Below are 72089 nucleotides of genomic sequence, written 5' to 3'. Positions count from 1 at the left end.
CCTGGGGAGACCAGCGACCATTCATCCAGTTCACCCTGGTCAAGGCCAACGATTTTGTACCCCAAGCAGGATGCAAGAAAGGGGTCAACTTGAAGGGGGCTAAGGGGGCTAAGAGATGGGAACAAGGCCCGGCCCAGTACTCCCAGTCACTGCCAGTGGAGAGGCAGAAACGGATGGTGAAGAAGGCCTTCAGGAAGCTGGAGAAGATCCATAAGGAGAAGAGGGTAGTGGGATCTTCTCCGGGCAGCGAGGAGATAGACAGGATGGTTCAGCTGCTTATCCAACAGGACCACACCATCCGGCATCAGATCCAGAGGATGAGGGAGCTGGACTATGAGATGGAACGCTTTGAGATGGAGCTGCAGGGAGGACAACAGGATACAGAGCTTCTCCATGAGGGATTCTCCTCACTCTCCCCTATCTCCTTCCCCCACAGCCACAACCAGAACCTGGACAGCCAGCCAGGGGTTTCAGAGCAGGAGCTGTTGCAGGAGTGCGTGTATACTAGTGACGGTGTGGTCCAGTTGGAGATGCAGCTGCTCAGGCACGAGGAGCTTATAGCCCAGCTGTCCCAGGACATCGACGTAGAGCTGACGAGGGCCATGTTAGCGTTGCCGGAGGTCCCCGACAAGGATGCTCAGTTACAGGGGGCAACGGCAGGGGTAACTTCTGACCCAGACCTGTCCTGGGAGGCGGCAGAACTGGAGAGACTGCAGGCCGAACTGAGGCTTAGTCTGCGCACCGGCGTGTCCCTTCACATCCAAACGGCCCAGCTGGAGAAGGAGCTGAAGGGCTATGAATCCACACTGTTCTCCAAGGACCAGGATTGCTGGCAGCTGGCTTCCCAGCTGAGCACACTGCAGGTGGGGGACAGCGTGCAGGAAACGCCCGGGCTCGGGACTATGAAATGCCCAGCCCCATGCATTGTTCCACAGGCAGTGAGACTGAAACACAGCCTGTCCCCTACAGATGTTACAGACACAGACTCAGACACAGGGATCAGCTCCACACACAGTCAGGACTCACTGTCTCCCTGTCTGGACATGATCCTGCCACCGCTGGACACTGATGTCTGAGATGTCTGCCTCTCTGGATTCACCTCAGAAGGCAATAGACAATCCCACTATATGCACTATTTGCCTGGTGGACTAATTTGATACTGTATTAATCATTGAGTTACACTGACACATTTGCTACTTCAAATGATAATAGTATTTTCTTACTATTCCTACTTTTGACGTGCCCATTGCATGACACTTCATTAAGTATTAATAGATTGACCAAAACACAAAACATAAATGATTGTTTTATATTAAAACATTCAGCAGACCTTTGTAGATGTAGAATTTTACGAGTCTGCCTTTGTTATAAACTGTAAAGCATTATCTCTTCATATTTTCTTCATAAGCTATAAGATAAAATGTCACACAGAGATTCATCAAAATGACAAAAGAACAATGAGATGTAAGTGAAAACTATATTTATTTGTGTTCTTGTTTTTAAGCATTAGACTATTTGTTACTGTATGTTTATATACATTCCAAAAGCATATGAAGCCAAACTCTATATTTCTCAATATGTGTGCAGGTAGTCACTATCATTCATATAAACTGAAAGCCATTTAAGCTAAAAAATATATATATATAAATGTACATTCTTTACTGCAACAATAAAGTCATGTTTCTTAACACTTCTTAACATTTCTCTAAAAGTCCATTAGGGATTCCATCGATTTCACTGGAGATGCTCGCTAGGTAAGCACAAACTAAAGCTTGTCAAGGTGTTGCTGACAGAGGTAACATAGTGTATTCTGGGCAAACCAGGGCTGGTGGTGGAAAAGCCGGGGATATCTATTTCACACACTAATTGCCTGCTTCTCCCCCCTCTCTAAGCCTCTAAGTAGCTCTGGCAATCATGAAAGAGACTGAACATTACAATGTGGAAGGCCCTGTCACTGGTGCCTTGCCCGTCTCGTTGAATGAACAAGGGGTGTAGTGCTTTAAGCAGGCACTTTAGCCCAAATTGGATGAAAATCCGATACCTCAATGTATTTTCTGATGTCTATAGAGATCCCACATCTTAAAGATGTTGGTTATGATATTGCACAACAGAATATAAGAGGTCACATTATTAGCTACTGTATTTATTGTTCTTATGAACGACTAGTTAATGTAATGTAGGTGCACTCCGTTTCTGTGATTTGGTAACAAGCTTTGTGCTGATTACTGTCCCTGACCCTCTGTATTAACCATTAAAGGGATAGTTCACAACAAACACAACATTTACATGATTTTCCATTTATAGTACCCTGGCTGATGTTGGCAGATAGTACATTAGTACATATTTTGCTTATTTCGGAAATTTCAGATGCCTTTGGCAAGCACAAGGACCAATGGTGAAAAGAGGCCAACAGGGCACATCATAGCTTGTTCTTAAAAGAATGAAAAAGTTCTCAAAGTGTATTTTTCGCTGCACATTACTGGCCAATATCCCAGAGAGGAGAAGCAAAGAGTCAGGAGTTAGACTGGGTCCAATGAGTTTACCTGTCTACATCAGATCAGCAGGAGATAAAAGCCTCGCAAAATGACAATTACAGTACTGCTGTATTTTTTTCTTCCTGTTGTGGCAACCTCGGCGTTAGCAATTACTACAGGCCAGTTTGGACAAACAGTTATTTGTGGATTAGGATGGTCTTGGGTTGGGAACGATGCTAAAGACAGCAATGGCTGAGTTACAAACTAAACATACTGAGATGTACACTATGTTCAATATTAGAGTGCAGGTCCTTGAAATAGCTGTGGTTTAGAATGCCATGCATGTACTGTATGTGCAGTCTTTAAAGCTTCTGGCGCCCTGTTTGTGAGAGAGGTGTCTGTAATGACTCGATTGCTCTTTATTCATTTCCAAATACTATTTTATTGATTGAAAAGTTATAAGAACGACTATATCTGCGCTGTAGAACACTTAGGCTTTTGATAAAGCCTAGCACATATTCTCTATTCACAGAGAGTGAAACACCACACAACCTAATTTACAATTATCACCTTCTACTGCACCACAGTCCATTTAACACCACTGAGAATGGTTTCATTGAATTATCAATGTATTATGACTAGTAATGACTAGTAAGAACCTCTTGCACTCTTTTTATACCAAGCATTAGTAGCAAACAATGGACGTATCTAACTAGAATCTATCAAATGTCTATGTAATATTTGTATCTCAAAAGAAGGAATATAATATTGAGATAATTGCTCAAATTATATTGAATACATAATGCAACATGACACATGACACATTAATTGATTAAAATGTGTTAATTTTCTCATGCTGTCAGTGCTAAGTTGTTTTAAAAGAACTTAACTGTTTTCAGTGGTCCTTGAACGTTCTGATCACAGGGATCAAACAATGAACTCAACTCTGTCATTCACAAAAACAGAAATAACAAGATCATAGAAAGTTTCATATTAATTATTTGATTCCAGCATTAGTCAGAGGCATAAAAGCTGAGGCTTTTGAAAAAACCCAAACCAAAACCCCAAACGATTTGTCAGTCGTCCAATTTTCTTCTCATTTTGAAGTTGAAAATTGCTTGTTAATTGAACTGCTTTATGGCTCTCAGAGTTCTGTGATTTTAAAATATTTAATTTCGTGGTAAAAAGGATTATGTTGATCCATTGCTCTCTGCAATGGGGTTGATGTCTGGATTAACAGTAGTATTAGGGTTTTGTTTTGTGAGATACTGAACGTGAGATAATGTGAGAAACTGAATGTGAGATCATGTGAGATACTGAATGTGAGATCATGTGAGATACTGAATGTGAGATAATGTGAGAAACTGAATGTGAGATCATGTGAGATACTGGATGTGAGATAATGTGAGAAACGGTATGTGAGATCAAATCAAATCAAATGTATTTATATAGCCCTTCTTACATCAGCTGATATCGCAAAGTGCTGTACAGAAACCCAGCCTAAAACCCCAAACAGCAAGCAATGCAGGTGTAGAAGCACGGTGGCTAGGAAAAACTCCCTAGAAAGGCCAAAACCTAGGAAGAAACCTAGAGAGGAACCAAGCTATGAGGGGTGGCCAGTCCTCCTCTGGCTGTGCCGGGTGGAGATCATGTGAAATACTGAATGTGAGATCATGTGAGATACTGAATGTGAGATAATGTGAGAAACTGAATGTGAGATCATGTGAGATACTGAATGTGAGATAATGTGAGATACTGAATGTGAGATAATGTGAGATACTGAATGTGAGATCATGTGAGATACTGAATGCGAGATCATGTGAGATACTGAATGTGAGATAATGTGAGAAACTGAATGTGAGATCATGTGAGATACTGAATGTGAGATAATGTGAGAAACTGAATGTGAGATCATGTGAGATACTGAATGTGAGATAATGTGAGATACTGAATGTGAGATAATGTGAGATACTGAATGTGAGATCATGTGAGATACTGAATGTGAGATCATGTGAGATACTGAATGTGAGATCATGTGAGATACTGAATGTGAGATCATGTGAGATACTGAATGTGAGATCATGTGAGATACTGAATGTGAGATCATGTGAGATACTGAATGTGTGTAACGGCTGTCGAAGTCGTTCTCCTCCTCAGACGAGGAAGAGCATGGATCGGACCAACACGCAGCGAGGTATGTAGACATAATGAATTTAATTATAATAAGGAATACGAAAATACAAGACAAACTACAAAACAACAAACGACGTCAACAGACCTGAACATGCGAACTAACATAAAACGAAGAACGCACGAACAGACTAAACAAAACGAAACAGTACCGTGTGGTGCACAAACACAGACACAGCAACAATTACCCACAAACAAACAGTGAGAACAGCCTACCTTAATATGGTTCTCAATCAGAGGAAACGTCAAACACCTGCCTCTAATTGAGAACCATATCAGGCAACACACTTAACCCAACATAGAAACACATAACATAGAATGCCCACCCCAACTCACGCCCTGACCAACTAAACACATACAAAAACAACAGAAAACAGGTCAGGAACGTGACAATGTGAGATCATGTGAGAAACTGAATGTGAGATCATGTGAGATACTGAATGTGAGATCATGTGAGAAACTGAATGTGAGATCATGTGAGAAACTGAATGTGAGATCATGTGAGATACTGAAGCCGTTAGCGTAGTAACACAACTGGCCTTTGTATGACATATGACATTTGTAAGACGGTATGCAAGGGATTGTAAAATCGCCCTTAGGGTACAAACACACTAATCAGACGCCAAAAATATGTACACATTTTAAGTGTGTGAAAGTGACAAAATGGCACTTTACCAATGACTTGAAAGCCTGTCTGACTAGAACTGTGTACACTACACCCTTAATCAACTAAGTTTGATGTGATCATGAACACATACGTCCTGTCACGGAATTACCTTCCTCTTAAATCAAATCAAATTGTATGTGTGACATGTGCCGAATGCAACAGGTGTTGACCTTACCGTGAAATGCTTACTTTCAAGCCCTTAACCAACAATGCAGTTCAAGAAATAGAGTTAAGAAAATATTTACTAAATAAACTAAAGTAAAAAAGTAAATAAAAGTAACACAATTAAATAACAATAACGAGGCTTCGTACAGGGGGTACCAGTACCGAGTCAATGTGCGGGGGTACAAGTTAGTCAAGGTAATTTGTACACGTAGGTAGAGGGTAAAGTGACTATGTATAGATAATAAACAGCGAGTAGCAGCAGTGTACACGTAGGTAGGGGGTAAAGTGACTATGTATAGATAATAAACAGCGAGTAGCAGCAGTGTACACGTAGGTAGGGGGTAAAGTGACTATGTATAGATAATAAACAGCGAGTAGCAGCAGTGTACACGTAGGTAGGGGGTAAAGTGACTATGTATAGATAATAAACAGCGAGTAGCAGCAGTGTACACGTAGGTAGGGGGTAAAGTGACTATGCATAGATAATAAACAGCGAGTAGCAGCAGTGTACACGTAGGTAGGGGGTAAAGTGACTATGTATAGATAATAAACAGCGAGTAGCAGCAGTGTACACGTAGGTAGGGTGTAAAGTGACTATGCATAGATAATAAACAGCGAGTAGCAGCAGTGTACATGTAGGTAGGGGTGAAGTGACTATGCATAGATAATAAACAGCGAGTAGCAGCAGTGTAAAAACAAAGCGGGGTGGGAGGGTGTGTCAATGTAAATATTCCGGGTGGCCATTTGATTAATTGTTCAGCAGTCTTATGGCTTGGGGGTAGAAGCTGTTAAGGAGCCTTTTGGACCTAGACTTGGCGCTCCGGTACCACTTGCCGTGTGGTAGCAGAGAGAACAGTCTATGACTTGGGTGACTGGAGTCTTTGACAATTTTTTGGGCCTTCCTTTGACACCTCCTAGTATATAGGTCCTGGATGGCAGGAAGCTTGGCCCCAGTGATGTACGGGGCCGTACACACTACCCTCTGTAGATCCTTATGGTTGGATGGCGAGCAGTTGCCATACCAGGCGGTGATGCAACGGGTCAGGATGCTCTCGATGGTGCAGCTGTAGAACTTTTTGAGGATCTGAGGACCCATGCCAAATCTTTTCAGTCTCCTGAAGGGGAAAAGGCGTGGTGGTGCCCTCTTCATTACTTTCTTGGTGTGTTTGGACCATGATTGTTTGTTGAGGATGTGGACACTCTCAACCTGCTCCACTACAGCCCTGTTGATGTAAATGGGGGTCTGTTCGGCCCTCCTTTTCCTGTAGTCCACAATCATCTCCTTTGTCTTGATCACATTGAGGGAGAGGTTGTTGTCCTGGCACAACACTGCCAGGTCTCTGACCTCCTTATAGAGGAGGTGATCAGGCCTACCACTGTTGTGTTGTCAGCAAACTTAATGATGGTGTTGGAGTCGTGTTTGGCCACGAAGACGTGGGTGAACAGGGAGTACAGGAGGGGACTAAGCACGCACCCCTGTGGGGCCCCAGTGTTGAAGATCAGCATGGCAGATGTGCTGTTGCCTACCCTTACCACCTGGGGGCGGCCCGTCAGGAAGTCCAAGATCCAGTTGCAGAGGGAGGTATTTAGTCCCAGGGTCTCTAGCTTAGAGATAAGCTTTGTGGGTACTATGGTGTTGAACACTGAGCTGTAGTCAATGAACAGCATTCTCAAATAGGTGTTCCTTTTATCCAGGTGGAAAAGGGCAGTGTGGAGTGCGATTGAGATTGCGTCATCTGTGGATCTGTTGGGACGGTATGAAAATTGGTGTGGGTCTAGGGATTCTGGGATGATGGTGTTGATGTGAGCCATGACCAGCCTGAGGTTATTTACTACTTTACACACATAATCCCACCCAAATGAACATGTAAGACTGACATCAATGCATCAAGAAGAGCAAGAAAACTGCCTTTCTTGCGTTTAAATCAATCAAAATGTAAATTGATGACAGAGGCACGAGAACAGAAATTACCATCGCATTATCTTAATGGCTGTGATATCACAAACCCCTCTACTAGCCCCTTATTGAGGCACTGCAGAGCTAGGTCACTCCAGTCATAGACTCTTTAGCAGTGGGCATGTCTGAACACAGCAGATTCTATGTCCTGGATGTACACTGTACTAGCTAAATATAATTGCCTAAATAATCAAAGCAGAACCAAGGTGCCATCCACAACAATTATAAATCATATGATTTTCAGATCAAAGAGCCAACTAACAGCCATTGTAAATCAGGTAGGAGCAAGACATCCAGAGAAACTGATGAAGAGAAATGCAACTGATTTATCCGAGTAAATTGTGAATCTCTCGTAATAGAGGTACTGTACAGTATGTGCCTGTGTGTTGGTCTGGCTGCTTGGGGGGGGGGATCAAGTCCTTGGCATGTTGCCATGCTAACAGAGCCCGCACGCACGCACACACACACACACACACACACACACACACACACACACACACACACACACACACACACACACACACACACACACACACAGACACACACACACACACACACACACACACACACACACACACACACACACACACACACACACACACACACACACACACACACACACACTTCAAATAGACTGTTTTATCTTTGCTGCCTCCTGCCTTTAATCACTCTGTAAATAAGCAGGGCCACATTCTAGCTCAGACATTAATTATTTTCCTCCTTATTAGTGTTGCTGTTCAATCAGAGGCTGTTTGCTGAGCCACAGGTGTTTCTCTGATACTGCTCTCTCCTCCATCCATTACCCTTTCATTAAGGAAAAGAGGAAGATAGACTGTGACTCCCTTCAGTAAGAAAGAGGAAAATATTGAAAAAATAAAGAAAAAAGAGGGAGAAGAAAATAGAAGGTAAAATAGCATACTGCAGAGAGAGGAATGGAGGAAATGGGAGAGGCAGAGAGACATGAACAAAGAGGTGTAAAGAGAGAGAAACAGCAAGAGAAAGGGGGGAAGAGTACGGCAGTCATTTTTTAACTTCAAGCATGACCCAAGCATTAACAACTGGAGTATTTTTCTCTGGTAGGCCTATGTCTGAGCATCTAGTGAATTCTACAAACATCATATAGAAATCATGTGATACCTTTCCCAACCCCCCCCCCCCCCCCCCCCCACACACACACACACACACACACACACACACACTGCCTTACAACCCGCCTGACTATCACTATTAAAACCTACTAGTGCAGAAGGATGACGGGTTTTTGTAGCTAGGTTTCACATTTATTCAAATGTTTCCTTTCATTTGAAAGTTTTTTCTTAAGTCCTTTGTTGTTGTTGCAATGAATTATTTTTTAATCATATTTTAAATAACTTGCAAAAAATACACTTTATGACACTGTCATGAAGCATAATGACCATCCTGTTTGACTTTACTTTTATTACTCTCATCTTATCTGCGAACATAGACAGGGCTCTAACTCCCCTAGCTTCACAATGAGATAGGGTGCAGGCCAGGCAGCAGGCTGTTAGCCAGCCTGCCAGCTTAATGGAGTCTGCCACTAGCACAGTCAATGTAGTCAGCTCAGCTATCCCCATTGAGACTGTGGCTATGCCTCGATCTAGGTTGGGCAAAACTAAACATGGCGGTGTTTGCATTAGCAATCTCACTGGAATAAAGACATCCTCCATTCCTGCCATTATTGAAAGAGATTGTGATACCTCGCATCTCAAAATAGGGCTACTTAATGTTAGATTCCTCACTTCCAAGGCAGTTATAGTCAATTAACTAATCACTGATCATAATCTTGATGTGATTGGCCTGACTGAAACATGGCTTAAGCCTGATGAATTTACTGTGTTAAATGAGGCCTCACCTCCTGGTTACACTAGTGACCATATCCCCCGTGCATCCCGCAAAGGCGGAGGTGTTGCTACCGTTTATGATAGCAAATTTCAACTTACAAAAAAACAACGAAGTTTTGGTCTTTTGAGCCTCTAGTCATGAAGTCTATGCAGCCTACTCAATCACGTTTTATAGCTACTGTTTACAGGCCTCCTGGGCCGTATACAGCGTTCCTCACTGAGTTCCCTGAATTCCTATCGGACCTTGTAGTCATAGCAGATAATATTCACATTTTTGGTGACTTTAATATTCACATGGAAAAGTCCACAGACCCACTCCAAAAGGCTTTCGGAGCCATCATCAACTCAGTGGGTTTTGTCCAACATGTCTCCGGACCTACTCACTGCCACAGTCATACTCTGGACCTAGTTTTGTCCCGTGGAATAAATGTTGTGGATCTTAATGTTTTTCCACATAATCGGACCACCATTTTATTACGTTTGCAATCGCAACAAATAATCTGCTTAGACTCCAACCAAAGATCATCAAAAGTCGTGCTATAAATTTTTGGACAACCCAAAGATTCCTAGATGCCCTTCCAGACTCCCTCCGCCTACCCAAGGACTTCAGAGTACAAAAATCAGTTAACCTGTCACGCCCTGACCGTAAAGAGCTTTTTATGTCTCTATTTTGGTTTGGTCAGGGTGTGATTTGGGTGAGCATTCTATGTTCATTTTCTATGTTTTGTATTTCCTTGTGTTTGGTCGGGTGTGGTTCTCAATCAGAGGCAGCTGTCTATCGTTGTCTCTGATTGAGAAACATACTTAGGTAGCTTTTTCCCACATGGTTTTTGTGGGTAGTTGTTTTCGGTTTTTGTGTCTTCAGCTGACAGAACTGTTTCGTGTTGTTACATTTTGTTATTTTGTCTGTGTTCAGTTTATTTTTAATTTTTTATCATGAACACTTCCCACGCTGCGCTTTGGTCCACACCTTTTTCATACGACGACCGTTACATAACCATCTAACTGAGGAACTCAATTTATCCTTACCCAATACCCTAGATGCAATCGCCCCCCTAAAAACAAAAAACATTTGTCATAAGAAACTAGCTCCCTGGCATACGGAAAATACCCGAGCTCTGAAGCAAGCTTCTAGAAAATTGAAACAGAAATGGCGCCACGCCAAACTGGAAGTCTTCTAGCTAGCTTGGAAAGACAGTACTGTGCAGTATCGAAGAGCCCTCACTGCTGCTCGATCATCCTATTTTCCCAACTTAATTGAGGAAAATAAGAACAATCCAAAATGTATTTTTGATTCTGTCGCAAAGCTAACTAAAAAGCAGCCTTCCCCAAGAGAGGATGGCTTTCACTTCAGCAGTGATAAATTCATGAACTTCTTTGAGGAAAAGACCCTGATCATTAGAAAGCAAATTACGGACTTCTCTTTAAATCTGCGTATTCCTCCAAAGCTCAGTTGTCCTGAGTCTGCACAACTCTGCTAGGACCTAGGATCAAGAGAGACACTCAAGTGTTTAAGTACTAAATCTCTTGACACAATGATGAAAATAATCATTGCCTCTAAACCTTCAAGCTGCATACTGGACCCTATTCCAACTAAACTACTGAAAGAGCTGCTTTCTGTGCATGGCCCTCCTATGTTGAACATAATAAACGGCTCTCTATCCACCGGATGTGTACCAAACTCACTAAAAGTGGCAGTAATAAAGCCTCTCTTGAAAAAGCCAAACCTTGACCCAGAAAATATAAAAAACTATCGGCCTATATCGAATCTCCCATTCCTCTCAAAAAATGTTAAAAAAGCTGTTGCGCAGCAACTCACTGCCTTCCTGAAGACAAACAATGTATACAAAATGCTTCAGTCTGGTTTTAGACCCCATCATAGCACTGAGACTGCACTTGTGAAGGTGGTAAATGACCTTTTAATGGTGTCAGACCGAGGCTCTGCATCTGTCCTCATGCTCCTAGACCTTAGTGCTGCTTTGATGCTATCGATTACCACATTCTTTTGGAGAGATTGGAAACCCAAATTGGTCTACACAGACAAGTTATGGCCTGGCTTAGATCTTATCTGTCGGAAAGATATCAGTTTTGTGGATGGTTTGTCCTCTGACAAATCAACTGTACATTTCGGTGTTCCTCAAGGTTCTGTTTTGGGACCACTATTGTTTTCACTATATATTTTACCTCTTGGTGATATCATTCGGATACATAATGTTAACTTTCTCTGCTATGCGGATGGCACACAGCTGTACATTTCGATGAAGCATGGTGAAGCCCCAAAATTGCCCTCACTTGAAGCCTGTGTTTCAGACATAAGGAAGTGGATGGCTGCAAATGTTCTACTTTTAAACTCGGACAAAACAGAGATGCTTGGTCTAGGTCCCAAGAAACAAAGAGATCTTCTGTTAATTCTGACAATTAATCTTGATGGTTATACAGTCGTCTCAAATAAAACTGTGAAGGACCTCGGCGTTACTCTGGACCCTGATCTCTCGTTTGATGAACATATCGAGACTGTTTCAAGGACAGCTTTTTTCCATCTACGTAACATTGCAAAAATCAGAAACTTTCTGTCCAAAAATTATACAGAAAAATTAATCCATGCTTTTGTCACTTCTAGGTTAGACTACTGCAATGCTCTACTTTCCGGCTACCCGGATAAAGCACTAAATAAACTTCAGTTAGTGCAAAACACGGCTGCTAGAATCTTGATCATATTTGATCACATTTGATCATATTACTCCAGTGCTAGCCTTTCAACACTGGCTTCCTGTTAAGGCAAGGGCTGATTTCAAGGTTTTACTGCTGACCTACAAAGCAAACATGGGCTTGCTTCTACCTATCTTTCCGTACATACCTACACGTACCCTACGATCACAAGACGCAGGCCTCCTAATTCTCCCTAAAATTTCTAAGCAAACAGCTGGAGGCAGGGCTTTCTCCTATAGAGCTCCATTTTTATGGAATGGTCTGCCTACCCATGTGAGAGACGCAGACTCGGTCTCAACCTTTAAGTATTTACTGAAGACTCATCTCTTCAGTAGGTCATATGATTGAGTGTAGTCTGGCCCAGGAGCGTGAAGGTGAATGGAAAGGCTCTGGAGCAACGAACCACCCTTGCTGTCTCTGCCTGGCCGGTTCCCCTCTCTCCACTGGGATTATTTGCCTCTAACCCTATTACAGGGGCTGAGTCACTGGCTTACTGGTGCTCTTTCATGCCGTCCCTAGGAGGGGTGCGTCACTTGAGTGGGTTGAGTCACTGACGTGATCTTCCTGTCTGGGTTGGCGCCCCCCCTTGGGTTGTGCCGTGGCGTAGATTTTTGTGGGCTATACTCGGCCTTGTCTCAGGATGGTAAGTTGGTGGTTGAAGATATCCCTCTAGTGGTGTGGGGGCTGTGCTTTGGCAAAGTGGGTGGGGTTATATCCTTCCTGTTTGGCCCTGTCCAAGTGTATCATCCGATGGGGCCACAGTGTCTCCTGACCCCTCCTGTCTCTGTCTCAGCCTCCAGTATTTATGCTGCAGTAGTTTATGTGTCGGGGGGCTAGGGTCAGTTTGTTATATCTGGAGTACTTCTCCTGTCTTATCCGGTGTCCTGTGTGAATTTAAGTATGCTCTCTCTAATTCTCTCTTTCTCTCTTTCTTTCTCTCTCTCGGAGGACCTGTGATTATTATTATTTAACCATGCTGGTCATTTATGAACATTTGAACATCTTGGCCATGTTCTGTTATAATCTCCACCCGGCACAGCCAGAAGAGGACTGGCCACCCCTCATAGCCTGGTTCCTCTCTAGGTTTCTTCTTAGGTACTGGCCTTTCTAGGGGGTTTTTCCGAGCCACCGTGCTTCTACACCTGCATTGCTTGTTTTTGGGGGTTTTAGGCTGGGTTTCTGTACAGCACTTTGAGATATCAGCTGATGTAAGAAGGGCTATATAAATACATTTGATTTGATTAAGAAAATACACTTTATAAACACTGTAAAGAAGCATTATGACCATCATAATCAGATATGCCAGATTGGCCTATCACGTACATGCTCTTATGTCAGTCATCAGCCCCAAAAATTGTGTTTTGTCCTGCTCATGAAATCTGCTCCTGCATTCATCCCAGTCATCATCAACAGAACATTGGGGTAGGTGGGGGGCTCCCGAGTGGCGCGGCGGTCTAAGGCACTACATCTCAGTGCTAAAGGCATCCCTACAGACCCTGGTTCGATTCCAGGCTGTATCACATCCGGCCGTGATTGGGAGTCCCATATGGTGGCACACATTTGGCCCAGCGTCGTCCGGGTTAGGGTTTGGCCAGGGTAGGCATTCATTGTAAATAAGATAGGGTGGCTGGAGTCTTTGACAATTTGTAGGGCCTTCCTCTGACAGTGCCTTTCTCTGACAGCACCTGAAACATGTCACAACAGGTATAAATATATGTGCATTGACAGTGATATGACCATATTATGACAGGTTATGACAAGTTATGTCAGCTGTTATGACATATTAAGACATAGTTATGATTGTGTCATATGACTGTGTGATAATGTGTTATGACGCATACAAAAATATGCACATTTTCTCACCAAAGGTGTTTCCATTAAACTGACTTGTTGTGCAAACTGTGCTTGATGATGTAGTCCACATAAAAATCACTTATGTGGTGAGTTCCCATGTACTGAATAAAAAACTAAAATGAAATGGGTTTCCATCGTTTTCAACTCATTTTCAACTCTATCTATGGTTTTGTCACAAAAACTGATGTGATAAATAGAAAACTGCCCAATCTGGTTTGGCGTATGCTCTCTAGACAATCATTTGCTGATAAAGTGGCTGCCAATGATGAGATGGATAAGATAATTTTATTTCATCATTGGCAGCCAAGCACCGATCATCATGTCCCCAGCCTACCCTCGATATTTAGCCTATTGGAAACATGCATGACCCCCATGTGAAATGAATCTTAACTTGTTTCATCTGCCTATGAACTGTTAAAGCTTTTACACATGGTGGTGGTAGGCCTACAACAAAATATATCATCGCGTGACTTCAGGTTTACGTCCATATGATGGTTATTACATGTATATTAATATAAGGTATTTCCACTGCCATTTCTCACATAATTCATTTTACAGACACAAAAAGATCCCACCATGTCAAATTAACAAATTCTCTGTAGACATTTATGAAATTGTATCGACATTTCCTGTTTCCATCAGCCCTGTCCTGACCTTTTTTTACGCATCAGATAATTTATCTGCATGAAATGGTTGGATGGAAACCTGGTTGGTCTGTCTCTAAGGAGGTAGAAGGCACCAGTTACGAGCTACTCCTCGCATATCCTCTGATCCTCTGCTTCGGCGTGTCGTCCTGATGAGCTACTTACGTAAACATGGAACTAGTAGCTTTGCCACCTTTCCACACATCATAGGGGCAAACAGCCTCCACCCTTCTCCTCTCTTCAGGCAGATCTTCTGGGGATCCCTCCATCCCCGCTCTAATTTTATGGTAGACAGGTTCTGATTAGGCATGTTTTTACAGAAGCAGCTGTGTGTTTTTCTATTACAGCTAATCAGTGCCTGAGCCTGAGCCTATTATGTGAAAGGGTGGTTTGGGTGGCTTGTCATAAAGGGAAGGAAGTTACCACAAGAGTAGAGACTCTTCAGAATGGAAGATATATTACTAAAGTATGATGACACGTGTGTGTTAGTGTCCTTCAATAGCGCGTTTTCTTGAATTTCAGTGACGGCCCCGTTTTTTAAAACTTAATTTTTCAATGACGTTAGCGTGTATAAGTGTGAGTTTGCCTCCATTTCAGTGACGCGCACAGCTGTGTCTTTCAGTGACATGTACTGTACCTTGAGACATTCTCAATCTTTCCTTATAAACAGTGATATATACAGTTGAAGTCGGAAGTTTACATACACTTAGGTTGGAATCATTAAAACTCGTTTTTCAACCACTCCACAAATTTCTTGTTAACAAACTATAGTTTTGTCAAGTCGGTTAGGACATCTACTTTGTGCATGACACAAGTCATTTTTCCAACAATTGTTTACAGACAGATTATTTCACATATAATTCACTGTATCACAATTCCAGTGGGTCAGAAGGTTACATACACTAAGTTGACTGCTTTTAAACAGCTTGGAAAATTCCAGAAAATGATGTCATGGCTTTAGAAGCTTCTGATAGGCTAATTGACATCACTTGAGTCAATTGGAGGTGTACCTGTGGATGTATTTCAAGGCCTACCTTCAAACTCAGTGCCTCTTTGCTTGACATCATGGGAAAATCAAAAGAAATCAGCCAAGACCTCCACATGTCTGGTTCAAGAATTGTAGACCTCCACATGTCTGGTTCATCCTTGGGAGCAATTTCCAAACGCATGAAGGTACCACGTTCATCTGTACAAACAATAGTACGCAAGTATAAACACCATGGGACCACGCAGACGTCATACCGCTCATGAAGGAGACACGTTCTGTCTCCTAGAGATGAACGTACTTTGGTGCGAAAAGTGCAAAACAATCCCAGTACAACATCAAAGGACCTTGTGAAGATGCTGAAGTAAACATGTCCAAAAGTATCTATATCCACAGTAAAACGAGTCCTATATCGACATTACCTGAAAGGCAGCCCAGCAAGGAAGAAGCCATTGCTCCAAAACCGCAAAAAAAAGCCAGACTACGGTTTGCAACTGCACATGGGGACAAAGATCGTACTTTTTGGAGAAATGTCCTCTGGTCTGATGACACAAAAATAGAACTGTTTGGCCATAATAACCATCATTGTGTTTGGAGGAAAAAGGGGGAGGCTTCCAAGCCGAAGAACACCATCCCAACCGTGAAGCACAGGGGTGGAAGCATCATGTTGTGGGGGTGCTTTGCTGCAGGAGGGACTGGTGCACTTCACAAAATAGATGGCATCATGAGGGAGGAAAATTATGTGGATATATTGAAGCAACATCTCAAGACATCAGTCAGGAAGTTAAAGCTTGGTCGCAAATGGGTCATACAAATGGACAATGGGCCCAAGCATACGTTCAAAGATGTTGCAAAATGGCTTAATGACAGCAAAGTCAAGGTATTGGAGTGGCCGTCACAAAGCCCTGACCTCAATCCTATAGAAAATTTGTGAGCAGAACTGAAAAAGCGTGTGCGTGCAAGGAGGCCTACATGTAGTCTAGTAGTTAGAGCATTGGACTAGTAACCGAAAGGTTGCAAGGTCGAATCCCTGAGCTGAAAAGGAAAAAACCTGTTGCTCTGCCCCTGAACAAGGCAGTTAACCCACTGTTCCTAGGCCATCATTGAAAATAAGAATTTGTTCTTATCTGCCTTGCCTAGGTAAAGGTAAAAAAAAATGACTCAGATACACCAGCTCTGTCAGGAGGAATGGGCCAAAATTCACCCAACTTATTGTGGGAAGCTTGTGGAAGACTACCTGAAACGTTTGACCCAAGTTAAACAATTTATAGACGGTGCTACCAAATACTAATTGAGTGTATGTAAACTTCTGACCCACTGTGAATGTGATGAAAGAAACAAAAGCTGAAATAAATAATTCTCTCTACTATTATTCTGACATTTCACATTCTTAAAATAAACTGGTGATCATAACTGACCTAAGACAGGCATTTTTGCTAGGATTAAATGTCAGGAATTGTGAGAAACTGAGTTTAATTGTATTTTTTTAAGGTGTATGTAAACTTCCGACTTCAACTTTACATTTGAAAAGTGGAGAGAAGTTACAGAACTGACAGTAGCCTACAGACTGATTGAATGTCCCTGATTTAATTGAAGAAGTATATAAATATGTTAATTTGACAACAATCATCTAAAGGCAAACCCACTTGATGAAAAAAGAATCAGATGCAAAGTGCTCCACTATTGCCAGTTTTATTGTTTCCCAAGTCCCTTTGTGACAGTGTTCTCTGTCACTGTGCGGGGTGTGAAGTAAGAACTACTGAAGACCGGAGTTGTGACGGCCTTAGATCCTCTGCTGGCCTCCTTTGATCGGGAGCTAAAGCCAGTGGTGATGGATACCTGTGCTGTGTGCTGTGATGAAGCTAGCTGAGCAACAGCAGAGCTAACCTTCATGCACTTCCTCAGATTGTAGAGCTGCACTTTGAAGACCCAAGTCTGATTGTGAGATTAATATGATTTGGTGCTAATTTCCTGAGAGTCCCTCGCCATGCCGTCTTATCCCACCACCTCTGCCTGAGCCTCCAACCCACCCACAACCCCCTTGTCTTTGAGATTCATGTTGTCGTGGCAACTAGATTCGTGTTCATCTGGTGTTGGCAGTTGTTCTACAGCGCCAGGGTTTGAAAAAAACCTGAGAAATCCCTTCAGGGGAAGGCGGCAATCAGATCTTATCAACTCAACAGTCAGTAGTTGTCATCTGAAATGTCAAATCAAATCAAATCAAATTGTATTGGTCACATATACATGGTTAGCAGATGTTATTGCGAATGTAGCAAAATGCTTGTGCTTCTAGTTCCGACAGTGCAGCAATATATAACAAGTAATATCGAACAATTCCAGAACAAAAACCTAATACACACACATCTAAGTAAATTAATGGAATAAGAATGTATAAATATATGGATGAGCAATGTCAGAGCGGCATAGGGTAAGGTGCAATAGATAGTATAGAATACAGTATATACATATGAGATGAGTAATGCAAGATATGTTAACATTGTTAAAGTGGCATTATTTAAGTGACGAGTGTTCCATTATTAAAGTGGCCAATGATTTCAAGTCTGTATATAGGCAGCAGCCTCTCTGTGCTAGTGACGGCTGTTTAACAGTCTGAGGCCTTGAGATAGAAGCTGTTTTTCAGTCTCTCGGTCCCAGCTTTGATGCACCTGTACTGACCTCGCTTTCTGGATGATAACAGGGTGAAGAGGCAGTAGCTCGGGTGGTTGTTGTCCTTGATGATCTTTTTGGCCTTCCTGTGACATTGGGTGCTGTAGGTGTCCTGAAGGGCAGGTAGTTTTCCCATGAGGATGCATTGTGCAGACCGCACCACCCTCTGGAGAGCCCTGCGGTTGTGGGCGGTGCAGTTGCCGTACCAGGCGGTGATACAGCCCGACAGGATGCTCTCAATTGTGCATCTGTAAAAGTTGTGAGGGTTTTTGGTGACAAGCCCAATTTTTTCAGCCTGCTGAGGTTGAAGATGCGCTGTTGCGCCTTCTTCACCACACTGTCTGTGTGGGTGGACCATTTCAGTTTGTCAGTGATATGTACGCAGAGGAACTTTAAACTTTTCACCTTCTCCACGGCTGTTTCCTGAAGTCCACGATCATCTACTTTGTTTTGTTGACATTGAGTGAGAGGCTATTTTTCTGACACCACACTCCGAGACCCTTCACCTCGTCCCTGTAGGCTATCTCTTCGTTGTTGGTAATCAAGCCTACTACTGTTGTGTCGTCTGCAAACTTGATGATTGAGTTGGAGGCGTGCATGGCCATGCAGTCATAGGTGAACAGGTAGTACAGGTGTGGGCTAAGTACACACCCTTGTGGGGCCCCAATGTTGAGGATTAGCGAAGTGTAGATGTTGTTTCCTACCTTCACCATCTGGGGGTGTCCCGTCGGGAAGTCCAGGACCCAGTTGCACAATGCGGGGTTGAGACCCAGGGCCTCAAGATTAATGATGAGCTTGGAGGGTACTACGGTGTTGAATGCTGAACTATAGTCAATGAACAGCATTCTTACATAGGTATTCCTCTTGTCCAAATGGGATAGGGGAGTGTGCAGTGCGATGGCGATTGCATCGTCTGTGGACCTTTTGGGGAAGTAAGCAAATTGAAGTGGGTCTAGGGTGACAGGTAGGGTGGAGGTGATTTAATCCTTGACTAGTCTCTCAAAGCACTTCACGATGGCAGAAGTGAGTGCTACGGGGCGATGGTCATTTAGTTCAGTTACCTTTGCATTCTTGGGTACAGGAACAATGGTAGCCATCTTGAAGCATGTGGGGACAGCAGACTCGGATAGGGAGAGATTGAATATGTCCGTAAACACACCAGATGTCATACATAAACTTAAAAAGCTACAGTACACTCTTAAAAAAACAGGTGCTATGTAGAACGTAGGAGAACCCTTTGAAGAACCCTTTTGGGTTCCATGTAGAACCCTTTGTACGGAGGGTTCTACATGGAACCCAAACGTTCTACCTGGAACCAAAAAGGGGTCTCCTATGGGGACAGCCAAAGAACTTGTGTGGCTCAGTTGGTAGAGCATGTTACCATGCTCTACCAACTGGGTTTGGGTTTAAATCCCACGGTTGACCAGTATGAACAAATATAAAAATGTATGTAGTCACTCTGGATTAAAGCATCTGCTAAATGGCAACAAAATAAACCTGTACATGGTAGTAGTCTGACAAGTGTTAGTGTAGACGTCAAATTGTCTTCAAACTTGAAGTGGCATTCAAATGCTGACTTGCTAGTGAAGACTTTATAATGGGGACAGCATTGACATTTTGATAGGATTTTTTATTTATTTTTTAACAACCCAAAAATGTTGGAAAAGACAACACTGGATTGGACTCTCTCTACTCTGCATGAACCGTGGTCATTGGCAGGGCAGTAGATAGTGACGTTGCCATGTAGAGGTCAGTGCATTCCTTTTGTAGAGGTCGTGATAGTCCGTTGCTTCGCATGGTAGTTTAGGGTCTTTTTCCACTGTGCTCCACTTTGTGCTCCGAAGGGGAGTGGTTTCCTGTGCCGTCTACAGTTGATGTTTCCTGTCAGAACTTAGCAGTGAACTTCTGGGCAGCAGTACGGTGGCCCTGAGGGACAAAGTAGGTTTAAGTTATGGGAGAGATATGAACTTTACACTATGAATAAGTTCACAATGTAAATGTTAAATGTACTTAGAAAATACACCATTTAACTTCAGTGACCTTACATGGAGAATTACAAGAAACACAGGACATGAATATGAAGTGTTGAAAGCTGTGCACTTTGTTATTGCTGGGAACGAGAAAAACGAGTAGTACTTCTAGTCATTAAACATGATTCATTTAAATTCAAAAGACATTTACAACGCATTGCTTGGCGAGTTATGACCTGGGAACATTGCCACTGAAACTCAATTAGCTTGACAATACATTTCAAGTTTATTACGTTTCTACTTGTGCCAACTGAGATCTTTGCTGAGTTACATGTTCGAAACATACAATAAATCAATCATGCTGTAAATGTCCCCGTTCCATGCCACCTTCCATGTTCCATGAATGCATATGTCATTGTTATGAAAGTGTTCTGTAGCCCTCAAGAAAGCCTGATTCTTATAGTTAACTTCTCCCAAGTTGTGCTTCCTGAGGTGCTGTCAGGGTTGGCTCTGGCTGAGGGCATGTCTGCGTTAGGGCTGTAGGAGAAACAGGAAGTATAGGAAGTGCAGTTTTCTCACATGGAAAGTGCTCACTACTCACGATGGTTTCTAGATGTATGTATCTGGGAGGAGAAGATTTCAATAATATACTTTATCTTTTCAAATAAGTAACCTTGTTAAGCCTCCCACCCACTCTCCTGACGCATCAGGGTGGACATGCTCTGTCTCACTATATAGAAGATTAATCAGACATATGGAAAATATACACGAGTTGCCCCTTCTGTTTCTGAGTCATTGGATCGTATTAGTTTCTGTCTCCTGTCACAGAACTCTCCAAGCCAAGGCATATGATTTCACAGAGGTTTACAAAACATTAAGCACACCATCCTAAGGTTGAGTTGCACCCGCTCCTTTTGCAATCAGAACGGCCTTAATTCATTGGGGCATGGACTCTACAAGGTGTCAAAAGCATTCCACAGGATGCTGGCCCATGTTGACTCCGACACTTCCCACAGTTATGTTAAGTAGGCTCGATGTCCTTTGGGTGGTTGACCATTCTTGATACACACAGGAAACTATTGAGTGAGAAAAACCCAGTAGCATTGCAGTTCTTTACACAAACCAGTGCGCCTGCCTTGCACCTACTACCATACCTCGTTCAAAGGCACTTAAATCTTGTCTTAACCATTCAGCCTCTGAATGGCACACATACACAATCCATGTCTCAGTTGTCTCAAGGCTTAAAAATCCTGATTTAACCTGTCTTCTCCCCTTCATCTACACTGATTGAAGTGAATTTAACAAGTGACATCAATAAGGGATCATAGCTTTCACCTGGTCAGTCAATGTCATGGAAAGAGCGGGTGTCCTTAATGTTTTGTACATTCAGTGTATATCATGCATTCTTGTTTTGTGGCAGCTGAATCTATCAAAAATATTTTTAGGAAGCTGAAACAGAGTGAAATAAAAATGTGTGAAACCTCCTGGATCATGTCCACTAGCTCTCCATGGGCTCTGGTCGGGGCCCTCTCCACTGACTGCATATGAACACTTCATAACCTATGGAGAGAAAAAAAAAACAGTAAAGCCGCAACATTTTGTCTCAGCCTCATTGCCAAATGTGTAGAATAGCATGGCATCAGCTATACAACTGAAAATGTTTTTTTTCTGCCCCATGGTAATATGTGTAGAATTGCAGGAAATTTGCTTTAAAACAGCAACATATTCTCTCAGCCTCATTGTAAAATGTGTAGAATAGTGTGAGATTAGCTATACAACTGCTATTTTTCTCTATGCCCCGTGGCAAAATGAGTTGGATTGTAGGAAGTTAGCTGTTTTCTCAGAAAATAAATCACCTTGTGGGGGGACCCAGCCAAACTGCGGTACACCACTGATCCTGTCATTTTCTCTTGATGTTTATGCTTTATCTAAGGTCTAGTATCTACTTAGCAATTGCATTAACAATTGAATTTAGACTACTTTTAACAATTAACTGTTTTGTGTGAAAAAGTGTATTTTTAAAGCCAGTCCTCTGTGCACCTCAAGATATTCCCTTGTTCTGATCAGATTTAAACCAATCACATGCTGTAGTACCATGGCCTCCAACTCCCAAGACTGTTACCTATCACTCCCGTATTTCCTTTGACAACCAATCACTCTCAATAATCATCCCCTTCCTCTGTGTGTGGGAAGACTTGAAATGACGATCACAGGCTGAATCAGAAAGGATTGACAGGAAGTCTTGGTGGATGTGACCAACTGAGGTTTGTTGTAATGTACATCACAGTACATTTCCAAGAAGGTACGCAATAATGTTCACGATGACATTGGAGTATACAGTATATGGTTATTTTATGATTCAACATTTTGGCCCCCACACATAAAGATGCAGGATCTTAATTTGATCACTCTTTTGTTGCTGAGAATTATCCTGCATAGCAGCAAATTCAAACGTGTAGTGTATTTCAGTTTAAAAAAGGTTTCTAAAGTTTGTAATTTCAATGTATCTCCCCCTACAATAATGTCCATTAATTATAATCCACATAATAATTAGCATTTCCTGTTGCTGTAGGATTATTTTCCTTCTGTAGAAAACTGACTGAAATGAAGATCCTACATCTGTACTGATCTGTCTCTCATTCAAACTGTTTTAGAGACAGAGAACAAAATAATTTTGGAGTGAAGGAAATGTTCGCCTTTGTGTTAAATCTCTCATTTTATGACCACCTATTTTAGTCAGGCATTTCCTGGGACAAAGGTTGAGAATTAGCTCAACCGAACACAATGAGAAAGGCATTATTTCAAAAGGAGATAGTGGGAAAAAAGCCAGAGGCAAATAACTGGAAAATTCCCCTGAAAGATGTTCTGGACGCAGTGTAGATTATGTTAGGGCAGCAATAGACGTCACTAACGACATAATTAATGCAACTAAACCCCAGGTTCCCATTAGCCTGTCTGTCACATTTAGTCTCTCTATGGAGGGAGGGAAAGAAATATGCGGTAAACATCACCACACACATTTTAATGACCTCACTGTCTGTGTACCTCCTCCCTGTGACTTCATTTTAGAACTCCTGGTGCTAAATCCCTTTCACATTCTTTTAAAGAACTCCTACGGACAGTAAACAAACCAATATGGGGTGTAGTTATGAACTGTGATTAACATGAAGAACACTGGATTATTCACTGAATCCATAGTAAATAGTCATTACTTGACTGTTTTACGAGAGGGATGCGCCAAATTAGTCAAGATCTCAATGAAAGTTCACATCAGGTTAACTTTGCAGGTGTGGTAGAATTAGATGTGAGTGTTGTCTTAGAAGTGTTTAATCTTTTTGTACCATTCACTGGCAGGTAAAATCACTGCCGTTAACAAGTCTAGTCACAAGTCTGTTGTCATGTGTATGACCTTGTAAAGTAGTATAGAAAATTGCTGTTGAATAAACAGATCCGGAAGCCAGGAGAAACCCAACTACAATAGACGAAGCCCACTGTCCAGTAGACGAAGCCCACCCAGGACATAAGAAAGTAAACAGACTTCTGATGGGAAGACTCTTGACAGCTCTTTAATACCCAGAGATGTTGCAAACTACAATATTCGAGCTGTCTCGCATTATGAGAATTTGAGACAATAAAAGGGTTGCGTTCCAAGCCTACTATATATAAAAAATATATATGTATTATTATTAGACAATATGTTTAAAACACAACCCTTTTTCTTGTCCTAAAATCTCATAAAACCCCAAACTGGGTATGTCATCCAGACACAGTACATAAATAGGGGTCAGGGTAGCCATCTTTATTGAGGCTTTAAGAAATAGTCCTCCAAGACTGGAAAGCTTCGTCATTGTTTGGGATATGTAATCGTAGTCATACAATAGTCATACCATAGGCATACCATAGTCATATCATAGTCATACGATAGTCATATCATAGTCATACTATAGTCATACCATAGACATCATACCATAGTCATGTCATAAGTACTACATTGGAAAAAAATGTCTTCCATCTGTTTTCCCTGGTGTATAATAATAACTGCCTATCATATTGTTTCTCCTCTGCTGTCTTTGGCTGGAGTGGAGTGGAGCTTGACGTCTTTCTGCTGTGGGATATGATGACATCAGGAATGAAGTAGGGAACTAACACCTGTGGATCTACGCAGGGAGAAGCAGGCGGAGATGATGGGGTCATAACCCCTCCCTCATGTGGGAGCAGTGTAATAGGAGGGAGGGGTTTACACATCTGGACTGGAACAGTTGGAATATTACAGTACACATATGCAGATATACTGTACAGATACACATGTATAGATCAATAATATGTGTGTGTATATGCATGTACTGTAGTTATGCTTATCCTCCTGAGACTCAGCAATTCATTTGTTTTTGGTCAATATCTCTAAGGCCATACTTGCCACTGTGTTAGGTCCTGTTGTACCTTTGAGAGGACATTCTGGGCTTTTCGATGATATCACGTGTTCTTTCTGTTTTCTGATTCCTCAAATTGACTGTGTAATTTTGTAATCATATTTTTTTGTGAGTTTGATATTCAAATAGTTTCTAATAGGTAAATATCTAATGAATAGTTGAATGAGTTTTCAGAGCAGTGTATAAGAGCTTGCTAATAAATGTCCTCCTGGACATCACTATGCACTAATTATGTTTTTTACCTACTCTCTCTATTTTGTCTTATTTACAATCAACCGAGTCCAAATGGCCACTACATTGCACATACAAAAAAGTTTTATTTTTTCACGTTTCTTTCTTTGTAACATGTTCTTTTCACACTAAACACATATCTATATTTACAACAACAAAAAAATGTAAATGCTGGGTCTCAAGAGGCTATATATGATATACATGTACAGTATATAGTACAAAAAGGCACAAACCCACACACACACCCTCCATAATCAGAGGAAGCTGGGTTGGATGGTGGCAGCTTTGATTTGAACAGGAAACTCCCTCTATTGTTCTTCCCCAGTAACCCACACCCTCTGTGGTTTCAGAAATGTACAGTGTTTTACCCAACATCAGGCCTCCTGGCATGTATTGCTCCTCTGCTATGGGCACATGTTGCTATGGGTTTCTCTTAAATCAAATCAAATTGTATTCGTCACATGCGCCGAATACAACCGGAGTGGACTTTACCGTGACATGCTTACTTACGAGTACTTTCCAAACAATGCAGTGTTAAAAGAAATTTTGCAAATACAAAGTAGTAAAACAATAAATTACAATAACAAGGCTATATACAAGGTGTACCGGTACCGAGTCAATGTGCAGGGGTATGAGGTAGTTGAGATAATATGTACATGTAAGTGTTTGTCCTCTTAGAAAAAAACCTTGTCTGTATTCAGGTTGTGAAATGCCTGTCGTATTTTATACATCTCTTTGAATTTGGAAATCAGACATGAGTGTTGTTTCTGCTACTGAATAACAGGGATTGCCGTTAATTAGCAGTTAGTTGCTTTCTGTCATGAAAACGGAGCAGGCTAACACTAGAAGTGCTAGCCCACCGGTGTTCTTATCCACGGCTGGGCACAAATGCTTTAGGTGTGAGATGATTTCCACACAATCACAAGATGAAGATAAGGTTTTGTGAGTTTGAACAATGGACAGGGATTTGTCTGCCCTCAATGGACCACCATCAAGCACTTAGATCCTTTGTCTGCTGCCCTAAATGGACCACCATCAAGCAGCTTAGATCCTCCTGCTGCACGCTCGGGTGTGAGAAAAGGATAATCTGCTTTCTAAGTACACGACCTTGCTGTAACCCAGGCAAACCAAATCTCAGCTATAAATGCCTCCTATAGTAAAGCTGTCGATGAGTCGGGCTGCATTGATCTGTCCCTATCCAACAGACAGATGTTAATCTCAACTCCGTGGCCGATGGGAGACTGGACACTTGCAAGGCGTAGGAGATCGGGAAGGCAGACTGGCCACCCTGCATCTATACGAGAAGATCGGATCCAGCTATCAAACAGCTTTGGCCCACTTGAGATGGACCTACCAGCCCCTGGATTCAGCACAGATCTTGTGAGCATGCCATCAGCCGGAGGCCGCCGAGTGGCACACTCCCCCACGGCCACCACAGTTCAGCAGGTCGGTGACTCAAGACTGAAGGGTCTCAGGCCATCTTCCCCCTCCTCGGGTTTCCAACGCCATCCACTGTTGCAAAGAGTCAGGCTAACCTGGATCAAAGCCTGAGGCAGTCCCATCCTGCTCCACATCTTCCTTCCCCATCGGATTCCATCACAACCACCATCATTGCGGGCAGCTCGATGGTGAGAGATTTTGGCCTGCCTACGGTCTGTAGACAGACCAAGGTCCAATGTCATCCAGCAACCCGTGTCCATGACATCAACTCCCTCCTGCCCACGGTTCTGGCCAACTACTCCAATATTGACACCATCGTCACTCATATAGATTTTAACGACTTTCGCTCTAGGCGATCTGAGAAACGGAGGGAGGAATACAAAACTGTTTTAAACACCCTCGCTAGCACGGGAAAGAGAATAATTATCTCTGGCCCCCTCCCACTTTCTTTACTGATTTCTCTGAACTACTGTATTTTGTTATTGAGAACTATGATAAAATCATTGTGTTTGGCGATTTAAATATTAATGTTGACAAAGAGACTGACTCCAAGGCCATTGAATTTAAGAATCTTTTGAGCTCTATGGACTTTATCCAACTTGTTACTGAGCCCACAGCCTGGTCTCAGAGCATTTTGTATTATTCTGTATCTAAATCTGAAACACTCCATTTAGCATGTTACATTTGGTATAGTTATATAAGACAGATGGTTACTTAACGCAAAAACGATAGTAGGTTGAGAACCAAAGGTTGAGCGTTCGAAACTCAACACGGACAACATTAGCATTTTAGCAAATTTGGCAACTTAACTATTTACTACCTTTCAGCTACTTTGCAACTACCAGTCTAGGCCGGCTGATTTGTAGGGGTCCAGATTTTGCAGCTCTTTCAGAACATCAGCTATCTGGATTTGGGTGAAGGAGAAATGGGGAGGCTTGGGCGAGTTGCTGTTGGGGGTGCAGGGCTGTTGACCGTGTTAGGGTTAGCCAGTTGGAAAGCATGGCCAGCCGTAGAAAAATGCTTATTGAAATACTCAATTATCGTGGCTTTATCGGGGGTGACAGTGTTTCCTAGCCTCAGTGCAGTGGGCAGCTGGGAGGAGGTGCTCTTATTCTCCATGGACTTTACGGTGACCCAGAACATTTTGGAGTTTGTGCTACAGGATGTAAATTTCTGCTTGAAAAAGCTAGCCTTAGCTTTCCTAACTGTCTGTGTATATTTGTTCCTAACTTCCCTGAAGAGGTGCATATCACGGGGCTATTTGATGCTAATGCAGAACGCCACAGGATGTTTTTGTGCTGGTCGAGGGCAGTCAGGTCTGGAGAGATCCAAGGGCTATATCTGTTCCTGGTTCTAATTTTTTTGAAAGGGGCATGCATATTTAAGATGGTGAGGAAGGAACTTTAAAGAATAACCAGGCATCCTCTACTGACGGGATGAGGTCAATATCCTTCCAGGATACCCGGGCCAGGTTGGTTAGAAAGGCCTGCTCGCTGAAGTGTTTTAGGGAGCGTTTGACAGTGATGAGTGGTGGTCGTTTGACCGCAGACCCATTACGGATGCAGGCAATGAGGCAGTGATCGCTGAGATCTTGGTTGAAAACAGCAGAGGTGTTTTTGGAGGGAAAGTTGGTTAGGATGATATCTATGAGGGTGCCCGTGTTTACGGATTTGGGGTTGTACCCGGTGGGTTCATTGATAATTTGTGTGAGATTGATGTCATCAAGCTTAGATTCTAGGATACCCGGGGTGTTAAGCATGGCCCAGTTTAGGTCACCTAGCAGCACAAGCTCTGAAGATAGATGGGGAGGGCTTACCATACCATACATATCATACGAAAAGTAACATATCATACTAAATGAAGTGTCTCGGATGAAAAGTACAGAATAATACAGGCCCACCCATAATCATACTCTGGACCTGGTTATTACCAGGGGCTTTCTCATGACATATCTTCTATTGTTAATGTTCCTTTATCAGATCATCACTATGCATTTTTTACTACCTTGCTTCTGTAACGCTTGTCGTCTGGAGGAGAAGAATAGGAACAAGGTGCAGCGTGGTAAGTGTTCATATTCTTTAAATAAATACGCAACACTAAACAAAAAAACGACAAACGAACAGTCCGGAAAGGAAAACAAACACTAAACCGGAAACAACCACCCACAAACACAGGTGGGAACAGACTACCTAAATATGATTCTCAATCAGAGACAATGACAGCTGCCTCTGATTGAGAAATATCAGGCTAGACATAGAAATACAACACAAGGACAACATAGAACACCAGACATAGAATGCCCACCCAAACTCACGCCCTGACCAACCAAAACAGAGATAAAAAAGTATCTCTAAGGTCAGGACGTGACAGCTGCCCATAGAGCAGGGTAATACTGAGCTCATTATTAAGAAACACTGTCTTATTTTTTTTATCTTTTAAATAGGCAAGTCAGTTAAGAACAAATTCTTATTTTCAATGACAGCCTAGGAACAGTGGGTTACCTGCCTTGTTCAGGGGCAGAGTGACAGATTTTTACCTTGGCAGCTCGGGGATTCAATCTTGCAACCTTTCGGTTACTAGTCGAACACTCTAACCACTCGGCTACCTGCCACCCCTCTCTGAAGTTGCTACAGATTTTATTGAGTGTATGAACAATACACCATCACCTATTCTGCCTACCTGTCGTGATGATTTAGTTGATCACTTGAATAGCAAATTAAGGGCAACCATTGATGCTATAGCCCCAGTACGGTTGAAAAAGGCCACATCCAAACTGAGAGCCCCTTGGATGATTGAGGAAACAAATCAATTAAAGAGACATTGCAGAAAGGCAGAGCGGAAGTGGAGAAACTCAAAGTTGCAGGCTGAGAAAATAACAATTATCACTAATCACTAATAATCTGAATAATTCAAGAGTGCTCTTCCAGACCAGTGATGGCCTGATAATATCCTACCCCCGCAAACCTATGTGAACTTTCCTCCACATCTAAATGTGATGAGTTTGCGGCATATTTCAGAGATAAGATAACAAACATTAAAATGGGTATCAGTCAAGAAAGACCTGATGAGAAGATTGATGATATGTGCTGTAGCCTACCACGCAAATGCGCTAAGGAGTTATTTTCCCTGATTGACACAGACATGCTCAAGAAAGTCATATCACAACCTTCTACCTGCCTTCTCGAACCTATCCCCACCACCTTCTTCAAACAGTTTTTAATTGCATATCTGAAGAAGTGCAAGCTATTGTTAATCATTCACTTTCCCCACTTCACTTAAAACTGCTATGGTGAAACCCCTTCTGAAGAAAAGTAATCTAGATTCTTCAGCTCTTAGCAATTCTCGGCCAATCTGCAACCTTCCATTCTTAGGCAAAATTCTGGAGAAATCGGTTTTCAAACAGCAAAATAATTTTTAAAGTGTCAACTGTGTTTTTGAAAAATTACAATCTGATTTTCGTGCCCACCACAGCACAGAGACAGACCCTTAGTTAAAGTGGTAAATTATCTGAGAACCAACACATACAGTACCTTCGGAAAGTATTTCTCAACATTTTATCACGTTACAGTCTTATTCTAAAATAACAGAGCTTCAGAGTTCCTCTTTGGAGATGGGAGAAACTTCCAGAAGGACAAACATCTCTGCAGCATTCCACCAATCAGGCCTTTATGGTAGAGTGGCCAGACGGAAGCCACTCAGTAAAAAGGCACATGACAGCCCGCTTGGAGTTTGCCAAAAGGCACCTAAAGACTCTCAGACCATGAGAAACAAGATTCTCTGGTCTGATGAAACCAAGATTGAACTCTTTGGCCTCAATGCCAAGCGTCACATCTTCCCTACGGTGAAGCATGGCGGTGGCAGCATCATGCTGTGGAGATGTTTTTCAGCTGCAGGGACTGGGAGACTAGGCAGGATCGAGGGAAAGATGAACGGAGCAAAGTACAGAGATCCTTGATGAAAAACTGCTCCAGAGTGCTCAGGACCTCAGACTGGGGTGAATGTCCACCATCCAACAAGACAACAACCCTAAGCACACAGCCAAGACAATGCATTTGTGGCTTCGGAACAAGTCTCTGATTGTCATTGAGTGACTCAGCCAGAGCCCGTACTTGAACCCGATTGAACATCTCTGGAGAGACCTAAAAATAGCTGTGCAGCAACCCTCCCCATGCAACCTAACAGAGCTTGAGAGGATCTGCAGAGAAGAATGGGAGAAACTCCCCAAATACAGGCATGCCAAAATGTAGTGTCATACCCAAAAATACTCTATGCTATAATCGCTGCCAAAGGTGCTTCAACAAAGTACTGAGTAAAGGGTCTGAATACTTATGTAAATGTACTATTTTGTTATTTTATTTGTCATAAATATGCAAGAATTTCTAAAACCCTATTTTTGTTTTGTCATTATGGGGTATTGTGTGTAGATTGATGAGGGAAACAATCTATTTGTGACTTGTTTCAGGAAACTATGCGCATGTCGCGGGTAACCTTCACCTGTCACGTTCCTGACCTGTTTCTGTTAGTTTTGTATGTGTTAGTTGGTCAGGACGTGAGTTTGGGTGGGCAGTCTATGTTTTCTGTTTCTATGTTTGTTTAAGGGTTGCCTGGTATGGCTCTCAATTAGAGGCAGGTGTTTGGCGTTTCCTCTAATTGAGAGTCATATTAAGGTAGGTGTTTTCACACTGTTTGTTGTGGGTGGTTGTCTCCTGTGTCAGTGTATGTGTTATGTTACGCCAAATGGGACTGTTTCGGTTTTGTTTGTTTGTTCGTTTTATGTAGGCATTTTCCTGTTCATGCGTTCTTCGTGTTTCATGTGAGTTCGTCGACAGGTCTGTCTACGTCGTTTGTTGTTTTTGTAGTTTATCAAGTGTATGTTGTTTCGTCTTTGTCTTGTTAAATAAATTCATTATGTCTTATTCACACGCTGCGTTTTGGTCAAATCCCTGCTCCTCCTCTTCGGATGAAGAGGAGGAAGAAAGCCGTTACATCACCTTACAGGAGATAGTGACCCGCAACATTTATTTTTTTAATCAAAATGCTTTTTCTTGCCGAAATGCCTTCTGGAACATGTGAACTTTTATGTGCCTTAATAAAAAACGTGTATGCCATCTGTAAATAGGAATTAAATTGTTAAATTACGAGCCTAGTTGGTTTCGCCACAGAGAAAAGCAGCAGCCTTCCCGCTATCCATGATCGGCTGAGATAATGAGTGGGCTGGACATGCCGAGAGATGAGTTCGGATTGGTCTGCCATATAGCACGCTTCTGTCTATTTGAGCTGATCAGTATGTGTAGGTAATCCTGTCTAACGTTGGATTTTTTTTAACTGCATAAGTGTTGCTCTCCACTTTCTGGAGGAACGAGTTTTGAAATCAGTGGAATTACAGGGTGATAGCTAAGGAGATGTAGAAAACACCTATCTCCGGATTACATCTTCAAACTAAGGGCAACCATGCCATCTGTGACAGGGAGAAGCGTCCATCCATGATGTATACGGGCAAGATAGTCTAGCTAGCTACATTTTCAGATATTACACATTTCAAATTTTAACAGAAGGTCGCTTTCATTTCAAGTTAAAGTCTACTGTTAGCTAGCTAGCTAAGGTTAGCTGGCTGGCTCGCTAGCTGACGTTGCATGTATGATCTTATTATTCATATCTCAGATCCATTTGCTTTGCTAGTTATAGCCTAATGTTAGCTAATTGAACATTGAACCTGGTTGGTTAGCTACCTGCAGATTTATGCAGGGTAGTAATGTTATGAGTTGGGATTATGGTTCATTGTTTACCTAGCTAGCTAGCTACATGTCTTAACAAATTACTCCACTACGCAAGTAACCATTTCAATAGAATGTCACTGCGACAACTGTTGATAGACGTAGCTGGTAAATTCACTCTGGCTATCTACTTCGATTTCAGAGGACTCTCATCTGACTGTGCCAGAGCGCAGAATAACTGACACATTTACGAACACTCAACACCCGTTGAATATGGCCGGTGTCAGTAAACGTTGCAGAAAAAACGCACATTGTTGCCAGCAGCACAGTTGCAGTCACCAACGCTCTGGATAACATAAAAACAGCCTAACCAGCTCTGCTAGGGCGAGTAAAATGGTCACTGAGCTGTTTTCTCATTTGTGTCTGGAAGTAGCTCGCAAGCTAGCCAACATTAGCCAGTTAGCTTGGGTGCTTGACTGCTGTTGTTAGGACAGAACGCTCGGATCAACCCTTAAAGAGATGGGTGTGGCTAAAGCTTAAGAGGGTGTGAACGATGCTGAATGGGTGTAAACAAAAGAAGAGCTCTCCAGTAGGTACCAAAACATTCAAAGGCCATTTTCTCAAAAGCGAGGTTACAAGTTTATCAACTTTCAAAGCAGTATTACTTTCCCACTGTTCCTCAAATGCAGTGTATGACACCATTTTGTAGCCCTGTGTCTCTGCTTTTAACTAATGTAAAAATCACAATTTCAAATTTTGCTACATAAAACCAAATCAAGGTGATCTGTCACATTTAATACAATTTAGAATAAGGCTGCAACCTAACAAAATGTTGAAAAAGTCAAGGAGTCTGAATACTTTCCGAAGGCACTGTATGTCAAACAGCTCTCTGTCCTCTTCTATTTAAGTGTTGCATTTGATACTGTTGACCATGTTGTCCTTCTGGTCAACCTGGAGAAGTGGGTTGGCCTCTCCCATCCAGTTCTAAATTGATTTAGGAGTTTTTTGTCACCCTTGGTTGATATAACTCAGAGAAAATAGATGTCACATGTGGCGTTCCACAAGGTTCGATTTTGGTTCCGGTACTGTTCAGTTTATACATGTATATGTTACCCTTTGGCGGTGTTATCAGAAAGTACGGCATTGATTTTCACTGCTACTGATACGCAGATTTTTTTTATTTATTTTAACCAGGTAGGCTAGTTGAGAACAAGTTCTCATTTGCAACTGCGACCTGGCCAAGATAAAGCATAGCAGTGTGAACAGACAACAACACAGAGTTACACATGGAGTAAACAATAAACAAGTCAATAACATGGTAGAAAAAAGAGAATCTATATACAATGTGTGCAAAAGGCATAAGGTAGGCAATAAATCGAGTAATTACAATTTAGCAGATAAGATGAAAAAACTCTAGACCACCTTCACTCCACACAACCTCCACTCCATACAATGCTATCTGACCAAAATTCTATCCTCCTGATTCTTGCTTACAAGCAAAAACTAAAGCAGGAAGTACCAGTGACTCGCAACAGGACCGTTTTGCTAGCACAGAGGAATATACCACCTCAGTCACCGGCTTCATCAATAAGTGCATTGACGACGTCGTCCCCACAATGACAGTACGTACATATCCAAACCAGAAGCCATGGATTACAGGCAACATCTGCACCGAGCTAAAGGTTAGAGCTGCCGCTTTCAAGGAGTGGGACACTAATCCGGATGCTGTTAAGAAATCCCGCTATGCCCTCAGATGAACCATCAAACAGGCAAAGCGTCAATACAGGACTAAGATTGAATCCTACAACACTGTCTCTGACACTTGTTGGATGTGGCAGGGCTTGAAAAGTATTACGGACTACAAAGGGAAACCCAGCCGCGAGCTGCGAAGTGACACGAGCCTACCAGACGAGGTAAATGCTTTTTATGCTCGCTTTGAGGCAAGCAACACTGAAGCATGCATGAGAGCACCAGCTGTTCCGGATGACTGTGTGATCACGCTCTCCGTAGCCAATGTAAGCGTTCAACACCATAGTACCTACAAAGCTCATCACTGGGACCCTGGGACTAAACACCTCCCTCTGCAACTGGATCCTGGACTTCCTGACGGGCCACCGCCCAGGTGGAAAGGGTAGGCAACAACACATCTGCTAGGCTGATCCTCAACACAGGGGCCCCACAGAGCTCCGTGCTTAGTCCCCTCCTCTACTCGCTGTTGAACCACGACTGCATGGCCTAGCACAACTCCAACACCATCATTAAGTTTGCTGACAATACAATAGTGGTAGGTCTGATCACCGACAACAATGAGACAGCCTATAGGGAGTAGGTCGGAGACCTGGCAGTGTGGTGCCAGGACAACAACTTCTCCCTCAATGTGAGCAAGACAAAGGAGCTGATCGTGGACTATTGGAAAAGGAGGGCCGAACAGACCTCCCTTAACATCGACGGGGCTGAAGTTGAGTGGGTCGAGAGATTCAAGTTTCGTGGTGTTCACATCACCAACGAACTATCATGGTCCAAATACACCAGGACAGTTGTGAAGAGGGCACGACAACACCTTTTTCCCCTCAGGAGACTGAAAAGATTTGGCATGGGTCCCCAGATCCTCAAAAAGTTCTACAGCTGTACCATTAAGAGCATCCTGACCGGTTGCATAACTGCCTGGTATTACAACTGCTTGGCATCTGACCGTAAGGCGCTACAGAGGGTAGTGTGTACTGCCCATCACTGGGGCCAAGCTTCCTGACATCCAGGACCTAAATACTAGGCGGTGTCAGAGGAAGGTCCCAAAAAATACCATAGACTGTTCTCTCTGCTACCGCACGGCAAGCGTTACCGGAGCGCCAAGTCTAGGACCAAAAGGCTCCTTCTACCCCCAAGCCATAAGACTGCTGAACAATTAATCAATGGCCACCAACACCATTTACATTTACCATTTACATTTACCCCCCCCCCTCCCCTTTGTTTTTACACTGCTGCTACTCGCTGTTTATTTTCTATGCATAGTCACTTTACATATTACCTTAACCAACCTGTACCCCCGCACACTGACTTCCAGTACCCCTTGTATATAGCCTCATTATTGTTGTGTAATTCCCTTGTGCCACGTTTTGATAAAAAAAAATTACTTTGGTTTATTTAGTAAATGCTTTCTTAACTATATTTCTTCAACTGCGTTGTTGGTTAAGGGCTTCTAGGTAAGCATTTCACCTGTTGTATTCGGCACATGTGACAAATAACATTTTATTTTATTTGATCTGACACCAGTTTTAAAGCGTCTGCGGTGGCTGCCTCTGAGTTTTAGAATATATTTTAAGATTCTTATATTGGTATTTAAATCAATCCATGATTGTGCACCCCAATACATGTCAAACATGCTTTTAAGTTATGTACCCAGTAGGTCCCTCAGGTCCTCTGGCACTGGCCTTTTAACTATCCCAAAGCCTAGGACCAAGAGGCATGGAGAGGCAGCCTTTAGTTACTAAGCCCCCAGCCTCTGGAATAGCCACCAGAGAACCTGAGGGGGGTCGATACAGTGGACACATTTAAAAGCAATCTTAAAACACACCTTTTTAGCTTTGCTTTTCCTCAGCGTGCTTTTTTAGTCTTTCAGTTTTTATTGTTATTCTTTCGTTTTTTATCCTCTTATGTTTGTAGTAAATATTCCTGTTTTTATTTTCATTGTTTTTTATTCGTTTTTTCCAGTGAAGCACATTGCATTGCATTCCTGTCTGAAATGTGTTATATAAATAAAGCTTGATTTGATTCTCTTCACATAGCTTGGCAGGGAAGATTTATTAGCAAGCACAACACATCCAATAGGTATCCAATAGATACAGAGCTATGCAAAATGGATTTGCGTGCCAACACAGACCTCTGGTTTGTTTACACCACTTTACCTTACTCTTTCCCTCAGCTGACTTCCTTCAATTACATTACCAAACTCTTCCTCCCACTCTAACTAAATCTACACCCGGCCCAATCCCAACCCTATGCTTCATCCAAAGGTGGGATGCACTTTGGCAACAATATGACTCATCAATTGCAGAATGCAAGACATTATCTTCACCGGATACTGTTCAGGTTCCAATACAAGCAAAGGAAACACATCAATTTAAAAAGGCAAAAATAAACAAAACCAAACCCAATCCACCCGAGCCCCCCATACTGTGCACTCTGTAAACCCACTTTGATGATAGTTGTGTCTAGAGCACGCTCTGTTCCTAATCTCCTCTACTCTGAAGAGTCTCTGGTGTCTGGTTCAAGGCCGTGGAGCCTAGGGGTGAAATGGGAGGTCTTGTTTTGACACTGTGGGAAGGCTGACTTTGTTCTTACTTATCTCCCTTTTCATTAGAAGTCAACCCCCATACTGCTACAGCTATTACTGCCTCTGCTGCTACCACTGCTACTACTTCTACTACTACTGCTGCTACTACTACTGTTGCTACTGCTATTACTACTGCTGCTACTACTACTGCTGCTACTACTACTGCTACTACTAGTACTGCTAAAACTGCTAATTAAATTGTTGCTAGTGGTTGTACTAAAGTATCCTCTAAGTTAATCCTTCACAAGCTGATTTTGTTTCCATTGTGAACCTAGCAAGTCAGTATACAGTGGCTTGCGAAAGTATTCACCCCCCTTGGCATTTTTCCTATTTTGTTGCCTTATAACCTGGAATTAAAATACATTTTTGGGGGGATTGTATCATTTGATTTACACAACACGCCAACATGAAGATGCAAAATATTTTTTATTGTGAAACAAACAAGAAATAAAACAAAAAAACTGAAAACTTGAGCGTGCATAACTATTCACTGTCATGCCCTGACCTTAGAGATCCTTTTTATGTCTCTATTTTGGTTTGGTCAGGGCGTGAGTTGGGGTGGACATTCTATGTTTTGTGTTTCTATGATTTTCTATTTCTATGTTCTGGCCGGGTATGGTTCTCAATCAGGGACAGCTGTCTATCGTTGTCTCTGATTGAGAACCATACTTAGGTATCTCTTTTTTCCACATGTGTTTGTGGGAAGTTGACTTTGTTTAGAGCACATAGCCTTTGAGCTTCACGGTTTGTTTTTTTGTAGTGTTTGTTTTGTTTGGCGTCATTTTGATTTAATAAAGAAGATGTACGCTCACCACGCTGCACCTTGGTCCTCATCTTTCAACACCCGTGACAGAACTTCCCACCAAGACCAAAGGACCAAGCAGTGTGATAGAGAGAACTCCTGGACATGGGAAGAGATCCTGGATGGTAAGGGACCCTGGAGGCAGGCTGGGGAGTATCGCCGTCCAAGGGAGGAACTGGAGGCAGCTAAGGCGGAGCGGCAGCGTTATGAGGGAACAAGGCTGGCAAGGAAGCCCGAGATGTAGCCCCCCAAAAAAAAATTTGAGCTCCTTGGTCTTCATGGTGCCACTTGCTTGGTGGTGCCCCTTGCTTAGTGGTGTTGCAGACTCTGGGGCCTTTCAGAACAGGTGTAAAAATACTAAGATCATGTGACAGATCATGTGGCACTTAGATTACACACAGGTGGACTTTATTTAACTAATTATGTGACTTCTGAAGGTAATTGGTTACACCAGATCTTATTTAGGGGCTTCATAGCAAAGGGGGGGTGAATGCATATGCACGCATCACTTTTCCATTTTATTTTTTTATTTTTTATTTTGAAACATGTTATTTTTTCCATTTTAATTGACCAATTTGGACAATTTTGTGTATGTAGATTACATGAAATCCACATTAAAATCCATTTAAATTACAGGTTGTAATGCAACAAAATAGGAAAAATGCACTGTAGCTAGCTTGCTAGTAGTAGTGGCGTATTGCTTCTACTGCTGCTTTTCCTGCTGCTACTACTACTGCTTATGCTACTGCTACTGCTATTACTACTGTACTGCTACTACTACTGCTGCAACTACTACTTCTGCTGCTACTATTAGTGTTACTGCTGCTACTACAACTACTGCTGCTACATCTGCTCATTAAATTGTTGCTAGTAGTTGTACTAAATTATCCTCTAATTTCACAAGTTGCTTTTGTTTACATTGTGAACCTAGCTAGCCAATGTAGCTAGCTAGCTTGTAGTAGTAGCTTCTTGCTGCTGCTGCTGCTACTGCTGCTGCTACTGCTGCTGCTGCTACTACTTCTGCTGCTACTGCTACTTATGCTGCTAATACTACTGCTACCCTTATGAAAAAAGATTGCCGTCAGAGTGCAGTATAACTGAAGTACACTTGTAGTATAACTGTAATTAGAATGCAGTATAACTGCAGGAGGCAGCAAATACTGCGTCATAAATAACACATTTTACTGCATTCATTTTGCAGTTTAACTGCAGTTACAGTGTAATATAACTGCCGTCCAACCCAAGTACACTGCAGTTATTCTGCAATCACTGCGTCCAAAATAACTGCAGTTACTGCACTTTTACTGCAGTTTCAAAATTGCTATCTTTTTTTTGTAAGGATACTACAACTGCTACTGCTTCTACTTCTGCTTATGCTGTGTAACGATCGTCGTCATATTCCTCCTCCTCGGATGAGGAGGAGCATGGATCAGGCCAACACGCAGCGAGGTATGTGGACATAATGATTTATTAGACAAAAACGACGAAACACGAAATAACACTTTAGAAAATACAAAATAACAAAACGAACTAAACAGACCTAAACTTACGAACTTACATGAAACGAAGAACACACGAACAGGAACAGACAAGCCGAAACAGTCCCGTGTGGTAACATGTACTGACACGGAAGACAACCACCCACAACAAACAATGTGAAACAACCTACCTTAATATGACTCTCAATTAGAGGAAACGCCAAACACCTGCCTCTAATTGAGAGCCATACCAGGCAACCCATTAACCCAACATAGAAAACACATAACATAGACTACCCACCCAAAACTCACGCCCTGACCAATTAAACACATACCAAACAACAGAAAACAGGTCAGGAACGTGACATGCTGCTACTGCTGACTACACTACAGTGTCTGTGTGAAACTGTTGCCGATTGAAAGACATATACATAAAGTCGCTGTCTTTTCCAAAATAAATATTTTCAAAGATTTTTATCCATTAGCATTTTAGAAGCCGTTGCTAAAATTGAATGTCAGCATACTAGGAGTCATGGACGACAGAGTCCATTTAAATTGTGCTCTCGTGAGAATTTGTAAAGTAATGATGAGCAGAAGTCTATTTAGCCTGCTTTCTATCGCTTAACCTCATGCTTTACAATGGCCATGGCTTGGATCGTCTGTCTCATTGGTTTGTCTTCTTTTTTCCCCAGACGACTTTCAATACAGGAAGAGTAGCTGCTGCTTTCGCAACAACATAATACCCCAAAAAACAAACAAATATATACACTGTGGCAAGATAAGAAACCCTGTTTTCCTGATCCCTCCTATACTGTATCTGAATCCAAGGCCATCCATGTGATTTGCTGTGCAAAGCCGAAGATTACATTCCAGCCCCAGGCTTTGGAGTGGCCAGCCACATGTCTTGGGAGAGTGAGAATTGACTTAGTGGGGAATGGTCTAACAAGTACCCCAGACCGGTTTTCATTGTAATCCTTTTGAATGGCGGTAAGAGGTCAGAAAGCGTAGAGCACATGAAAAGAGGGAAGTATCAGCTTAAGGCTACACGCAGCAGGCATGTGGATCCAACACAAACCTCTCACACACTGAATGTAACTAGAGTGAATATCCTATTGATTTTCACAGTTTTTTCTAATGCAAAGTTGTTTCTAATGCTTTTTAATGCTTTTTTTATTTATTTTGCATTAACCTGAATGTAACTAGAGTGAATATCCTATTGATTTTCAGTTGTTTCTAATGCACATTTTCTAATGCTTTAAAAAAAAAAAAAAAAAACTTTTATTTGCCAGACATATTGAGCATTAAAACACTTACACATTTCAACTAGCTCCTTTTTTTCAGGGTTTTTGTGCTGTCCACTTTATGTTAGAAGTAATACAAACAGTACTTCACTACTCTGTGTGTGCTTTACCCCTCTCTGAATTCTTCAATCAACAAGAGGGATCATCAGGTTCAGGATTAAGCATCTGTACTGAATACCACTTAGAAAACCATCTTCCCACTAAAATGTCCTTTCATGCATGAACCAAACATTGCTTTGCACTTAATTAACATAGAACGTGATTTCCCACCCATATTAGATGACTGTGAGATCCCTTTTTAAATTGCTTATGCGCCCCAAGCAAAGTTTGTTTGTTGACAGCTACAACAGCTACCACTGTAATGTGAAAGCCTGATGCAATGGGTCTTTATAACGCACGACTGGCATGCTAAAGTGGTATCCAGGAGCTTATTACTTCCATCTTATTAGTGAACCCAGAAAGCGCATGTAGTTCCTTTAGACCGGGTAAATTCATCTCAAGCAGTGGGATTAGTTAGCTCAGTGTGTCGGGGGTGACAAAACTGTTTTGTTCACTTACTATATTTACCTCCTTCTTCCTCTCTTTTAGAATTGAGGAAGTCTAAGCCAAGAAGCGTAAAATAGAATTGAAATTGTTCTGTGGAACATGAGCTGAATGGCTTCACAGAATGTGCTGTACAATACAAGTATGTTGATGATATCAGTGGTAGTTAACTCCAAACCAAGCAGACACAGCTGGCATACATGTCTGGACGTATTTTAAGGTGTATTAATCAGCCTGTCGGGAGTTGAATGTAATGGCTCTCATTAAGAACTAATGACTGAGACCTTTAACTACACAAAGCATTGATTGAGTTACTGCTGTTGTCTGTTCTACCAAGAGTGATGCAATCTGAATCAGTAGCGCAGCTTTACTATCTGTATGGCTGAAGTTCTGGAAGGAGTGCACATACCTGCACAACAACAAGTTATGGTTTTGATCCTCCTACACTCCCAGTAGGTTTCCTATTAAATGTTGGTTTGAAGGTTGTGTAAAACATTCTCACACGGGGCACCATTTGTGCTTCTTGATGCATCAAAAGTTGAAACACATTTTCTGAAAGACAGCAACATGCAGCCTTAGACCCTCCCTATGTTCCTACAATCCTATTTCTCTCATTGATAACCACGGATTTGCCTGCGTTGTTTTACAAATCCATTTTTCCAGTTTGGAAGCACTCTGTTTGATCACCCCATTAGGTTTCCAGACCATTACACTCAAATCATACATCCACATCAAAGTTGCATTCATTCAGCTAAACGTAAAAGCGTATTATCCATACACAAGCCAAAACATCTCCAATGCCCACTTTCCTTGCTGCTCTTATAGGTTTAAACAAACGACAAAAATACTAAAAGGGGAAAAAAACACAGATATATATTATATATCAGTCAACAGATATATATTAACCTAGCTATCAGGCAGAATATTTGTCATATTTTGGTCTGATAAACAAAATTATAGTATAACAATAACTTAAATGTTTTATCTCACGGTAGTTAGCAGATTCATTTTACAGTCAAAGTCACAGCAATGAGCAGCAATCAGTGTATGCATCCTTATAGAACGGTATCTCTCTAGACATGTCCTTATATGAGTACATTTGTTTGGGGGACAGAGTTAGAGCAGATGGTGTCTCCGTGATTTTATCAGTCGGCTTTGGATGCGATCCTCTCGATGTTCCCAGTTCCTTTTTGATTTAATGAGCACTAAATGTGAGTGACTACCAGCAATAGTACCCTACTACCAGCCAATCAATAAGCACTGTCACCTGTGAGAAATTACACTGATCAACATTCTGACGGGTAAACTTAAACCATTTGTTTCGAGTTCAGTGACAGATAATGGCGATGCATGATTGCACATCTCTATGAATTAGAATGGAGGACATTTTAGGGGATGAATCACTTTTGTTGTGGGATGCGGTAAGCGGATGTAGGAAGTGAGCTGATAAAACGTGGAGATGTGGAGAGCAAGATGTGGAGAGCAAGACTGTTGTGGGTATAAAACAAATGGGTTAGATGAAAAACAAAGAATCAAAATAGATGTAGGATGTATGATCTTAATATGATCACGCACAGCAGGAAATGCAAACTCGTAGTGTACAGGTGTCAAACTCATTCCACAGAAGGCCGAGTGGCTGTGGGTTTTCGCTCCTCCCTTGTACTTGATTGATTAACTAAGGTCACTAATTAGTTAAAAAACTGCAGACCCTAGGCCCTCCATGGAATGAGTTTTGCACCCGTTGTAGTGTTTTCATGGATTAAAAAAGCTTTTGAAGTTTGTAGTTTACAGAAAAGAATGTCAGACTTGATTTGCCCTAACTAAAAATGTATCAAAAAAATGTATCAACCCCTACAAAAATTATTTATACAGTATAATCCACACATTAATTCAAATGTCCTGTTGCTGCAGGATTATTTTCCTGCTGTAAGAAACTGGACAAATTAAGATCCTATGTCTGTAGCAGACAGAAGTTGTTGTATACACAAAATAGCTATCTAGAGCCTAAAAGGGTTATTTGGCTGTCCCCATAGGAGAACCCTTTGAAGAACCCTTTTCACAGAGGGCTCTATGTGGAACCCAAAGGGTTTTTACCTGGAACCAAAAAGGGTTCTCCTGTGGCAGGGGTGTCAAACTCATTCCATGGAGGGCAAAGTGTCTGTCTCCTTTCAATTAAAACCTAGACAACCAGGTGAGGGAAGTTCATAACTAATTAGTGACCTTAACTTATCAATCAAGGACAAGCGAGGAGCGAAAACCTGCAGTCACTCTGCCCTCCATGGAATGAGTTTGACACATGTCTTATGGGGACAGACGAAGAACCCTTATTCAACCTTTTTCTCTAAAAGAGTATGATTACAATATTTTAGCTTATGTATGTAGACATTAGCCATTTTGTATGCCATTTCTTTTACCCAATATAGCTTATGACAGGTTCTTAATTTCACTGAACATTCACAGTGTTTCTCTCACGTGCCTTGATTTGTAATTGTGAGCCTTTATATCACAACAGGTCATAATGTGGGGTTTGAGTCTTTAGGTAATGCTGTTATTGGGATAAGACATATAGAGAACAACTTGTATGAATGACTCTGTCTGTCTGTGACATGTAACATGATGACACAGTAAATCTGAGGATAGTGCGTCGTGTCATCACCACCAGTAGTTGGCCCGCCTCTAACCCCCTTTGTAACCTCTCCACGACAACAATGGTGTCCATGACAACCTCTCACTGGGATTCAGGTGTTTAATCATCCACTTGCAGAGGTCCTGAGGGCAACACAGCACAATCACTGGATGCAGATGGATGACCTGGCTTTCACTGTGACGAGGGTGATGGACTCATGGATGACTTTTCACTATACAGTGGGTGGTTATATAGAATCACGCAAAGAAAGAACGGTTGCTGTGCTGAACCATCTGAAGGTATCAACAACCAGACAAAGAACCGTTAAAGTTAGAGATATATAGAAATGTTATAGACAGACGCTTCAATTTAGTTTAGTGTATTGGTAACTCAGCATTAAGACATATTGAATAAATCTGATATAAGACCTTGGAATAAACAACCACAGCCTCCTGGAAATACTAACAACCACAGCCTCCTGGACATACTAACAACCACAGCCTTCTGGACATACTAACAACCACAGCCTCCTGGACATACTAACAACCAAAGCCTCCTGGACATACTAACAAATTCCTCGTGGACATACTAACAACCACAGCCTCCTGGACATACTAACAACCACAGCCTCCTGGAATACTAACAACCACAGCTTCCTGGACATACTAACAACCACAGCCTCCTGGACATACTAACAACCACAGCCTCCTGGACATACTAACAACCACAGCCTCCTGGAATACTAACAACCACAGCTTCCTGGACATACTAACAACCACAGCCTCCTGGACATACTAACAACCACAGCCTCCTGGACATACTAACAACCACAGCCTCCTGGACATACTAACAACCCCCCCATGGACATACTAACGACCCCCTCCCGGACATACTAACAACCACAGCCTCCTGGACATACTAACAACCACAGCCTCCTGGACATACTAACAACCACAGCCTCCTGGAATACTAACAACCACAGCCTCCTGGACATACTAACAACCACAGCCTCCTGGACATACTAACAACCACAGCCTCCTGGACATACTAACAACCACAGCCTTCTGGACATACTAACAACCACAGCCTCCTGGACATACTAACAACCACAGCCTCCTGGACATACTAACAACCACAGCCTCCTGGACATACTAACAACCACTGGACACACTAACAACCAAAGCCTCCTGTACATACTAACAACCTCCTCGTGGACATACTAACAACCACAGCCTCCTGGACATACTAACAACCACAGCCTCCTGGAATACTAACAACCACAGCCTTCTGGACATACTAACAACCACAGCCTCCTGGACATACTAACAACCACAGCCTCCTGGACATACTAACAACCAAAGCCTCCTGGACATACTAACAACCTCCTCGTGGACATACTAACAACCACAGCCTCCTGGACATACTAACAACCACAGCCTCCTGGAATACTAACAACCACAGCTTCCTGGACATACTAACAACCACAGCCTCCTGGACATACTAACAACCACAGCCTCCTGGACATACTAACAACCACAGCCTCCTGGACATACTAACAACCCCCCCATGGACATACTAACGACCCCCTCCCGGACATACTAACAACCACAGCCTCCTGGACATACTAACAACCACAGCCTCCTGGACATACTAACAACCACAGCCTCCTGGAATACTAACAACCACAGCCTCCTGGACATACTAACAACCACAGCCTCCTGGACATACTAACAACCACAGCCTCCTGGACATACTAACAACCACAGCCTTCTGGACATACTAACAACCACAGCCTCCTGGACATACTAACAACCACAGCCTCCTGGACATACTAACAACCACAGCCTCCTGGACATACTAACAACCACTGGACATACTAACAACCAAAGCCTCCTGTACATACTAACAACCTCCTCGTGGACATACTAACAACCACAGGCTCCTGGACATACTAACAACCACAGCCTCCTGGAATACTAACAACCACAGCCTCCTGGACATACTAACAACCACAGCCTCCTGGACATACTAACAACCACAGCCTCCTGGACATACTAACAACCACAGCCTCCTGGACATACTAACAACCACAGCCTCCTGGACATACTAACAACCACAGCCTCCTGGACATACTAACAACCACAGCCTCCTGGACATACTAACAACCACAGCCTCCTGGACATACTAACAACCACAGCCTTCTGGACATACTAACAACCACAGCCTCCTGGACATACTAACAAAAACAGCCTCCTGGACATACTAACAACCACAGCCTCCTGGACATACTAACAACCACAGCCTCCTGGATATACTAACAACCACAGCCTCCTGGACATACTAACAACCACAGCCTCCTGGACATACTAACAACCACAGCCTCCTGGACATACTAACAACCACAGCCTCCTGGACATACTAACAACCAAAGCCTCCTGGACATACTAACAACCTCCTCGTGGACATACTAACAACCACAGCCTCCTGGACATACTAACAACCACAGCCTCCTGGACATACTAACAACCACAGCCTCCTGGACATACTAACAACCACAGCCTCCTGGACATACTAACAACCAAAGCCTCCTGGACATACTAACAACCTCCTCGTGGACATACTAACAACCACAGCCTTCTGGACATACTAACAACCACAGCCTTCTGGACATACTAACAACCACAGCCTCCTGGACATACTAACAACCACAGCCTCCTGGAATACTAACAACCACAGCTTCCTGGACATACTAACAACCACAGCCTCCTGGACATACTAACAACCACAGCCTCCTGGACATACTAACAACCACAGCCTCCTGGACATGCTAACAGCCACAGCCTCCTGGACATACTAACAACCACAGCCTCCTGGACATACTAACAACCACAGCCTCCTGGACTTACTAACAACCACAGCCTCCTGGACATACTAACAACCACAGCCTTCTGGACATACTAACAACCACAGCCTCCTGGACATACTAACAACCACAGCCTCCTGGACATACTAACAACCACAGCCTCCTGGAATACTAACAACCACAGCTTCCTGGACATACTAACAACCACATCCTCCTGGACATACTAACAACCACAGCCTCCTGGACATACTAACAACCACAGCCTTCTGGACATACTAACAACCACAGCCTCCTAGACATACTAACAACCACAGCCTCCTGGACATACTAACAACCACAGCCTCCTGGACATACTAACAACCACAGCCTCCTGGACATACTAACAACCACAGCCTTCTGGACATACTAACAACCACAGCCTCCTGGACGTACTAACAACCACAGCCTCCTGGACATACTAACAACCACAGCCTCCTGGACATACTAACAACCACAGCCTCCTGGACATACTAACAACCACAGCCTCCTGGACATACTAACAACCACAGCCTCCTGGACATACTAACAACCACAGCCTCCTGGACATACTAACAACCAAAGCCTCCTGGACAAACTAACAACCTCCTCGTGGACATACTAACAACCACAGCCTCCTGGACATACTAACAACCACAGCCTCCTGGACATACTAACAACCACAGCCTCCTGGACATACTAACAACCACAGCCTCCTGGACATACTAACAACCACTGGACAAACTAACAACCAAAGCCTCCTGTACATACTAACAACCTCCTCGTGGACATACTAACAACCACAGCCTCCTGGACATACTAACAACCACAGCCTCCTGGAATACTAACAACCACAGCCTCCTGGACATACTAACAACCTCCTTGTGGACATACTAACAACCACAGCCTCCTGGACATACTAACAACCACAGCCTCCTGGAATACTAACAACCACAGCCTCCTGGACATACTAACAACCACAGCCTCCTGGACATACTAACAACCACAGCCTCCTGGACATACTAACAACCACAGCCTCCTGGACATACTAACAACCACAGCCTCCTGGACATACTAACAACCACAGCCTCCTGGACATACTAACAACCACAGCCTCCTGGACATACTAACAACCACTGGACATACTAACAACCAAAGCCTCCTGTACATACTAACAACCTCCTCGTGGACATACTAACAACCACAGCCTCCTGGACATACTAACAACCACAGCCTCCTGGAATACTAACAACCACAGCCTCCTGGACATACTAACAACCACAGCCTCCTGGACATACTAACAACCACAGCCTCCTGGACATACTAACAACCACAGCCTCCTGGACATACCAACAACCACAGCCTCCTGGACATACTAACAACCACAGCCTCCTGGACATACTAACAACCACAGCCTCCTGGACATACTAACAACCACAGCCTCCTGGACATACTAACAACCTCCTCGTGGACATACTAACAACTACAGCCTTCTGGACATACTAACAACCACAGCCTTCTGGACATACTAACAACCACAGCCTCCTGGACATACTAACAACCACAGCCTCCTGGAATACTAACAACCACAGCTTCCTGGACATACTAACAACCACAGCCTCCTGGACATACTAACAACCACAGCCTCCTGGACATACTAACAACCACAGCCTCCTGGACATGCTAACAGCCACAGCCTCCTGGACATACTAACAACCACAGCCTCCTGGACATACTAACAACCACAGCCTCCTGGACATACTAACAACCACAGCCTCCTGGACATACTAACAACCACAGCCTTCTGGACATACTAACAACCACAGCCTCCTGGACATACTAACAACCACAGCCTCCTGGACATACTAACAACCACAGCCTCCTGGAATACTAACAACCACAGCTTCCTGGACATACTAACAACCACATCCTCCTGGACATACTAACAACCACAGCCTCCTGGACATACTAACAACCACAGCCTTCTGGACATACTAACAACCACAGCCTCCTGGACGTACTAACAACCACAGCCTCCTGGACATACTAACGACAGCAGCCTCCAGGACATACTAACAGCCACAGCCTCCTGGACATACTAACAACCACAGCCTCCTGGACATACTAACAACCACAGCCTCCTGGACATACTAACAACCACAGCCTCCTGGACATACTAACAACCACAGCCTTCTGGACATACTAACAACCACAGCCTCCTGGACATACTAACAACCACAGCCTCCTGGACATACTAACAACCACAGCCTCCTGGAATACTAACAACCACAGCTTCCTGGACATACTAACAACCACAGCCTCCTGGACATACTAACAACCACAGCCTCCTGGACATACTAACAACCACAGCCTTCTGGACATACTAACAACCACAGCCTCCTGGACATACTAACAACCACAGCCTCCTGGACATACTAACAACCACAGCCTCCTGGACATGCTAACAGCCACAGCCTCCTGGACATACTAACAACCACAGCCTCCTGGACATACTAACAACCACAGCCTCCTGGACTTACTAACAACCACAGCCTCCTGGACATACTAACAACCACAGCCTTCTGGACATACTAACAACCACAGCCTCCTGGACATACTAACAACCACAGCCTCCTGGACATACTAACAACCACAGCCTCCTGGAATACTAACAACCACAGCTTCCTGGACATACTAACAACCACATCCTCCTGGACATACTAACAACCACAGCCTCCTGGACATACTAACAACCACAGCCTTCTGGACATACTAACAACCACAGCCTCCTAGACATACTAACAACCACAGCCTCCTGGACATACTAACAACCACAGCCTCCTGGACATACTAACAACCACAGCCTCCTGGACATACTAACAACCACAGCCTTCTGGACATACTAACAACCACAGCCTCCTGGACGTACTAACAACCACAGCCTCCTGGACATACTAACAACCACAGCCTCCTGGACATACTAACAACCACAGCCTCCTGGACATACTAACAACCACAGCCTCCTGGACATACTAACAACCACAGCCTCCTGGACATACTAACAACCACAGCCTCCTGGACATACTAACAACCAAAGCCTCCTGGACAAACTAACAACCTCCTCGTGGACATACTAACAACCACAGCCTCCTGGACATACTAACAACCACAGCCTCCTGGACATACTAACAACCACAGCCTCCTGGACATACTAACAACCACAGCCTCCTGGACATACTAACAACCACTGGACAAACTAACAACCAAAGCCTCCTGTACATACTAACAACCTCCTCGTGGACATACTAACAACCACAGCCTCCTGGACATACTAACAACCACAGCCTCCTGGAATACTAACAACCACAGCCTCCTGGACATACTAACAACCTCCTTGTGGACATACTAACAACCACAGCCTCCTGGACATACTAACAACCACAGCCTCCTGGAATACTAACAACCACAGCCTCCTGGACATACTAACAACCACAGCCTCCTGGACATACTAACAACCACAGCCTCCTGGACATACTAACAACCACAGCCTCCTGGACATACTAACAACCACAGCCTCCTGGACATACTAACAACCACAGCCTACTAGACATACTAACAACCACAGCCTCCTGGACATACTAACAACCACTGGACATACTAACAACCAAAGCCTCCTGTACATACTAACAACCTCCTCGTGGACATACTAACAACCACAGCCTCCTGGACATACTAACAACCACAGCCTCCTGGAATACTAACAACCACAGCCTCCTGGACATACTAACAACCACAGCCTCCTGGACATACTAACAACCACAGCCTCCTGGACATACTAACAACCACAGCCTCCTGGACATACTAACAACCACAGCCTCCTGGACATACTAACAACCACAGCCTCCTGGACATACTAACAACCACAGCCTCCTGGACATACTAACAACCACAGCCTCCTGGACATACTAACAACCTCCTCGTGGACATACTAACAACTACAGCCTTCTGGACATACTAACAACCACAGCCTTCTGGACATACTAACAACCACAGAGTCCTGGACATACTAACAACCACAGCCTCCTGGAATACTAACAACCACAGCTTCCTGGACATACTAACAACCACAGCCTCCTGGACATACTAACAACCACAGCCTCCTGGACATACTAACAACCACAGCCTCCTGGACATGCTAACAGCCACAGCCTCCTGGACATACTAACAACCACAGCCTCCTGGACATACTAACAACCACAGCCTCCTGGACATACTAACAACCACAGCCTCCTGGACATACTAACAACCACAGCCTTCTGGACATACTAACAACCATAGCCTCCTGGACATACTAACAACCACAGCCTCCTAGACATACTAACAACCACAGCCTCCTGGACATACTAACAACCACTGCGTCCTGGACATACTAACAACCACAGCCTCCTGGACATACTAACAACCACAGCCTCCTGGACATACTAACAACCACAGCCTCCTGGACATACTAACAACCCCCCCATGGACATACTAACGACCCCCTCCCGGACATACTAACAACCACAGCCTCCTGGACATACTAACAACCACAGCCTCCTGGACATACTAACAAACACAGCCTCCTGGACATACTAACAACCACAGCCTCCTGGACATACTAACAACCACAGCCTCCTGGACATACTAACAACCACAGCCTCCTGGACATGCTAACAGCCACAGCCTCCTGGACATACTAACAACCACAGCCTCCTGGACATACTAACAACCACAGCCTCCTGGACTTACTAACAACCACAGCCTCCTGGACATACTAACAACCACAGCCTTCTGGACATACTAACAACCACAGCCTCCTGGACATACTAACAACCACAGCCTCCTGGACATACTAACAACCACAGCCTCCTGGAATACTAACAACCACAGCTTCCTGGACATACTAACAACCACATCCTCCTGGACATACTAACAACCACAGCCTCCTGGACATACTAACAACCACAGCCTTCTGGACATAGTAACAACCACAGCCTCCTGGACATACTAACAACCACAGCCTCCTGGACATACTAACAACCACAGCCTCCTGGACATACTAACAACCACAGCCTCCTGGACATACTAACAACCACAGCCTTCTGGACATACTAACAACCACAGCCTCCTGGATGTACTAACAACCACAGCCTCCTGGACATACTAACAACCACAGCCTCCTGGACATACTAACAACCACAGCCTCCTGGACATACTAACAACCACAGCCTCCTGGACATACTAACAACCACAGCCTCCTGGACATACTAACAACCACAGCCTCCTGGACATACTAACAACCAAAGCCTCCTGGACATACTAACAACCTCCTCGTGGACATACTAACAACCACAGCCTCCTGGACATACTAACAACCACAGCCTCCTGGAATACTAACAACCACAGCCTCCTGGACATACTAACAACCACAGCCTCCTGGACATACTAGCAACCAAAGCCTCCTGGACATACTAACAACCTCCTCGTGGACATACTAACAACCACAGCCTTCTGGACATACTAACAACCACAGCCTTCTGGACATACTAACAACCACAGCCTCCTGGACATACTAACAACCAAAGCCTCCTGGACATACTAACAACCTCCTCGTGGACATACTAACAACCACAGCCTTCTGGACATACTAACAACCACAGCCTTCTGGACATACTAACAACCACAGCCTCCTGGAATACTAACAACCACAGCTTCCTGGACATACTAACAACCACAGCCTCCAGGACATACTAACAACCACAGCCTCCTGGACATACTAACAACCAAAGCCTCCTGGACATACTAACAACCTCCTCGTGGACATACTAACAACCACAGCCTTCTGGACATACTAACAACCACAGCCTTCTGGACATACTAACAACCACAGCCTCCTGGAATACTAACAACCACAGCTTCCTGGACATACTAACAACCACAGCCTCCAGGACATACTAACAGCCACAGCCTCCTGGACATACTAACAACCACAGCCTCCTGGACATACTAACAACCACAGCCTCCTGGACATACTAACAACCACAGCCTTCTGGACATACTAACAGCCACAGCCTCCTGGACATACTAACAACCACAGCCTCCTGGAATACTAACAACCACAGCTTCCTGGACATACTAACAACCACAGCCTCCTGGACATTCTAACAACCACAGCCTTCTGGACATACTAACAACCACAGCCTCCTGGACATACTAACAACCACAGCCTCCTGGACATACTAACAACCACAGCCTCCTGGAATACTAACAACCACAGCTTCCTGGACATACTAACAACCACATCCTCCTGGACATACTAACAACCACAGCCTCCTGGACATACTAACAACCACAGCCTTCTGGACATAGTAACAACCACAGCCTCCTGGACATACTAACAACCACAGCCTCCTGGACATACTAACAACCACAGCCTCCTGGACATACTAACAACCACAGCCTCCTGGACATACTAACAACCACAGCCTTCTGGACATACTAACAACCACAGCCTCCTGGATGTACTAACAACCACAGCCTCCTGGACATACTAACAACCACAGCCTCCTGGACATACTAACAACCACAGCCTCCTGGACATACTAACAACCACAGCCTCCTGGACATACTAACAACCACAGCCTCCTGGACATACTAACAACCACAGCCTCCTGGACATACTCACAACCAAAGCCTCCTGGACATACTAACAACCTCCTCGTGGACATACTAACAACCACAGCCTCCTGGACATACTAACAACCACAGCCTCCTGGAATACTAACAACCACAGCCTCCTGGACATACTAACAACCACAGCCTCCTGGACATACTAACAACCAAAGCCTCCTGGACATACTAACAACCTCCTCGTGGACATACTAACAACCACAGCCTTCTGGACATACTAACAACCACAGCCTTCTGGACATACTAACAACCACAGCCTCCTGGACATACTAACAACCAAAGCCTCCTGGACATACTAACAACCTCCTCGTGGACATACTAACAACCACAGCCTTCTGGACATACTAACAACCACAGCCTTCTGGACATACTAACAACCACAGCCTCCTGGAATACTAACAACCACAGCTTCCTGGACATACTAACAACCACAGCCTCCAGGACATACTAACAACCACAGCCTCCTGGACATACTAACAACCAAAGCCTCCTGGACATACTAACAACCTCCTCGTGGACATACTAACAACCACAGCCTTCTGGACATACTAACAACCACAGCCTTCTGGACATACTAACAACCACAGCCTCCTGGACATACTAACAACCAAAGCCTCCTGGACATACTAACAACCTCCTCGTGGACATACTAACAACCACAGCCTTCTGGACATACTAACAACCACAGCCTCCTGGACATACTAACAACCACAGCCTCCTGGAATACTAACAACCACAGCTTCCTGGACATACTAACAACCACAGCCTCCAGGACATACTAACAGCCACAGCCTCCTGGACATACTAACAACCACAGCCTCCTGGACATACTAACAACCACAGCCTCCTGGACATACTAACAACCACAGCCTTCTGGACATACTAACAACCACAGCCTCCTGGACATACTAACAACCACAGCCTCCTGGACATACTAACAACCACAGCCTCCTGGAATACTAACAACCACAGCTTCCTGGACATACTAACAACCACAGCCTCCTGGACATACTAACAACCACAGCCTCCTGGACATACTAACAACCACAGCCTTCTGGACATACTAACAACCACAGCCTCCTGGACATACTAACAACCACAGCCTCCTGGACATACTAACAACCACAGCCTCCTGGACATACTAACAACCACAGCCTCCTGGACATAGTAACAACCACAGCCTCCTGGACATACTAACAACCACAGCCTTCTGGACATACTAACAACCACAGCCTCCTGGACGTACTAACAACCACAGCCTCCTGGACATACTAACAACCACAGCCTCCTGGACATACTAACAACCACAGCCTCCTGGACATACTAACAACCACAGCCTCCTTGGACATACTAATAACCACAGCCTCCTGGACATACTAACAACCACAGCCTCCTGGACATACTAACAACCACAGCCTCCTGGACATACTAACAACCACTGCGTCCTGGACATACTAACAACCACAGCCTCCTGGACATACTAACAACCACAGCCTCCTGGACATACTAACAACCACAGCCTCCTGGACATACTAACAACCCCCCCATGGACATACTAACGACCCCCTCCCGGACATACTAACAACCACAGCCTCCTGGACATACTAACAACCACAGCCTCCTGGACATACTAACAAACACAGCCTCCTGGACATACTAACAACCACAGCCTCCTGGACATACTAACAACCACAGCCTCCTGGATATGCTAACAGCCACAGCCTCCTGGACATACTAACAACCACAGCCTCCTGGACATACTAACAACCACAGCCTCCTGGACTTACTAACAACCACAGCCTCCTGGACATACTAACAACCACAGCCTTCTGGACATACTAACAACCACAGCCTCCTGGACATACTAACAACCACAGCCTCCTGGACATACTAACAACCACAGCCTCCTGGAATACTAACAACCACAGCTTCCTGGACATACTAACAACCACATCCTCCTGGACGTACTAACAACCACAGCCTCCTGGACATACTAACAACCACAGCCTTCTGGACATACTAACAACCACAGCCTCCTGGACATACTAACAACCACAGCCTCCTGGACATACTAACAACCACAGCCTCCTGGACATACTAACAACCACAGCCTCCTGGACATACTAACAACCACAGCCTCCTGGACGTACTAACAACCACAGCCTCCTGGACATACTAACAACCACAGCCTCCTGGACATACTAACAACCACAGCCTCCTGGACATACTAACAACCACAGCCTCCTGGACATACTAACAACCACAGCCTCCTGGACATACTAACAACCACAGCCTCCTGGACATACTAACAACCAAAGCCTCCTGGACATACTAACAACCTCCTCGTGGACATACTAACAACCACAGCCTCCTGGACATACTAACAACCACAGCCTCCTGGAATACTAACAACCACAGCCTCCTGGACATACTAACAACCACAGCCTCCTGGACATACTAACAACCAAAGCCTCCTGGACATACTAACAACCTCCTCGTGGACATACTAACAACCACAGCCTCCTGGACATACTAACCACCACAGCCTCCTGGAATACTAACAACCACAGCTTCCTGGACATACTAACAACCACAGCCTCCTGGACATACTAACAACCACAGCCTCCTGGACATACTAACAACCACAGCCTCCTGGACATACTAACAACCCCCCCATGGACATACTAACGACCCCCTCCCGGACATACTAACAACCACAGCCTCCTGGACATACTAACAACCACAGCCTCCTGGACATACTAACAAACACAGCCTCCTGGACATACTAACAACCACAGCCTCCTGGACATACTAACAACCACAGCCTCCTGGACATACTAACAACCACAGCCTCCTGGACATGCTAACAACCACAGCCTCCTGGACATACTAACAACCACAGCCTCCTGGACATACTAACAACCACAGCCTTCTGGACATACTAACAACCACAGCCTCCTGGACGTACTAACAACCACAGCCTCCTGGACATACTAACAACCACAGCCTCCTGGACATACTAACAACCACAACCTCCTGGACATACTAACAACCACAGCCTCCTGGACATACTAACAACCACAGCCTCCTGGACATACTAACAACCACAGCCTCCTGGACATACTAACAACCAAAGCCTCCTGGACATACTAACAACCTCCTCGTGGACATACTAACAACCACAGCCTCCTGGACATACTAACAACCACAGCCTCCTGGAATACTAACAACCACAGCCTCCTGGACATACTAACAACCACAGCCTCCTGGACATACTAACAACCAAAGCCTCCTGGACATACTAACAACCTCCTCGTGGACATACTAACAACCACAGCCTCCTGGACATACTAACAACCACAGCCTCCTGGAATACTAACAACCACAGCTTCCTGGACATACTAACAACCACAGCCTCCTGGACATACTAACAACCACAGCCTCCTGGACATACTAACAACCACAGCCTCCTGGACATACTAACAGCCCCAGCCTCCTGGACATACTAACAACCACAACCTCCTGGACATACTAACAACCACACCCTCCTGGACATACTAACAACCACAGCCTCCTGGACATACTAACAACCACAGCCTCCTGGACATACTAACAACCACAGCCTCCTGGACATACTAACAACCACAGCCTCCTGGACATACTAACAACCACAGCCTCCTGGACATACTAACAACCCCCCCATGGAAATACTAACGACCCCCTCCCGGACATACAACAACCCCCCCATAGACATACTAACGACCCCCTCCCGGATATACAACATCCCCCCCATGGACATACTAACGACCCCCTCCCGGACATACAACAACCCCCCCATGGACATACTAACGACCCCCTCCCGGACATACAACAACCCCCCCCCCCCATGGACATACTAACGACCCCCTCCCGGACATACAACAACCCCCCCATGGACATACTAACGACCCCCTCCCGGACATACAACAACCCCCCCCCCCCATGGACATACTAACGACCCCCTCCCAGACATACAACAACCCCCCATGGCCATACTAACGACCCCCTCCCAGACATACAACAACCCCCCCATGGACATACTAACGACCCCCTCCCGGACATACAACATCCCCCCCATTGACATACTAACGACCCCCTCCCGGACATACAACAACCCCCCCATGGACATACTAATAACCTCCTCACGAACATACTAACGACCCCCTCCCAGACATACCAACAACCCCACCGTGGACATATGATGTTGAAAATGAAATGGAGGAAGAGAGATCATCTACTTTATTCTATTAGTTAATCTACTCTATGCAGGATACTTTATTTTGAAAACAACAGGTCCTCACTATGACTTGTGGTTGAAGTCGTGGGACTAATAAAACCTGGGATTAAATTCTAGACCAACGGACCGGAAAAGCCAACAGATACAGACAGTAGGTAATACATTAGGTTATAATGACAATCTATGTCTTATTTTGATCATCAAGTTGACTATATTGAATTTTCAGTCAACAGCTGCTCATGAGGGGAGGTCATTGGAAATGTATCTCAGTGAGACACTGTATCCTACTGTCACTGTTATTAATTATTATCTACACAAACCTAGTTAACCCAGGTCAACGCACCAGTACTAAGCGCAATGGTTTCAAGAACCTCTGAAAGCAAACCCAAAGGTCTTGCAATAAAGAGTCTTCCTTCCGCACATATGGATGTACATTTCAGATGTATTGAGCTACGCTAAGACTTAAGCCCAAATAATACCAATACCCACATGTATTACAGTAGCTGCATTGTTTATGATCCCAAAGAGTGTCCCAGTGCGCAAAACTGGTGGCAATTATGTTATTGTGACGACATTTATCACGTCAGGTTGTACAGTGCATTCGGAAAGTTTTCAGACCCCTTGACATTTTCCACATTTTGTTACTTTACAGCCTTATTCTAAAATTGATTAAATTATATTTTCTCCTCATCAATCTACAAAAAATACCCCATAATGACAAAGTGAAAACAGAAATGCCTTATTTACATAAGTATTCAGACCCTTTGTTATGAGACTCAAAATTGAGCTCAGGTGCATCCTGTTTCCTTTAATCATCCTTGAGATGTTTCTACAACTTGACTGGATTCCACCTGTGGTAAATTCAAATGATTGGACATGATTTGGAAAGGCACACACCTGTCTATATAAGGTCCCACAGTTGACAGTGCATGTCAGAGCAAAAACCAAGCCATGAGGTCAAAGTAATTGTGCGTAGAGCGCCGAGACAGGATTGTGTCGAGGCACAGATCTGGGGAAGGGTACCAAAAAATGTCTGCAGTATTGAAGGTCCCTAAGAACAGTGGCCTCCATCAATCTTAAATGAAATAAGTTTGGAAGCACCAAGACTCTTCCTAGAGTTGGACGCCCGGCCAAACTGGGCAATCAGGGAGAAGGACCTTGGTCAGGAAAGTAACCAAGAACCCGATGGTCACTCTGACAGTTCTCCAGAGTTCCTCTGTGGAGATGGGAGAACCTTCCAGAAGCACAACCATCTCTGCAGCACTCCACCAATCAGGCTTTTATGGTAGAGTTGCCAGACGGAAGCCACTCCTCAGTAAAAGACACATGACACCCCTCTTGGCGTTTGCCAAAAGGCACTTAAAGGACTCAGGCCATGTTAAAAACAAGATTCTCTGGTCTGATGAAACAAAGATTGAACTACTGGACTGAATGGCAAGTATCACATTTGGAGGAAACATGGCACCATCCCTCCAGTGAAGCATGGTGGTGGCAGCATCATGCTGTGGAGATATTTTTCAGCTGCAGGGACTGGGAGACTAGTCAGGATTGAGGCACAGATGAACAGTGCAAAATACAGAGAGATCCTTGATGAAAACCTGCTCCAGAGCGCTCAGGACCCTCAGACTGGTGTGAAGGTTCACCTTCCAACAGGACAATGACCCTAAGCACAGAACCAAGACAACTTAGGAGTGGCTTGTAGTTGATTTGAAGTTTAGAAAGGCTTCTGAATTCACAAATCTCCTGTTGCTGCAGGATTATTTTCCTGCTGTAGCAAACTGGCTCAAATTAAGAACCTACACCTTTACTTTGACAAAATCTGCACAAGGGGAGACAAGCTGCCTGGAAACAACAGAGGTTTGGCAAAGGCTCCCTAGTGTGGAAACAACAACAGCCATGTCTCTCGGCTTGAGGTTGAACTACTGGAAGAGGGAGGCCTGCCGCAATAATCAAATACTAATTTCCTACGTAGTTGGGTTGGTGCAATTCAACCTTTTCCAAGGTGTTTAGAGCACTAGGCCCTTAAAATGATCTATTTTGCTAGCGAGACACTGTCCATTTCTAGGGGAGAGCTGCAGCTAGGTTGCAATAATAATTAGGGCCCTGTGCAGCTAGAGATATTGGGTTAATCAAACGACACAGCTGTGTATTAGGCAGAACGTTTTCGCTAATTCCTATGATTATTTGCAGAGAACTAAATGCAGGGAAGGAAACACTTTGCATGATTAAGCCTTAATTTTCAGAGTGTGTGAAGACTAAACAGACATTAATACACACATCTGTCACTACCTCAGTTCTGCCTTTCCAAACCTGTCTGTGTGTGCATCCATGGAACCTGCCCTCCATGTCCTATACCATAAGATCTTTGTTCCTATGTTCTAATGTACATGATGTATGTTTGGCTGTCTTGACCAAAAAAAGAGTTGCGGGCACTAAAAAGCTGTAATACTTGTCTTTAATGCATGCGCAACACAGCACTCTAGCATCTAGCAATAGTTTGCCACAAAAAACTGTACTGGGTTTCAGGGTTTTTCAAAAACAAATGACTTTTTAGTGCCCGCTAATGTACCAATGTTTTGGCTAAGCAAATCATGCTTTCTCAGGTAGTGGCTGTCTCAGTGTCTCATGCAGACAGGGCATATTCATTGGCATTAGTTAATCTAATATAGAAACTCAGGTCTGGATAAATACATTTTAGTCATTTAGCAGACACTCTTATCCAGAGCGATTTGAGTGCATGCGTTTCATTTGTACTGGTCCCCCCGTGGGAATCAAACCCACAGCCCTGGCGTTGCAAGTGCCATGCTCTACCAACTTGGTTTCATTTATGATCCTCTGAGATGCATAAGAAATGTGGTGATAATATGAAGGTCAGCCAAAGTGTTAGTGAAAATAGGCTTCTACTTTTTATATTTTCTTCCCTTTGACTTCGCATTTGGAAAATTACCCGAATGATTCACAAGTGGCTCGTAAATTATCTCCATAAATCGTTCATCAGGTTGAGACGTAGGTAAGTAGCGCAACTAGAAGTACCTGCAATGACATTTGCCCTCCAGCAATTCTCAAACCTCCCTGCCATAATAGTGGCATGGAAAAAATTCATCTGCACATTGTGCTTTAAAACAGAGTGATGGCACATGCCATTATTGCACCTGTCAATCTTCTCACAGCCTCAAATGCATATACTGTATGTCCCTACACTGGTCTTCCCTTAACAATTCAATAATTACTTTGAAACCACAACCATTTCCAGGTAGAGGCACGCAACCACTGCTAGGTAGAGTAAAACATATTTTGGAAGTATCTTGTCAATTCAGTGGCTCACCCACCCTTATTGACATGTGTACAGTTTGTGCTAATACAATTCATTCCGTTGGCTGGTCACAAGCAGCAACTTGTTCTGTGAAGAGGCTTCTTCAGGCGTGATTTGGGAAGGCTGAATGGTAACTGCAAAGCCATGCAGAATGAGGATTTACAAAGGAGGTACAGCCAGGTAATTGCTGGATACTTTAAGTGGTTTAACAAAAGGTTTTCTTCCACAAGGGTCCTTTTCTGCCTATTGGGCCTGTGTGGATTCTGCCTACGGGGCCTGTGAGGATTCTGCCTATTGGGCCTGTGTGGATTCTGCCTATTGGGCCTGTGTGGATTCTGCATATTGGGCCTGTGTGGATTCTGCATATTGGGCCTGTGTGGATTATACTTATTGGGCCTGTGTAGATTTTTTTTAACAATCTGCTTAAAACATATTATGTATTCATCCTGTGATTTAGCAGTTGGTTGTTGGCTATGTTAGTTGGTAAATGAGAGAGGGTGAACTTCAATTTAAGGACATCTAATCTTTGACTGCCCAGTTTCATTCTAGTTTTCCGTCACAACATCTCCACACTCCAACCTGGAACTCCTGCATTCCAGACAATCCCAAAGGTTCGTCAGCCTGAAGTGTTGGCTTATGCCTAGTTAAGATGTTAAATATTACCCTGTTTCAGTTATCTGGACTGTTTGTTGTGTAGATCAGCAGTAGGGGCTTGGATATGCACTGGTTACACTGGGTGCCATGCACCTTTTTTGGAATGCGCTTTGTTTTTACTATTGTATGTTTTATATTTGCTATTTTTACTCTGTATGTGTCCTTGGGTATCTTGAAAGGCGCAAATCAAATGTTTTATTATTATTATTACTATGTCTACCAGGAGTAACAAGTGTTTTAAGGTTGTTCCCTATATGTAATTCTGTACCCAATGCTTTTAGAGCCTTAGATTCTTACTTAACTATAACCACAACAAGAACATTTCAAGACCATTTTATTATTTTGTTTGTTGCATAGAAATCCTGAAATTGGACCAGAGCTGCACTCCTGCTGTATCTTTTGTTAACTGAAGGGTACAAGCTAATTGATTCGTTTTTGGAGAAAAAAAAATCAAACCTCCCCTCCCTTTCGTTCATTTTTTCACTCAGAACATGAGAAAAGAGAAGGGGCTCCAGTTGCAATGGGAGTCCTTCAAGTGTTTCTACCCACACATACTCCGCGACGAGGGGTCTCCAGTTTCAAGAATAAATCTCTATTTGAAAAGATTGATCAAACGAAGACACAGGCAGAGTTCTGCATAGGCCCGGCTTAATCAGCCAGCCAGGGCTAGGCCTGCTATCTGAATAAAATATCAGAGGAGACGTTGGATACGTTTGACCTTTAGCGAGGCGTGCAGTGGCTGAGGGAGGCCTGCCTCCTGCTCTCTCCGGGGCATTAACCTTATCTTAGAGATGAATAATAGGCTATTGACTGGCTGCCTTTAGTCGTCCTGTAGGGCTGGGACTGAGGCTAGAGCTATGGCTGGGCCTGCACTGGGCTGGGAAGGGGGTTGGAGATATGGCTGGGCCTGCATGGGGCTGGGATTGGGGTTGGAGATATGGCTGGGCCTGCATGGGGCTGGGATTGGGGTTGGAGATATGGCTGGGCCTGCATGGGGCTGAGATTGGGGTTGGAGATATGGCTGGGCCTGCATGGGGCTGGGATTGGGGTTGGAGATATGGCTGGGCCTGCATGGGGCTGGGATTGGGGTTGGAGATATGGCTGGGCCTGCATGGGGCTGGGATTGGGGTTGGAGATATGGCTGGGCCTGCATGGGGCTGGGATTGGGATGGGAGATATGGCTGGGCCTGCATGGGGCTGGGATTGGGGTTGGAGATATGGCTGGGCCTGCATGGTTCTGGGATTGGGGTTGGAGATATGGCTGGGCCTGCATGGGGCTGGGATTGGGGTGGGAGATATGGCTGGGCCTGCATGGGGCTGGGATTGGGGTTGGAGATATGGCTGGGCCTGCATGGGGCTGGGATTGGGGTTGGAGATATGGCTGGGCCTGCATGGGGCTGGGATTGGGGTTGGAGATATGGCTGGGCCTGCATGGGGCTGGGATTGGGGTTGGAGATATGGCTGGGGCTGCGTGGGATTGGGTCAGGGGAGTCCCCTGTGTTCACTGTCTGCTGAAGCACTATTTTTCGCAGGCCCATGTCTTCCATTCTCTGGAGTCAGACTCCATAGGTTTGACCCTTTATGGACTAACTCTTTTGACTCATTACATACGCTGCTGTTATGGTTTATTATCTATCCCGTTGCCTAGTCACTTTATCCCTACCTATATGTACAGTACATATCTACCTCAATTACCTCCTACACCTGCACATCAACTCAGTACTGGTACCTGTGTATATAGCCAAGTTATAGATACTCATTGTGTATTTATTTATTGTGTTATTATTTTTCTGCTATTTCTCTTTGTTTCTCTCTGCATTGGTAGGAAGGGCCCGTAAGTAAGCATTTCACTGTTAGTATAACATTTTATTTTATTTTATTCTCTTTCTCTCATCCCATTGGATTACTGTCAGGTTTCCAAAGAATTGAGTGACCTGTCAGAGAGATATTTTTTTTAATTCAGACTTGACGAAGGTGCCAATCCCAATGCTCTGGATGTGGCAATGTTAACTAACAAATGTTTGGATGGAAGGTAACAATTCACTGGGCAAAAACTGCTTGAATCAACGTTGTTTCCACTTCGTTTCAACCAAAAAAAATCTATGTAATGACGTTGAATCAATGTTGTTTCCACTTCGTTTCAACCAAAAAAATCGATGTGATGACGTTGAATCAACATGAGATTTCAGTCTTTTTTTACCCAAGGTGAAATTATTTGTTGATTTTACGTTGAATTCACATTTGTTGAGAGCTCAATGGGAACTGAAAAAACCTGTATCTCGTTACTGGTGACAATGTTGCTAAAGCAACACCCTTTGTACTTTGGCTGTACATCAAACAAAGCAGATTTTTTTTAAGAGCTGTGATTAGCATCTCGTTTAGACCAAAAAAAATCCTGTTAATTCATTTGGCATTATTATTGTACACTCCCTTTGGTGGTAAGTACCAGAAATTTAAAAATATATATATTTTGAACATTACTTTTTTTTAAGTACTTGAAGTCAAAATGGCCATTCTAGATAGTTTAGTACTCAAACCAGTTACCAGTTACCTGGTTAAACAAACAGCTATAAATAGGGCTAGCACAATTATCGTATAATTGTGTTACCTGCAATTATGTACAATAACGTGAGGTTAAAAAAATAACCGTCATAATCATCTTAATAAATTAATTTTTGAAAAAGCAGGAATTTAACTTTATATTCAATTAGATATTTATTTTTTATTTTATTTTTTATCCATTATTTTACCAGGTAAGTTGACTGAGAACACGTTCTCATTTGCAGCAACGACCTGGGGAATAGTTACAGGGGAGAGGAGGGGGATGAATGAGCCAATTGTAAACTGGGGATTATTAGGTGACCGTGATGGTTGAGGGCCAGATTGTGAATTTAGCCAGGACACCGGGGTTAACACCCCTACTCTTACGATAAGTGCCATGGGATCTTTAATGACCTCAGAGAGTCAGGACACCCGTTTAACGTCCCATCCAAAAGACAGCACCTTACACAGAGCAGTGTCCCCAATCACTGCCCTGGGGCATTGAGATCTTTGTTTAGACCAGAGGAAAGAGTGCCTCCTACTGGCCCTCCAACACCACTTCCAGCAGCATCTGGTCTCCCATCCAGGGACTGACCAGGACCAACCCTGCTTAGCTTCAGTAGCAAGCCAGCAGTGAAATGGCTATAGTTTACCCAATAGCCATTTCTCATTTTTAAAACCAAGTGGGGGATTGGAAGTGATGCAGACAGTTACATTGAAGGAAGTTACAAACTATCTGCAATATTAAAGCTGATCTACCCCCCCCAAAAAAAAAAAAAAAAAAAAAAAAAAAAAAAGAAATCTATACCCACTCATAACTACTTTAATTTTTTTTTTCATTGGCAAGATTAGCAAACTTAGGCATGACATGCCATTAACAAACTCTGAACCTACACATCTATGCATAAATGGCCAAATTATGAAAGACGAGCACTGTCAATTTGAATTCCATAAAGTGAGTGTCGAAGATGTGAAAAAATTATCAACAATGACACCTGGGACTGATCACCTGGGACTGACAATTTCGATAGAAAATGACTTAGAAAATCTAAGCCTACAGGAAGGTGTTTGCCCTTAGGCCTGGAAGGAAGCAAAAGTCATTCTGCTACACCTGACCAATCACCTGACCAATCAGCCTGCTACCAACCTTTAGTAAACATTTGGTGGAAAATGTGTTTGACCAGATACATTGCTATTTCACAGTAAACAAATTAACAACTGACTTTCAGCGGCCTTATTAGTAAGGGCACTCAATATGTACGACACTTATACAAATGACTGGTGATTGTCTGAAAGAAATTGATAGCGAGATTGTGGGGGCTGTTTTGTTAGACTTCATGGCAGCTTTTGACATTATCGATCATAGCCTGCTGCTGAAATGTTTTTGTTACGTTATAGCTTTACTCAAAAATGTGTTAAATAAAATAAATCCTCAGAAATCTATACACAAATACCCCATAATGATCAAGCGGAATTTTTTGCAAATTTATACAAAATAAAAAACAGAAATACCTTATTTACATACTCCTCAAAAATGTCTAAAAACATTGTTTATTTTTTTAGCATTATGAGGTATTGTGTTTAGATTGATGAGGGGGAAAAAAAGATTTAATACATGTTAGAAAAGGCAGTAACCTAACAAAATATGGAAAAAGTCAAGGGGTCTGTACACTTTCCGAAGGCACTGTATATTAAAATGAACAGTAAACATGTCGTCCCCCACGAATGACGCAGCCACCCCTTGGGCCAATTGACATGTTGTGTGTGACTAACAGATTTCTATGAATTACTGTAGCTCCCACCTTAGGCCAATCAGTGTAATTATGTAAATGCCGGATCTCTATGGCAAGATGCATCATTCACCCATGTTCAGTCAAAATCGGCCCAGTATTGTCTGTGATATCGCGTGTGACTAGTGTATGAACAAGCGGACGGAAGGAGACAGATCCAGTCTCCTTTCCGATTGCATCATGGGGGACAATGAAATGAAAAGATGAATGGCTATATCACCATTCATTCATGTATTTGTCAGCTGCAAACAACAAGCAACTCTGCATTGCTAATGACCATTTATGTGTTGACGTTATTGGATGATCTGCCAGGTCCAGAGATTATAGTGCTGTTGGCGAATCCTGATTAGTTGATTTCTGAAGCAATAGACCTACGTAAAAGGAGTTCCCCAGAGACTGGGCTCTCCACCTGCCGCTCTGCAATATGGGTAGCATCCCAAATGCCACCCTATTCCCTAAGTAGTGCACTACTTTTGACCATAGCCATATGGGCCCTGGTCAAAAGTAGTGCACTATATAGGGACTAGGGGGTCGTTTTGGACATAGACCGGTCTTTCTGTATTCCCCTACAATGGCGGAGACTTTAACCAAGAGAAGGAGAATAAAGTGGAACATAGAACATGTCAATAATGATCCCTTGCCGAAGATCCTGGTGGCGCCGAAGATCCTGGTGGCGCTGAAGTGTGTGTGTGTGTGTGTGTGTGTGTGTGTGTGTGTGTGTGTGTGTGTGTGTGTGTGTGTGTGTGTGTGTGTGTGTGTGTGTGTGTGTGTGTGTGTGTGTGTGTGTGTGTGTGTGTGTGTGTGTGTGTGTGTGTGTGTATGCATGCGGGGTACAAAAGGTCTGCAACGTATTGTGTTATCTACACTATAGCGTGGAAGTCTGGCTTATGGCTACTCCATCATTGTCAATTGAAAAGAAAAGCATCTTGTATGATATAGCAATAAAGAACTACAGTTGAAGTCGGAAGTTTACATACACTTAGGTTGGAGTCAGTGAAACTTGTTTTTCAACCACTCACAAATTTCTTGTTACAAACTATAGTTTTGACAATTCGATTAGGACATCCACTTTGTGCATGACACAAGTAATTTTTCCAACAATTGTTTACAGACAGATTATTTAACTTTTAACTGTCACGGCTGTTAACAGAAGACCAAGGTGCAGCGTGGTGAGCGTACATTTTCTTTTATTAGGGAAAAAGACACCGAACAAAACAATAAACAACACCAAAACAAACCGTGAAGCTTAAGGCAATGTGCCATCAAACAAAGTTAACTTACCACAAAGACAGGTGGAAAAAAGGGCTACCTAAGTATGGTTCTCAATCAGAGACAACGATAGACAGCTGCCTCTGATTGAGAACCACACCCGGCCTAACGCAAAGAAATAGAAAACATAGAAATAAAGAAACTAGAATGCCCACCCTAGTCACACCCTGGCCTAACCAAAATAGAGAATAAAAGCCTCTCTGTGGCCAGGGCGTGACAATAACTCACTGTATCACAATTCCAGTGGGTCAGAAGTTTACATACAATAAGTTGACTGTGCCTTTAAACAGCTTGGAAAATTCCAGAAAATGATGTCATGGCTTCAGAAGCTTCTGATAGGGTAATTGACATCATTTGAGTCAATTGGAGGTGTACCTGTGGATGTATTTCAAGGCCTACATACAAACGCAGTGCCTCTTTGCTTGACATCATGGGTAAAATCAAAAGAAATCAGCCAAGACCTCAGAAAAACAATTGTTGACCTCCACAAGTTTGGTTCATCCTTGGGAGCAATTTCCAAATGCCTGAAGGTACCACGTTCATCTGTACAAACAATAGTACACAAGTATAAACACCATGGGACCACGCAGCCGTCACACCGCTCAGGAAGGAGACTCGTTCTGTCTCTTAGAGATGAATGTACTTTGGTGTGAAAAGTGCAAATCAATCCCAGAACAAGATCAAAGGACCTTGTGAAGATGCTGAAGGAAACAGGGACAAAAGTATCCATATCCACAGTAAAATGAGTCCTATATCGACATTACCTGAAAGGCCGCTCAGCAAGGAAGAAGGCATTGCTCCAAAACCACCATAAAAAAGCCAGACTACAGTTTGCAACTGCAACTACGCACGCACGCACGCACACACGCACACACACACGCACACACACTTCAGTGCCACCATCTCTTCACAAAGATCGTACTTTTTGGAGAAATGTCCTCTGGTCTGATGAAACAAAAATAGAACTGTTTGACCATAATGACCATCGTTACGTTTGGAGGAAAAAGGGGGAGGCTTGCAAGCCAAACAACATCATCCCAACCGTGAAGCACGGGGGTGGCAGCATCATGTTGTGGGGGAGCTTTGCTGCAAGAGGGACTGGTGCACTTCACAAAATAGATAGCATCCTGGGATGGAAAATGATGTGGATATGTTGAAGCAACATCTCAAGACATCAGTCAGGAAGTTAAAGCTTGGTCCCAAATGGGTCTTCCAAATGAACAATGACCCCAAGCGTATTTCCAAAGTTGTGGCAAAATGGCTTAAGGACAACTAAGTCAAGGTATTGGAGTGGCCATCACAAAGCCCTGACATCAATCCCATAGAAAATGTGTGGGCAGAACTGAAAAAGCGTGTGCAAGCAAACCTGACTCAGTTACACCAGCTCTGTCAGGAGGAATGGGCCAAATTTCATCCAACTTATTGTGGGAAGCTTGTGGAAGGCTACCCAAAATATTTAACCTAAGTTAAACAATTTAAAGGCAATGCTACCAAATACTAATTGAGTGTATGTAAACTTCTGACCAACTGGGAATGTGATGAAAGAAATAAAAGCTGAAATAAATAATTCTCTCTACTATTATTCTGACGTTTCACATTCTTAAAATTAACTGGTGATCCTAACTGACCTAAGACGGGGAATTTTTACTTTGATTAAATGTCAGGAATTGTGACCAACTGAGTTTAAATGTATTTGGCTAAGGTGCATTTAAACTTCTGACTTCAACTGTGTATGGCCCTTCTAGTCAACTGTCATGACAGTCTTCCTCCCCCTTTGTCACACACTATGACAGTCCAAGAACACACAAGTGCTGGAAAGTGGGACCGTTCAGGTTGGAGTGTTTAGACTGCATCACAGCTGGAATAACATTAAATCGGAAGTAAAGATGTGTCTAGAAAACCACTGAGGCTATTCTCAAAGTGTCTCTGACTATAAAAGGCCAAAGACTCTGCAACTCTATCCGGTAACATACCACACTTGCTTAGCACACAACATAACATAGGCTTAAAATAGCAAATACTATATAAGCCTCCCTAAAAATGTGTCCAAACTTATGTGGTTGAAATGACTGTTGATTTGGTCCATTGTTTAGAATGGGCTAAATCCTTTATGTCCTGTTGCACTGACATTGTGTCTAATGCTGTTGCAGTAACTTTAGCACCCACCTCCAACTGTAACCTGTAACCACACAATGAGTAAGTTACATCTTTATGTTATGAGTTACAATACTGATGTATTGTAGGAGGATTTCACAAAGAGGGAGTGTTAGAAAAATACTCTTGCTTTTAGTGTCGTCCACCACCCAAATGTTGCAAGTGTTATGTATAGTTTAATTGACTTGTACATACTTGCCTGTTTGTTCTGAGCTTATTTTAGTAGTAGTTTTAGTACTATATGACTCGTATCCTACTTTATAAGAATTTAAAGAATAGTACCACAACCTTGTCTGTGAGATTTTTGCCTGTAAAACTTATGTTTTCTCTTCAGAGTTTTCTATGGCACTGTCATCTGCTGGTGAAACACAGAACTTCATCTAGGTTATCTTCAAAAAACAGCCCTAGACCATTATTCCTCCATTAAACTTTACAGTTGGCAATATGCATCCAGGCAGGTTGTGTTGTCCTGGCATCCGCCAAAGCCAGATTCGTTCATCGGACTGCCAGATGGTGAAGTGTGATTCATCACTCCAGGGAACACGTTTCCACTGCTCCAGAGTCCAATGGCGGCGAGCTTTACACTCCAGCCGACGCTTGACATTGCGAATAGTGATCTTAGGCATGTGTGCGGCTGCTCGGCCATGGAAACCCATTTCATGAAGCTCCCGACGAACAGTTATTGTGCTGACGTTGCTTCCAGAGGCCGTTTGGAGCTCAGTAGTGAGTGTTGCAACCGAGGACAGACGATTTTTACGTGCTACGTGCTTCAGCACTCGGCGGTCCCGTTCTGTGAGCTTGTGCGGTGTATCACTTTGCAGCTGAGCCATTTTTGCTCCTAGACGTTTCCACTTCACAATAGCAGCACTTACAGTTGACCGGGGCAGCTCTAGCAGGGCAGAAATTTGACGTACTGACTTGTTGGAAAGGTGGCATTCTATGACGGTGCGACGTTGAAAGCCACTGAGCTCTTCAGTAAGGCCATTCTCCTGCCAATGTTTGGTTATTGAGATTGCATGGCTGTGTGCTCAATGTTATACACCTGTCAGCAACGGGTGTGGCTGCAATAGCCAAATCCACTCATTTGAAGGGGTGTACACATACTTTTGCATATATAAACTCAGCAACAACAAAAAAACGTCCCTTTTTCAGGACCCTGTCTTTCAAAGATAATTCGTAAAAATCCAAATAACTTCACAGATCTTCATTGTAAATGGTCTACAGGGAGACAGGACGGACAACTGATCGTCCTTGCAGTGGCAGACCACGTGTAACAGCACCTACACAAAATCGGTACATTCGAACATCACACCTGCGAGACAGGTACAGGAATACAACAACAACTGCCCAAGTTACACCAGGAATGCACAATCCCTCCATCAGTGCTCAGACTGTACGGGTAGGCTGAGAGAGGCTGGACTGAGGGCTTGTAGGCCTGTTGTAAGGCAGGTCCTCACCAGACATGGTTGGCAACAACGTCGCCTATGGACACAAACCCACCGTCGCTGGACCAGACAGGATTGGCAAAAAGTGCTCTTCACTGACGAGTCGTGGTTTTGTCTCAACGGCTGATGGTCGGATTTGCGTTTATCGACGAAGGAATGAGCGTTACACCGAGGCCTGTACTCTAGAGCGGGATCAATTAGGAGGTGGAGGGTTCATCATGGTCTGGGGCGGTGTGTCACAGCATCATCGGACAGAGCTTGTTGTCATTGCAGGCAATCTCAACGCTGTGTGTTACAGGGATGACATCCTCCTCCCTCATGTGGTACCCTCCCTGCAGGCTCATCCTGACATGACCCTCCAGTATGACAATGCCACCAGCCATACTGCTCGTTCTGTGCATGATTTCCTGCAAGACAGGAATGTCAGTGTTTGCCATGGCCAGCGAAGACCCCGGATCTCAATCCCATTGAGCACGTCTGGGACCTGTTGGATCAGAGGGTGAGGGTTAGGTCCATTCCCCCCAGAAATGTCCGGGAACTTGCAGGTACCTTGGTGGAAGAGTGGGGTAACATCTCACAGCAAGAACTGGCAAATCTGGTGCAGTCCATGAGGCCTGCAGTACTTAATGCAGCTGGTGGCCACACCAGATACTGACTGTTACTTTTGATTTTGACCCTCCCCTTTGTTCAGGGACACCAGCTGCATTTCTGTTAGTCACATGTCTTATGTCTCAGTTGTTGAATCTTGTTATGATCATACAAATATTTACACATGTTAAGTTTGCTGAAAATAGACGCAGTTGACAGTGAGAGTTTAGTGAGTTTGCTGAGTTTAGTGTATATATGTATTGCTATAGAAAATAAACATTGATAAATAAAGGTGGTTAAATGAGTACTATGGGGGGGAAATCGTAAGAGAAGATTCATATTAATATGATTATTTATATTATATTTATCTTACATGGTAGTGTACATTTTTAGATTGCTCCCATCAGATCATGTTGTATTACACGCTGTTAAAAGCTTTTACCATATGGTGCAAACAACAGCACTCAAATCTTATGATACTGTGTTCATTTACGCTGAATATATGCCTACGTTCCTTGGATGATCACTGCTCATCCAAGGAATAAAATTTGAATGGTGACTCATTGCCAGTAGATTTAGTGCATTTACAGTGTGCAATTACAGCCAGAAGTCTCAAACTAAAAGGAAAACCCACCCATGCCCAAAACAACAAAAACTCAGACAATGATTCATTTCAAATTTCGACTTAATAGGTGGACACACCAACGCAAGAAGATTCATCATCTTGATATAGGGTCAATATTTTACGTAGATATTTCATTCCATTCGATTTCCACCATTTCAATTCCATCATTCTAATTCCATCATTCTAATTCCATCATTCCAATTCCACCATTTCAATTCCATCATTCTAATTTCATCATTCTAATTCCATCATTCCAATTCCACCATTTCAATTCCATCATTCTAATTCCATCATTCTAATTCCATCATTCTAATTCCATCATTCTAATTCCATCATTCTAATTCCGTCATTCCGATTCCGTCATTCCGATTCCGTCATTCTAATTCCATCATTCTAATTCCATCATTCCAATTCCATCATTCCAATTCCATCATTCCAATTCCATCATTCTAATTCCATCATTCCAATTCCATCATTCCAATTCCATCATTCCAATTCCATCATTCCAATTCCATCATTCCAATTCCATCATTCTAATTCCATCATTCTAATTCCATCATTCTAATTCCATCATTCTAATTCCATCAGTCCAATTTCATCATTCTAATTCCATCATTCTAATTCCATCATTCTAATTCCATCATTTGAAATGTACCATTCCAAACATATGACAATTTTTTTATGAGCTGTATTTTGTAAGTGGAGGGGTAAGGGACTGGAGGGTGGTAAAATATCATCCAATGACTCAGTGATCACACCAATAATAACAGCAGAACCATTGTGTTGAA

The 72089-nt window shown here is 43.4% G+C and overlaps 1 protein-coding gene across 1 annotated transcript in view; it reads left to right on the top strand.

Moving 5' to 3' along the window:
* Nucleotides 1-1688, top strand: part of rassf9 (Ras association domain family member 9) — an 8554-nt gene extending 6866 nt beyond the window's left edge. The window contains exon 2 of the mRNA XM_055933418.1: nucleotides 1-1688. This exon is cut by the window's left edge and continues 263 nt beyond it. Coding sequence (XP_055789393.1) covers nucleotides 1-1076 — 1076 coding nt within the window. The 3' untranslated portion in view covers nucleotides 1077-1688.
* The last annotated feature ends 70401 nt before the right edge of the window (nucleotides 1689-72089 follow it).

This window comes from Salvelinus fontinalis, chromosome 9 (assembly GCF_029448725.1).
Source record: "Salvelinus fontinalis isolate EN_2023a chromosome 9, ASM2944872v1, whole genome shotgun sequence".
NCBI lineage: Eukaryota > Metazoa > Chordata > Actinopteri > Salmoniformes > Salmonidae > Salvelinus > Salvelinus fontinalis.
This window is presented reverse-complemented; position numbering and strand designations above follow the sequence as displayed.